Source organism: Citrus sinensis, chromosome 3, assembly GCF_022201045.2.
Source record: "Citrus sinensis cultivar Valencia sweet orange chromosome 3, DVS_A1.0, whole genome shotgun sequence".
Classification (NCBI taxonomy): Eukaryota; Viridiplantae; Streptophyta; class Magnoliopsida; order Sapindales; family Rutaceae; genus Citrus; species Citrus sinensis.
Genome location: NC_068558.1, coordinates 19,637,549 through 19,700,056, shown reverse-complemented (window position 1 = coordinate 19,700,056; position 62,508 = coordinate 19,637,549). Strand labels below are relative to the sequence as shown.

The 62,508-nt window shown below is 35.1% G+C and overlaps 2 protein-coding genes and 3 non-coding genes across 5 annotated transcripts; 4 read left to right on the top strand and 1 right to left on the bottom strand.

The window, feature by feature from the left end:
- The first annotated feature begins 1,907 nt into the window (after positions 1-1,907).
- Positions 1,908-2,014, top strand: LOC112498420 (small nucleolar RNA R71). Its single transcript, XR_003065737.2, has one exon. It is a non-coding gene; the product is annotated as a small nucleolar RNA R71 (small nucleolar RNA).
- A 5,783-nt stretch (positions 2,015-7,797) lies between these two features.
- Positions 7,798-8,801, top strand: LOC127900637 (uncharacterized). The gene is made up of 2 exons (XM_052435813.1): positions 7,798-8,042; positions 8,144-8,801. Exons 1-2 carry the CDS (start codon positions 7,798-7,800, stop codon positions 8,799-8,801), a joined length of 903 nt encoding a protein of 300 aa, XP_052291773.1.
- Positions 8,802-14,381: 5,580 nt separating this feature from the next.
- Positions 14,382-20,689, bottom strand: LOC102630352 (protein DOWNY MILDEW RESISTANCE 6). Its single transcript, XM_006478028.4, has 4 exons — positions 20,384-20,689; positions 20,042-20,289; positions 15,110-15,434; positions 14,382-14,870 (listed from the first exon to the last, which is right to left on the bottom strand). Exons 1-4 carry the CDS (start codon positions 20,579-20,581, stop codon positions 14,628-14,630), a joined length of 1,014 nt encoding a protein of 337 aa, XP_006478091.2. The 5' UTR covers positions 20,582-20,689; the 3' UTR covers positions 14,382-14,627.
- An 18,704-nt stretch (positions 20,690-39,393) lies between these two features.
- On the top strand, positions 39,394-39,500 carry LOC112498477 (small nucleolar RNA R71). Its single transcript, XR_003065788.2, has one exon. It is a non-coding gene; the product is annotated as a small nucleolar RNA R71 (small nucleolar RNA).
- A 14,856-nt stretch (positions 39,501-54,356) lies between these two features.
- Positions 54,357-54,460, top strand: LOC127901584 (small nucleolar RNA R71). The gene has a single exon (XR_008053828.1). It is a non-coding gene; the product is annotated as a small nucleolar RNA R71 (small nucleolar RNA).
- The last annotated feature ends 8,048 nt before the right edge of the window (positions 54,461-62,508 follow it).

Below are 62,508 nucleotides of genomic sequence, written 5' to 3'. Positions count from 1 at the left end.
CAGATAGGCTAATATTCTTCTCAAAATGAAGCAGTGGTTCTAACTTTGTCTTCCATTTAGTTGTGTCTATAATTGGAGTTGCATCAAGTAAGGCGTTGACTTTTGCAATTACACTATCATCATTAAAAGATAAATCAAAGTGAGTTAAACATGCCTCTAATAGATCATCATTATGGTTAGAAATGAATGAATCTTCTATTAATTCCTCTATCATACTTGCTTCGACAAATTCATTTTCTTCATGTGGCTACTTGGTAACATTAAAAATATTCAATTTCGTGATCAAATTACCAAAAGACAACTGCATGTTTCCATTCCTACAATTAATAAGAGCATCAGTTGTACCTAAGAAAGGACGACCTAAAATAATTGAGGTGTGTTTCTTAGGATCCTTTACATGCTGAGTATCAATAACAATTAAATCAACAGGATAATAAAATTTGTCAATCTATATCAACACATCCTCTATAATACCACGATGTATTTTCATTGACCTATCAACAAATTGCAAAATAATAGAAGTTAGCTTTAATTCACCTAGTCCAAGCTGCATGTAAACAGAATAAGGCAAGAGATTAACACTAGCACCTAAATCTAATAATGCTCTATCAAACATTTTTGGTTCCCTATAACACATGGATAGTAAGGGAACCTGGATCCTTAAATTTTGGTGGCATTTTACATTGAAGTAAATTGATAGTTTGTTCAGTTAAAAATGCATTTTTGGTGACATGCAAATTTCTATTTTTAGTGCATAAATCTTTCAAAAACTTGGCATAGGAAGGAACTTGCTTAATAGCATCGAGTAAATGGATGTTTATACTTACTTGCTGGAAGATTTCCATAATCTCACCTGTTGAAGTCCTTTTTTTTACCTTTGCTAACCTTTGAGGAAAATGAGCCTTAGGAATATAAGCTGGTGGATCACTTTCTTCTAGATCATTCGGTGATGAGTCTTGTGATGAAACTAGATCTAAAGAAGTTCACATGTCTCTCTTGTTCAAACCTCCACCTTATGGTCAAATAATTTTCCTCTTCTCAAGGTCATAATTGATTTCGCTTCTTCATGCTGATGGCTTGAACTCGATCTAACTTCATGCACTCATTTAGGATTTAGAATTGGTTGACTTGGGAATTTTCCTTTTTTTTTTCTCTCAACTACAGTAGTTGCTAATTGACCCAATTGATATTCAAGCTTTAGAATAGCTTGAGTGTTTAACTGAAATGCTTGTTGAGTTGACTGAATGAAACTTTGAAGTGTATCCTCTAAAGAAGGTTTTCTTTGCTGGTGTGCAACAAATTAAGACATAGGTTGTTGGGCAGGGGGATATACTGGGTTAGGAGGGGCAAATTGTTGATTTGGCATGCTAAATTGTTGTTCTCCTTAGTTTGACAAAGGTTGATTTTGATTCCAAGATAAATTAGGGTGATTCCTTCAATTAGGATTATATATGGGTGAATAGGGACTATTGAAGGTTTTCTCATATGATTGTAGGGCATGTACCTACTCAGAATAAGCCTCTTGATAGGTTGGTATTGAAGGATAATTCTTTATTGTATGAGATGGGTTAGAACAAAGAGCACACATCTCATTAGCTACACTAGGATGATGATTCATTGATTGGTTCAAAGGTAAGGCATCTACTTTCCTAGAAAGTGTAGCTAGAGTAGCTTTTACATCAAAATCGTCCTTAACTTCATATAGACCCTTTCTAGAAACTAGAGGTGATTTCTCTCTTTGATTTGAAAAATCCCACTATTGAGAATTCTCAGAAAGTGAATTAAAGAAATCTTATGCAGCCCCTTCATATAGGTTTAAAAATCTCCCATCATTCATAGACTCTACCATATGATGATTTGACATAATTAAATCATTATAAAAGCATTGTATAAGTCTCTATTTCTCAAAACCATGGTGGGGACACTTAAGGAGTAAATCGTTGAATCTTTTCCAACACTCATAAAATTGCTCACCCTGTCTTTGATAAAAATCACGTATCTCTCTCCTAAGAGCATTTGTTTTAGACATAGGGAAAAACTTGGTGAGGAACTTGTTACTCAATTCATCCCATAAAGTAATTGACCCAGCAGCAAGTGATTCAACCAAGCTTTTGCTTTGTCTTTTAATAAGAAAAGGAACATACGAAACCTAATTGACTTATCATTAAAATTTTGAAAACGGAATGTAGAGCATATGTCAAGCAATTCCTTAATGTGCAAATATGGATCATTTCTCTCTAACTCATGGAAAGATGGTAAAAGCTGAATGACTGAGGGCTTGAGTTCAAAGTGTGTTGCTGTAGTTTGTGGCAACACAATACAAGATGGTTGGTTGGCTGCAAGTGGTGAAAAATATTCTCTAAGACTTTTCTCTGCTTGCACTAGTGGAAGTACTGGCAATATTCTATTTGTGTCATCCATCACTTGCAAAGACCTAGCTTGACTATTGTCAATTTTAGAATCTTTTTTTACTAAACGATTTGTTGAATCGCGTTCCCAAACACTCATAAACTAACTAGATAAGGAAGAAACAAAAATAAAATAAACCAACAATAATGAAAATAAACGAAATTTAAAATAAAAGAAATCTAACAACCAAAAAATGAATTTGAAGTCTAATTCTAATTTTTTGTGTTTTTTTTTAAAAAAAGACAACCTAAATTATAACTAGTGGAAGAATCATATCAACCAAGATAAAATTGACTTTCTGGCACAATCCCCGGCAACAGCGCCAAAAACTTATTGTGAAAAATTTTAATATACTCGCAAGAGCACGAATCTAGAGATAAAATAGTAGTAACGAGGTCAAACCCACAAGGGTTACTATAAATTGAAAAATCTAATTTAAATCTAAAATTAATATTAATCTTAACCTAATTGAGCAATTTAAAATTTAAGAGTAATTAAACTAATTAAACTAAGAAAACAATTAAAGCAAACGAGAATTCAATAGGACAAAAATTACCAAGGTTTCATAATCCACCACTATTCAACTAGTAATTATCTACTTATTAATTAATCCTCAATTTTAGAGTGACAACTCGAAATCAATTTATGTCATCTCATGGATATAACAATTAAGTCCAAATAAAATTAATCTTGTGTATGTTCTTTTTCTGCTTATAGTATGATATTTAAGCATCCCATGTAAACATATTGAATAACAAAGCGTCAAAGTTTTTCTAAGCACTCTTTGTAAACAATTTAATGAAAAATCCAGAATCAAAGATAATTAAATTATATATAAACTTTATAGATCCAAGCATAGATTTAGTCAAATATTAATCCAAACAATCAATAATGCATGACAAAATTGGTGAAAAGAATTTAATAACATTCAACTAATCATGTGAAACACGAACCATAAATATTAAAGCACATATGTAAGGAAATAATTAAATAAAAAAATAATTATTTCATTGAATGTGATTTCATCCTTATCATCGGTATAAGAAAATTAGCTAGACATACTTAAATATGGAGCAACAAATAAAATAAAAACAGCCATGAGAATATTGAATTGCTGTTGCCGCTATTTTCTTTTCTTCTCTACTTGCGTCTGCTCATTTTTTTTTCTCCTCTGGCCACTTTCCTCTCAAAAGCCAAAGTCAGCTTTTATAGTCTTCAAAATGGGCCCGACCTTTTCAATTCTAAAGCCGAAAGGCTTGGCCTTTAATTTGTTTTGCTCTCACACGTGCCCACCACTTAGAATTGCATTAGGATTCCTTTTTTTAATGCTATGCACATGCTAACAATAATGGCAATTGCTTCTCACATGATGCATCTCTTCTCTTCTTGAATTAAATCTCAATAAATTAATTCTTTTAATTCCTTGTCCCTAATTGATTCTCAATTTAATCTCCTTTACTTCCTAAATTGAGTTTCTTCATGTCTTTCTATCCATAATTTCCAATTAATTCCCTATTCAATAAAATAATTCAATTAATTAAAAATAACAAATAAAATAATTAGTAATTATATAATTAAGGGTAAAATATGTATATATTATCTGCTCATCATTAGCATTTGAGTGCACTCTTCCATTTAAAGAACCAATTAAACTTGAATTAAAAAAAATGTAGGAATCATTAAAAAGAATATGAACATTATATATTTTTTACAATGATAAAAAATATTATATATTAAAAAGAAAGAAGCATAGTTCACAATACAAGGAGAAAAAAATAACTGATTAGTAACGTTTTTCCTATATCATAGAAAACGAAAAATCAAAGGAGAATAAAAAATCTAAAACAACCATTATCATATTATCATTTTCCTAGAATATGATTTCAAATGTCTTTTAACTATTTATTCATCCAAAGTTAATAAGCAGGGGATAAAACTATATTGAATTAAATAAAAAGCATTACAAAATTAAAAATTATGCTTGCCTCTTTGGATAACTATTGTTTGTTTAAGTTTGCACGGCTCTGATGATTTTATCAATTTTTTTTTTCAATAAACCTGACCGGTTGTTAACAATAAGAAGAGTATTGTTTAAGATGGTGTCAAAATAAACAAATATTTGCCATTCAATAAGATAACCACCAGGTGTCGGGATCTTGGTACGCATAAAAATCATTTTTTCCTTTCATATTGTTGTTTAAAATTTCTCAGTATTCTAAATAAATTGTACACATCGTTTTTAAGGTAAATGACTGGTCAAAGCACAAAACAATTTTTTTAATTTCTTGCGCCTAATTTAGCTTAAAAATCATTCAATCAATCCCCGTGAGTGAATGAATTGTACACACTTAGTAATAATATATGTTTGGGGAAAAATAGGAAAGATAGCAGAATGCCATGTGTCGACGAATGGAATAACTTCAGTGTAATTCGAGATACCCCGCATGATTAGAGGTACCTGGCATGATTAGAGGTACCTGGCATGATTAGAGGTATCTGACATGATTAGAGGTACCCGGCACGATCAGAGGCACCCCGCATAAATCCAGAGAAACTTGAGGTACCCAGAATAACTCCAACATAATCCAAGGTACCCGGAATAACTCGAGGTACCCCGGAATAACTCAAGCAAAATTCAAGGTACCCAAAATAACTCGAGGTATCGACACGATCAGAGGTACCCCGCATAACTCCAGAGTAACTCGAGGTACCCTTCATAGATTGGGGTACCCCGTATAATTCGAGGTACCCGAAATAACTCCAGCAAAATTCAAGGTACCCGGAATAACTCGAGGTACCCGGCATGATTAGAGGTACCCAGCACGATCAGAGGTACCTCGCATTGATTGGGGTACCCCACATAATTCGAGTACCCGGAATAACTCCAGCATAATTTAAGGTACCCAGAATAATTCCAGTATAATTCAAGGTACCCGGAATAACTCCAGAAGAATTCAAGGTACCCGGAATAACTCGAGGTACCCGGCATAACTCCAGAGTAACTCGAGGTACCTCGCATAGATCGGGGTACCCCATAAACTTGGGGTACCCAACAGATCTGACTCAGGAAAATCCTCTAAAAAAGTCTGCCATGCCAAATGTCTCTACCTCTTAAAAGATAATATTCGTTTTTTTTAGAATTAAGAATAAAAAACATCGTACTAAAAAAGGGGACAACTGCTTGCCACCACTGCCTAAAAGTAAAGGACATTGTCCTAAGGACAGTGGTCCTCAGTCGCCTACCCAGCAACCACTGCAGAGGTACCTTGCACCACTCTACAGCGCGCGCTACGTTTCCAAAAGGTGAGATACGCCGCGAATGCCTTCTTGATTCCCAAGCATGCACATAACCGCCCAAAAATCATAAAAATGTAAAAGATGTGAAAAGCCTAAAAAATGATAACTAATAGCCAAAAAGGATACGCCACATGGCAGTTGAGGTACTCCATATATAAATGTGTCTAGGTTTTATTCTCCATCATGTTTTTCATTCCGCATCAACACTCACACTCCAAAAAATAGGTTTTCTTCAACCTTAAACTCTAATTTACAAAGGGCTGGCCAGCTCTCTTTACCATAAAAAAGTTTGAATTTGCTAACTTGAGCGTCGGAGTGTGAACGCCCCCCAACGTTCACCTCTAACTTGTATTTCACTGTTTTGCAGGCGCGAAGCTCATTTCGAAGGACATTTTTCATGGTTCAGACCTTCCTCCATTGTTACCACCTCCCTCTTCTCTTTTCACCTCCAAATTTCAAAAACACCGCACACAACAAACCAATGAGGTACCTCGTCTCCCCTAAAAATACAAATTCATTGTTTTAGATAGATTTGTCTTTTCCTACCCCCAAAATTTGTCTAAAACAATTGGCGCCGTCTGAGGGAGGCGCACAAAAAGCCTCCACCGCGGTTACCAAACTAGTTGTTGTGTGTACTCCAATACATGGCACCCGACGTACCTCCCGAAGGTTTAATGGTGGATTCTACAAGGATGGGAGATGACAGCAGCGGTGAAGGTAGTGACCGTGCAAGAAGGGTAACCCGTCTCAGCAAAGACAAGGTTATCAAGCAATCAACTGATATTCACCAAGATGAGGAACCTATCTCTCACAAGCGTTTTGAGGATCTTGCCCATGCAATACTTAGGGCGGTCGGATCTTGGGCACCCAAAAGTTCACTTCCATCAATGACGCTAGATGCTCCACCATCTCAAACGGACCAACAAGTTATGGTCAGAAAAGAGGTACTTGAGGCCAGTAAGCCAAAACATTACCATCGGGTACCGGTTCTAAGTTTCAAACTGTGGGCTCCCGAGACGAGCGTTCTACCCCCTCTTACAATTCCCGCAACAGTCAAGGTACGAGGCGTGCAAAACGTGCTCACGAGGATCTCCGTGAAAATTTAAAGGCAAAAAAGGCTTCTCAAATGGCGGTGACATCATCAAGTGCCCTTAGGGTACCCCTCGAACTTATGGAAAAAATGGAGAAGCTGAAAGCCCAAGTGAAGCTCCTCTCCGAGAAGTAAAACATCACAAGTGCTCCAACACCAATGACCTACCAATTGCCATTCACTATGGAGATTTGGACGCAGCTCTTCCCGAAGTGTTCACCATGCCTCAGATACCCAAGTACTTGGGTACCACTGATCCCTCGGAGCATATTCAGCTATACCGCGACCAAATGCTTATTAAGGGTGTAGATGAGAACGCCATGTGTAGGATGTTTACCCACACACTTACGGGCCCCGCGAAGTCACGGTTTGGTCTTTAAAGGCGGGTAGCGTATCTTCCCTACACCAATTGTTATCCGAATTTACTAAAGAGTTTTCCTATGCTTCCACTCAAGATAGGGCAGCCTCTAAACTTGCCTTTATCAAGCAAGGGGAAGCCGAACCTTTGGCAGAGTATGTGAGTCGTTTCCACCAAGAGGTGTTGCAAACCGGAGCATTTGGAAACTAACACACACTGACCCATTTTGAGAAAAAATTTACAGTTGGGCAAGTTATGACTTTCTTTTCAAAAGAAGCGCTTACTTTCATATGGGGAACCCTGTTCTCGGGTGTTGCAGCAGGTGGAGATCGATGAGAAATGTCATTTGAAGCGCCAAAAAGGTAAGGTCGAGGTCTTAAAGAACAAGGAGAAGCCCAAGAGAACAGAAGCCCAAATACCAAGGGTACCCTAAACGCGGAGCCCTCTATGGGTTGCCCCACGAGAACGAGGGTTTAACACTCAGGGTATCTCACAGGTACCCCAACCTCCAAGATCGCCACCACCAGAGCAGCGAGAGCCACCACCGAGGCCTCAGTACAAATCTTACCATCCGCTGAATCATTCCCCAGAGCAGATCTTCTACCATATTCGAGATAGTGGCCTCCTCCGTCCGCCTAAGCCAATGAAAAAGTACCCCAACATGAAGCGTAGCCTAAAGTATTGTGAGTTCCACGAAGACTTCAGCCACAGCACAACCGAGTGTTTTAGCTTGCGTGAGGAGATTGAATCTTTGATTCTCAGCGGGTACCTCAAAGAATTTGTTGCTGGCATGAGAGAGGCTCAGAAATCCATGGAGCAAGATAAGGGCAAGCGGGTAGCTGATGGTAGTCCGGAACGAGAGGTGCCCCCAGGACATAAGAAAGGCGTGTATGTCCGGATGATCACGGGCGAATCGACTCTAGTTGGCCAATTTAGAGGGCCATCAAAGGCTATGGTACATCATTGTCGTTAACCACCAATATTGGCAGAGAAGTCAACTTTAATAGATGGGGTACACCGAAGATACCCCGCCATCCCCTGCCTATCATTTTCACAGAAAAAGATGCTGAGGGTGTCTCTCACCCCCATGACGATGTCTTAGTAATTGTGTTGAACGTTGCTATTAGTAAGGTATTAAGAACTCTTGTAGATACCGGCAACTTTGTCGATATCATTTTCAAAAGCACTTTGGATCAACTATTGATTGAGTCGCCAAAGATCACCCTATATGTTACGCCTCTTATTGGGCTCGCCTGGGATATGGACATCCCAAAGGGCATCATCACACTACCCATAACTCTCGGTAAGGTACCCCACCGAGTTGTTCATATGATTGATTTTCTTATTGTGGATCACCCGAGTGCCTACAATATTATACTGGGTAGGTCGTTCTTAGTAGCAACTAAAGCGGTGGTATCAATGCACTACATCGCCATGAAAATCCCAGCCGCCCAAGAAGTTATCACCATTAAAAGGGACCAGCAGTCAGCTCGTGGTTGTTACTCTATGGCCTCCAAAGTCACTTACCAGATAGCTTCCGATCCGCCAGTGAAGGGGTACCCAGAGGTAGCAGGCCCACACTTTACCCCACGAAGTGAGCACTTGCTAGACAGTGGAGAGCAGTACTTAAAAAAGCTTCTCAAGTAGCCGACCCACCAAAGCAGTTGGGAACCTCGCCAATGGGTATAGAATCAATCGCCCCGAATGACTCTGGTGTACCTCACGGGGACCAGTTTGAGCCCGGATGTGAATTTGAAGCACCTTCAGATCCCCGAATACAGAAAGATGAAAAATGGGGTACCCTGGTGGAAGACCTTGTTTCAGTCTCGATTTGCGCCGCTGATCCAACAAAGACCGTCAAAATAGGCTCTAATCTTTCAAAAGAACAACAAAGAAAAGTCATACTACTAGTAAAGTGATAACACTTTACCTCATTCTACTTATTTTGTTTGTTTTCTTTAATGCTTGTGTGTTTGAAAGATATGCTTGGTCATGTGTACCCCAAACTGGTCAGTTTCCTAAGTCTTTAATGACAATAACAAGTTATCTCGGATCCCCCATATTCCCCTTAGGATAACAAAATAGTGTCATATAATGATCCATATCGTCACTCTCCATGAATGCATTTTCTTTACAAAGTTTGATAATGTGTGCTCTTTTATTTGCCTCTCAATTTTTTATATGGATGAGTAGTTTTAAATGCTATAAGAATATGTTTACCATTAAACTAACTCTATATATTTCGTTGAGTATTGTTTATTATGACACAAGAGGGTATCCAGAGATCACCTTATTCCAGGGTACCCAAAGTACCTGGCCTATCCCCGATTACGATAATCTACTCAACATCAGACCTAGCAAAAGGGCATGCTAGTAGCCGCCTTTGTCATTATTTGTTCACAATATTTGATTCTAAGCGAATGGTGGATGGTTTCGACCATCTCGCATAAGGGTAGGCAAGTAGCCACTTTTATCTCAATCCATATTGTCTATTTGATTCTATGCGAATGGTGGATCATGAAGTTTTTTACCATCTCACATAAGGGTAGGCGAGCAGCTACCTTTATCTCAATCTATGTTGTCTATTTGATTTCACGCGAATGGCGAATCATGAGATTTTCGACCATCTTGCATAAGGGTAGGCGAGCAACCCACCTTTATTACTATTTGTCTTGCATATTTGATTTAGAGTGAATGGTGGATCATGAGGTTTTCCATCATCTCTCAAAAGGAATCGCCACAAGTTTTGTGAAGATTTGTGGTAAGCATTTCTATAAAAATCGCCATACACTGATTAAGGGTACTTGAGGTACCCCAAGCCAGAAAGTTACTCATTAAATACATCAAGAGGAACCCTAAGAAAACTTGAGATAAGCAACAAGCATATCTAGAGGAATTGTCATATGTTTGATGAAGTTGGGTTGTTCTGCCATGAAGTAACAGATAGCTCAGTGAATATCCAAGCTTCAGGGTACCCAAGGTACCCCATACGCCTCGTTAGTAATGTCGAACAAGGTTACACAGAAGGATGATTATCTTCAGTTTCATCAATTAGGATATGAGGATAAAAAAAAGTGCTAGAAATAGCATAAACACAAGCATCGGTATCAGAGGTACCTTATGGCGACTTCATATGAGGTACCCCAGCTGATCTTCATTGGCTTTCAGACCAAGATGTGTGGGGAGCCCTGCTATTCTCAATTGCCTTCAAGATAGCCGGTTTTTCTACCTAGTTCTCCACTCTTATCACCACCAGCCCCAGATCAACACTCCATTCCTCGGTCATGATGCGCTCAAAAGCATTGTCAACTATGTTCTTCTGTCGAGGTACCAAGCCCTCAAGCTTAACTTAAAGTTCCTCAGGGTCTTCCACCTTATGGTCTTTCTCCTCTGAAACTTTATTAAAGTGTCCCCTCAAAGTCTTGTTCACTCCAAAGAGCTTCCCTTTATAAGGTTGGAGCCCATCTTTCTTTTTTGTGTACATGAGGTACCTTTAAGCTACCAGAAAATGAGCCTTGTGATTTTCTTTTTGTCCCTGGAGCATGTGGAGGAAATGTACCATTAAATAAGGTGGATCCTAGGGTAACTGATGAACCGCTTCTCAAATGGCAAAAAACGGCATTGAAGCTTTCACCACAACGATCTATACATGGCAATCGGTAAAAAACAAACTGTGGGCAATGGTGGGGTACCCTAACAATACCCTCTACCCATATTGGTGTTCTTCCCCAGAAATAAATGAAATTTTTTGATAAATCAGCTCCGTCCTTTCCTACATGTCCAAATTGGTAGCCATTTCTAAGGAAATGGAACCCATATTCCATTTTTGGATTTTCAGGGTACCCTTAGAGGCGCTTTCTATTCAACTGCCCATCAAGCTAAACTTTATATCACCACGTGTCGCTCCTACTTTTTATGTAAGTTTCTTTTGCCTCCAATACTTCTCGCCAAAAGAAACTAAGGGGATGTTGTTTGGGGGAAAAACAAGAAAGATAGTAGAACGCCACGTGTCGACGAATGGAATTACTTCAGTGTAATCTGAGGTACCCGACATAATTCGAGGTACCCCACATGATTAGAGGTACCCCACATGATTAGAGGTACCTGGCATGATTAGAGGTACCCCGCATAAATCCAGAGTAACTCTCGAGGTACCCTACATAGATTGTGATACTCCGTATAATTCAAGGTACCCGAAATAACTCCAGCATAATTCGAGGTACCCAAAATAACTCCAGCATAATCGAAGGTATCCGGAATAACTCGAGGTACTCAGCATAATTAGAGATACCCGGCATGATCAGAGGTAGCCCGCATAACTCCAGATTAACTTGAGGTACCCTGCATAAATTGGGGTACTTCGTATAATTTCGGGGTACCCGAAATAACTCCAGTATAATTTAAGATACCCGGAATAACTCGAAGTACCCGGCATGATTAGAAGTACCCGGCATGATTAGAGGTACCCGGCATGATCAGAGGTACCTCGCATAACTCCAAAGTAACTCGAGGTATCCCACATTGATTGGGGTACCCCATATAATTCGAGGTACCCGGAATAACTCCAACATAATTCAAGTACTCGGAATAACTCCAGTATAATTCAAGGTACCCGGAATAACTCTAGCAAAATTCAAGGTACCCGGAATAACTTGAGGTACCCAACATAATTAGAGGTACCCGACATAATTCTAGAGTAACTTAAGGTACCCCGCATAGATCGAGGGTAACCTATAAACTTGGGGTACCCAACAGATTCGACTCATGAGAATCTTCTAAAAAAGTCTGCCATGAGAAATGTCTCCACCTTTTAAAAGATAATATTAGATTTTGTTAGAATTAGGAATAAAAAACATCGTACTAAAAAGGGGGACAACCGCCTCTGTCCAAAAATAAAGGACAGTAGTCCTCAGCCGCCTACCCGACAACCACTTCAAAGGTACCCTGCATCATTCTGCAGCGCGCCACGTTTCCAAAGGGTGAGATATGCCGCGAACACCTTCTTGATTCCCAAGCATGCACATAACGGCTCAAAAATCATAAAAAGATAAAAGACGTGAAATGCCTGAAAAGGGATAGCTAATAGCGAAAAATGATACGCCACGGGGCAGCTGAGGTACTCCATATATAAAGGTGTCTAGGTTTTATTCTCCATCATGTTTTTCATTCACCATCAACACTCACACTTCAAAAAATAGATTTTCTTCAACCTTAAACCCTGATTTACATAGGGCTGACCAACTCTCTTTACCATAAAAAAATTGGAGTTTGCTAACTTGAGCATCGGAGTGTGAACGCTGGGGTACCCCGGCTTTACCTCTAACTTTTATTTCACTGTTTTGCCGGCGCGAAACTCATTTCGAAGGACATTTTTCTTGGTTCAGACTTTCCTCCATTGTTACCACCTCCCTCTTCTCTTTTCACCTCCTCCGAATTTCAGAAACACCGCACATAACAAACCAGTAAAATATCTCATCTCCCCTAAAAATATAAATTTATTGTTCTAAATAGATTTATCTTTTCCTACCCCAAAAATTTGTCTAAAACAATATACTAGCTAGAAAAAATTGGCAATAAGTGCTCTTTGACTTTCAACAATAGCATTTTGCTGCACATTTGCAAGTGAATGATGAGAAGGCACGTGGCCAACCATTTAATGAAAGAAATAAAATAGAATGGTATAGCCGAGTATCAATTATTGAAAATTTAAAAATTAATGTTATTTTGACTCTTCGTTTCATCGTTTGTATCATTACCCCCACACTTTTCAATTAATATTTAGTTATTTCTAAAATTATCCTTGTTTATCAATTTTTTTTTCTGAACTATTACTCAAGTTTCGAAAAATAGCCGAGTATCAATTATTTAAAAGTTAAAGATTAATGTTATTTGACTCCTCGTTAGGATATTTACCCCACACTTTTCAATTAATATTTAGTTATTTCTAAAATTATCATTGTGTATCAATTTTTTTTTTCCGAACTATTACTCAAGTTCCGAAGAACTCCATTAGTCCTTCAAGTATAACATCTTAACATCATTTTTCATGATAAAAAACACCGGAAACAGGTGCTGGATACCAGGTTTAGAATTGATTTTATCTTAAATTTGCAGAAAGCGGTGCTTCATTTTTATGCGATTGATTTTGAAACTGATCAAGAAAGCTCTACTATCCAGTTATTTATGGAGATGACTAAGGCTCCACACGAGAGATTGATGAAAGAAATGCAGAATTGGAGGAACATAAGAAGCAGATCTGATCATTTGAAGAAATTGAGAGTAGAGACAACGCTCTTGTTTGAATGGGTAAAAGCTTGTTTAGTCCCTATATTATGAGGTTAGTGTCTATTTAGTCTCTGTATTTTTAAAAACACCTCAAAACATCCCTGCTACTAAATATTGACACTTATGCCATTATTTTTTATTATTTTTAACTTGCTTTTATAATATTACATTTTTACAATAATGTTTCTTTTTTGGATATTAATAAAAAATTAAATTATCAAATTAAACTCAAAAATAAAATAAAAACAAAAAAGGTATATATTAATTTTTGTGGAAGCTCACGTATGTCTAAAAAATTAATATCGTAAAAAATTATATTATCAATTTTTTTAGAAAAATTAATATTTTAATTCAAGAGTGTGTTCCACAAAAATTAATATATATATTTTTATTTTATTTTATTTTTTGGTGTTAAATTGGTAATTTATTTTTTTCTTTTTAATAATTTCTAAAAAAGTTATTATAATAGGGTTATTTTTTTCTTTTTAATAATGTCTAAAAAATTATTATAATAGAGCAATATTATAAAAATAAGTTAAAAGGAACAAAAGATAATGGCAAAAGTGTCAATAATTTAATGGTAGGAATGATTTGAGGTATTTTTAAAAATATAGGAACTAAACGAATACTAACTTCAAAATATAGGGACTAAACGAGCTTTTACCCTGTTTGAATCTTTAGAATTTGGGATGGAGACTAGAAGCAGCGGAGTACTATGAGATATTGAAATTGTTAATGGTTAGTGGATGGGCTTCGTAAATAAATAATTGATGAAACATGATCTACTTTGCGAAGTTCAATTTAATTTCGTATGTATTTGTTCTACTAATGATGAAGGGTCTTTAATTCATGTTTCAATACTCTGTGTAAGTGTTTTTTCCTATTGAGAGTGATGAAAATTAAGAAAGTGATAAACAAGGGTAACTTTATAAATAGATATGGTTAATTGAAAAGTGGAGCTACTAATATGAATGATGGGAGTCAGATACATCACTACTCAAAGGTTAAAACAATGACGGAGTTTGCACACGAAAGTCATACACATAAAATCTAAAATTAAATGCAATACTAAAGGAGATAGAAATTGGCGGCACATTGCAATTACTCCTGGTAGATTGACATCATTGGTTGCGAAGCCCAGGCGCTGAGGAGAATCCCCAATGCATGCAGGAATAAGGCAGCTGCTAGCTAGTTCTTGAAAAGTTCCAAACAATGTTCTTGGTCCAAGTTTCTGCTCCAAAACTTGCTGTAATATTCAGCATATGTGAAATCTCTGTATACGGCTCCAGATCCATCCTCTGTTAATGCTTTTGGAGGGCTGATCATTGCATCATTATTTGGGCAAAGGAATGAAGCAACCGACATCCTTGCCTTTTCAGCATTCACAATAGCTCTATGCCACACACTCTTATACCTTCCATTACTCAATGCCTACAGTTAATGTCACTAAAATGTATTACCCGATGAATATTGATAATAAGCCATGCTCAGGTCCACATTCGAATATTCTAAAATTTGGTGAATTGTACAATAAGGCACAACTATGATTCTAGTTCAAATCCAAATTTTACGAAATCCAGACATCCGAGCTTAGGCACCAATATATTAGTATTAATGAAAAATGAAAGCGCTAATTAAATTAAATTAAATTAAATATTGTTAGTTATTACCTGCAGTTGATCACCAATATTAATGACAAAGGCATTAGGAAGGGGATTAACAGCAACCCATTTGTCGTCTTTGAGAACTTGAAGACCTGCCACTTCTAAATCTTGCAATAAAATGGTAAGGGCATTTGGGTCAGTGTGTCCCGGCAATCCATAAGTAAGCTCTGGCTCTGGACATGGTGGGTAAAAGTTCACAGCCATATGCTGTCCTTGTTCACCCAACACTTTCTTTATGTAATCTTTTTCCAAACCTAAGCTCTCTGATATTAATTCCAGCACTCTATAGCCGAGTCCTCGAACTTCTGAACAATAAGTACTCACAAATTCCCTACCAAATCAAAATCATTTCTCATTAGAATTTAACCTCATCTCATATCTTGGTCTCTAATTTTTTGGTCACATACTCATGACTTTTTTGTGACAGATTCTACTAGGTATTAGACCAATGCTTCAGCCTTTCAGTATATTTAGCCAGCCAAATCGTGGGCCTCTAGAGAATTGAGCTATAACTAAGTGTAAGAGTAATCTTGTAATAAGGAATCCTTATTTTACTTTATTAAAGACCAAACTAAAATGATAAGAAAAGTATTTAGTCCTAAGAATGCAAATAGCCATAGTTAGACTTTTATCTTATACAAATGTAAGTGCATTTTTTTTTTAATATTCGCACAGAGCTAAGAGTAACAAATTAAGAAGTAAGAACTTTATTCAATACATTGCAAAAATAAAACAAAATAGTGCACATTTGAGTCGTGTTTTACTTGATTTTTAACTTGTCTGCATATTGACTCTTTTGAGACGGCTGCGCTGCCAAAGACGTACCTAGCCGCTCTTATAAGATAATTACCAACGTTAGGTTATTTATTTATTTATAATTATGATGATAACTTTGAAGATGGCGCATGGATGAAAACTGTCATATCTATCCAGCAAGGGAAGCAGCAAATATCCAAAGACTTATCCCCATAGGCCCCTATGTGTGTGGTCACAGAAATCTCCAATTGTCCGTTATCGGCTTATTGCCACCGCTCATCCTTATCATGGCAAAATTCATATTTTTTTTATTTCTTTTTCTAATATAAGTCAAATTTTATTTTAGAAAGTTTTCATAACAATCCAAAAAGGCCAGTCCTAACTCCTCGAAAAGACATTGCAGATTTAATCACCAAACAATGCATAAAATTTTGGAGGGAATGAGAGATATTATCAATTACCTATTACCTCGCACAAAAACCATTCATGATAAGCTAAACTATGATGATATTCCGAAAGTTTATTTTCAATAACTAAAATATATTTTAATGTTTGATTAAAATAGAGTACTTTATAAATAAATATCCCTTAGGTTTGCATAAAATTATTATCTAATAAGAACGTATCTTAGGATGAATATGCTCCACGTATATGAATCAATCAATGATCTTTTTGGAGCATAATAAGTTGGGAGATTTAACTATCATTATCTCATAATTCAAATACCATCAATGATAAGAAAATTAATAAAATTTAATCATCTAATGGTGTTAAAGTATTTTTATAATATTATTAAGTCACGATCTAACAAGTTAAAATAAACATTAGATTAGAATACGTGTTTTTTTTTAAAAAAACAATTAGATAAGGGTAAAATTACCTCCCCAAAAATTAGGATAGAATGGATATCCTTCTAATATTATGTGAAGGTAAAAATTCCGGATATGCTAAAATAAAATTAGAAAGATAGTTCCAATAAAATTCTAACAGTAAATATCAATAAATCTTTGATTATAAAATATCAATAAAATTTTTATTGTAATATCAGTGTATAAAAAAAAAATATGTAGCTTTCTTGAGGGATAATTCAATTGATTTATACTAATTGGTTATCTCTGAGGCATAGAGATGGCTCTATACTAAATTTTTCAGAGAAATTAATTTAATTTTTACGGTTTGTGCTTTTGCATATCATTAGATTTTAAAAATGGAAAACAAAGAAAAAAACAAAACCGCTAGAAGATTATGATGCGGAACCATGCAAGCTACTGTATTAAATAGTTGCGTGTATTGTTGACTAAAATATAGAGCACTTCTCACCAATCAAACATCAAATCAGTTATCAGACACGCATGTGATATGATTTAACTTTTGCATTTTCAATCAGCTTACGTAAACACGGATTCAGGGGATGATGTCACCCACTCAGCAAAACTGAGTAAAGTTTTTCTTATTTTAACTAAATAAAAATGTCAAAATAGATAAAAATAAAAATTTTAATATATTATTAAAAAATAAAATCTCTAATTTATTAAAATTCATATATTTTTATTTTACTGATATATTTAATTTAACAAAGTAAAAATATCATCGCTAAGAAAAGAAAATATATATATATATATATATATATATAGTATGCTATTAAAATATAAAAATATAAATTTTAATAGATTAAAAATTATATTTTTTTTATATGTTATTATATTAAAAATTATATTTTTTATTAATAATATTCTCATTTAAATTTATTTAAATGACAACCTAAAAATAATTTGTTTATATCTCTAAAATATTGTCACTCAAATATTTTAATAATTTAAGAGTCCTTGAAATTAATTTTAGGTGGACTGAAAGTTTCAAATCACGTAACAAGCGGCTGTCCAATATTTAATGCACAGAGAGGCTACTTTTTCTGGGGTTGGGGCCATTATTTATATTTTGTTGACGTTCACTCTTAATGTCAACGGCCGTGATCTCAGCTCTGCACATCATCACCGGCGGTATCACCGTTCATTAATGCTGAGAAACTCACGCTGACAGATATTTTCAATCGTGTACGTACGAAGTAGTTTCCAGATGACCCCACGGTATCAAACTCCATATTAGGGATGGTAAAATAACCCAGATCCGGTCCGGACCCAGACGAACCCGGATGATTCAAGCCGGGTTAAACCCGTATCGGAATGTAAAAAAATTCGGGTTCAGAATAAATTTTAATAACCCGGATATATGCGGGTCCGGGTCCGGGTCCGGGTCCGAGTTTAGGTTAACCCAGACATCCATAACCCGAACTCGGATATCTAATTTTAATATTATTTTTTAATTAATTTTATTGATTAATCTAGATGTGTTATTGCTTGAAAATGTATTAATTTTTTATTTTTAAAATTTTAAAAATTGATATTGATTCATTGATCCGGGTTCAAAACCCGGAATCTGGAAACCCGAATTTTTCCGGGTTGAACCCGGGTGAAAAAATTCGAATTAAAATCTGGGTCTGAAAAAAAAAAAATGGTATCCGGGTCCGGATTTAAAAAGGCTAAACCCAGACCCGAACCCGAATTTTGCCATCCCTACTCCATATCAACGCGGGCCCGAATTGCAATTTTATATGTTGCGGCTTCAGTGAAGTCCTTGCATTCAATTCATTTCTAGAATATAGAACAACAATTCTAACGACTTATATTGTAAAAAAAAAAAAAATTATGCTGATGAAAATGTAAACATCTTAAGTAGTTTTTTGTATTTTTGGTACATTACTTCTTTTTTCTCTGATAATTTATTCGACGGTTATGCGACAAACACAAATAACGGTCAAAGTTTAGAAATAATTTTTTGAAAAATTATACTCAATAAATGTCAATGCCTACGTCAGCTGCAACTTAGTTCCTACGTTGCAGATAAAATTAAAAGATATAAATGGTATGTTTAGGAATGAGGTATTGTAATTTTTAAATTATATCTACTGTGGAGTAAAAGATGCAGCTATAGAGTAGAAGTTAGGAAAAAAAAATTATTAAGCTGGCAAAGTCTAACTATAAGTGTTAACAAATATCTTAGTAACTTGATTTTAGAAACCCAACTATCTAATCGCACTCATGTATACGTTATGATTTAGAGTTCTGGACACAGTCATATGGTAAAAGAAGAAAAATCAGCAAAAATTAAAAAAATAAGACAGTTTAATAACGCTTAATTTGTGAGTACCGTAGCCAAAGCATAATTTTATAATATCTTTCTTCACAAACAAAAAAGGAATAAAAACAAAATAAAATTATTATTATATCTTCATTTTTTATCTCTTGCTCTACGCCTCTGCGGTCTATTCTAGAATGGTCATGGACCACTAACCACTTGAAAGAGGGGAAATCGCCTCGGGCTAGACTGTGGCTTATTTAGAGAGGCAAAGCAGAAACACCGTACAGGCTCAGAAAGGGAAAAACAAGCCTAAAATGTCTAGTGCCTGCCAGTTGCCAAGCTACCGAATAGATTCCTTTGAGTGATGTCACCATGCTAGCGTAATTGTGACGTTTAAATTTATTTCACGGGTTATTCGCGCCCATGACTCTTTTTTTTGGTTCCCCCCCGCGGCCGTTGTTTGAAGCTTTCATGACTTTATTATTAGGTAGCCTACCGTTGTTTACCGCAAAATTAAACTAATTAATAATAAATCAAACATTTTTATGCAATTCAAAATTAAAAAAAAAAAGAAAAGAAAAGAAAAGGTCTAGGTTGGCTTTTGTACTTGGTAGGTAGGGAACCAAAGCATCAAATTGAGAGAGACTGGTTTATTCTATGCAACACATTGAGCTCAAAATTCCTCCACAAAACAACAAGTTAGAACGGTTAAAAATGTCATTTCCTTTTTTTTTCCTTAAAAGAAAATGCCATGTTAATTAATTACTCCATTGATGTGTTTTGGCTACATCATACTTCAAACTTATTATTTATTGTCTAATTATGAGAAGAATATCATCCAAACTTTAAAAACTGTAACGGAAACAATTTGAGTTTTTTTGTCGTGTACAGAGAAAAAGTAGCAATTAGCATGCCACGTCACAGGCGAGTAATGCTGTCTTAATAGCAGAATGCGTGTCTGTGTGTATCCGCGTTTAATCTAATATGTCATTTTGAAAAACGAAAAAAATTGAAAAATAGCAGAATAATCAAAGAGGTACTTACTTGAAGGTAGATGGATTTGAAGGCCACTCAGGCACATACTTGTCAAGTGGATAGCAGTGAAGTCTGAGGTAATCTCTCCAATTGTGAACTTTCTCCTTGTTGACATTAAAACTCGTTGACAATCTCATTGTCTTTGATGGATCATCTGAGTAGAGCTTCAGCTTCTCCTCCACTGGCAGGTTAAAAAACTCTTTCGCCACTTCTATGACTCTTTCCACTGTTTCTAAAGGCACTTCGTGATTTATCGCCTGTATATGCAACCAATATATGACTGATTAACGCGTTTATACATCTATATAACAAACTCAAATGATTTAGGGCAAGGAAAGTTTGAACACAAACCTGGAAAAATCCATAATTCTTGCAAGCATCAGCAACTTGTTGCACAATTAAGCTTCTATCATCACAAGCCAAATCAATAACAGGAACGTTTTCGCATTCAGAAACTTCAGACAGATTTGGTCTCTCCGATTCTGGCCTTACGTAGCCCTCCGGCAAGTTTGTGTACCGGATTCCCGAGGACAGAACTTTGGTATCCATAATTTGATTTTATTAATTATCTATATATGCAGATAGCATAGTGATAAAAAATTTAAGAGAGCAAAAGTATTTGCACCTTCTAGGAAGATGAGCGCACTCTGCCTGCTCCCATATCATATATTTATATGCTGAAGATATAGAGCTGCCAGAGGTCAATATGTAGACGTTGACGATGAACATAGGTCCAATCCAATAAGGTTTCGACATTTGTTGCACCCTCACTGGCAATAAACATTGCACTTTCTTGAACTTTTTAGCACGGTACCTTAAATAAATATTTATAGAATAATTTTTTAACGAAAACACTATCAATTTAATAGTGAGAACGTATTTAAAATTTAAAAATAATATTTTTTAATATATTAATAGATACAAAAATAATTTTTAATATATTAAAATTTTTTAATATTTATATATTAATGCGATCTCAGAACGTACACGTACACACAACATATACTTTTAATCAGAGATTCCTAATTATATTAAACTCATATAAGTTAAAAAATTAAAAAAATATATAGATGTCAATATACTAAAGACAAATTACACTGAGTTGAAATTTATATTTTTTTTTTATCTTTTAGATTATCTTTCACTTTAAAATGATTAGGAATCCATATATATATATATATATATATATATATATATATATATATATATATATATATATATGCAGACGCCTGCATTTTTTTAAATGCGAACACAGTTTTAAACCGTGCGATTTAAAAGAGTTAGTTTTTTAATGAATTATAAAATCGTAGGGTTTAAGAAAATTTTTTAATGAATTATAAAATCATAGGGTTTAAGAAAGTTAAAAACTAACTCTTTTCAACCTCACAGTTTTAAAATACATCCACATGAAAATAAAATGAGAACGTCTGCACTAGAAAATGACTATATATATATAGCTTTCAATTAGAGATCCATGATTATATTAAAGTCATGGACAATGTAAAAGATAAAAAAAAATACATATTTCAATACATTACAAGATAAAATACACTACCTTAGAGATTAGATTTTTTTTTTACCTTTTAATTGATCCCTAATTTTAATATGGTTAAATATTCCTAATAAGACACACACACACACACACACACACACACACACACACACACACACACATATATAATTATTATCTAATAAGGAATCCTTTACTTTATTGAATAAAGTAAGAGATAAATTAAAAGAGAAGAAAAACAAGTATTCTAATGTAGTATATTTTATCATATATGGTGTTGGAGTGTGTGTTTTTCTTGTGTTTAAGTAAGGGATCCCTCATATTATATAGAAAGTATATGCTCATTTAGCTTTTATATTTTGAATTAATTATCTCTTTAGTCCTTATATTTTGAAAATTTCCTCAAGACATTCTTTTTGTTAAATATATGATATTCATTCCCTTCTAAGGTTTGATAACTTTATAATATCATCCTCACTATAATTTTAAAATAATGTTTGATAACTTTCCAATAATTTTACTAATAATTATTTATAAAATATTAATTTACCAAATTAATCCCAAAAGTAAAATTATTATGTTACTTTTAAGGTTAATTAGTTAATTAATTGCTTTTATGGATAATTAATTAATGTCCTGAAGAATATTTTTGCAATAGTATTATTGTAAAAATATAGAAAAATAAGAGTATAAATGTCACATATTCAACATCAGAAGTGTCTTGTAGTGTTTTTCAAAATAAAAGAGCTAATCAGGCAATTAGCCCAAAATATAAGTACTAAACAAGAATTTATCCTATAAAATGTTGTGAGATCGCTAAATTGAGGACACCACTAACAAATAAAAGACACGTATTTCAATGTACTAATAGAGAAAAAAATGCAGTCTCTAATTTCTGTGTTCTTTTATATTTTAGTGGCATGTTAAAGTGAGGATATCCTTGTAAGAGGAAAACTATATATATATACATATAACAATTGTTAGGTACAGATACCTAAATGCGGATTTTGTGCAAATTTTCTAGTATACCATATGTTATTATAGTTTTTGTTCAATTAACATTATAGTGTAATAGGAATCTACATTTTCATGTCCGCATATATATAAAAGTTGTTCCTAATGAAATTCTAGACATGCAACCCCAGAAGAGGGTGAATTGGGTTTCTAAAAATTAAAGCAATCAAGAAACTAAATGCGAATTGAACCAAGTAATCAAAATCGAAATGAACAAGTTATGTGAAATAAAAAAAATAAAGAGATAGAGTAAGAGAGACCAAACACGTGATTTTTACGTGGTTCGACTAACCGTGCCTACGTACACGCCTCCAAGCTCACCGGGTTTGAGGATTCCACTAAGCAAGCCTCCAAGGCTTCAACAACTCTTACAATTGACTTCCAAGTTGTGAATACACCTTTACAATAAGAGATTATTCACAATCTCTTGGTAGTTGAATGATCAAACTAATTAAATAAAACAATGCAGTAATGAAATAAACTAAATTAAATGTGTCTAAGATTCAATTGAGAATATGGTAGTTGAATGATCAAACTCTCTTTATGGGCTGACTGATTTTCATCAAGTTAACACCAGTTGTTACAGTACTGGGCAGAATTAATCTGCATCCTCAGCTGTCACGTATTGGAACTCTCACACCCTTAAGTATATTAGTAATAACCAGTTGCTATTCTACCTATGACATGGCTTTATGACCCTTTAGTCGCTCTGCCCTACAAGGTGAGTACCTATGTCTAATGTGTCATAAATCTTAACTTCAAGTATAGCCCTTATGGGATTTAAGATAAACTTAATCCAGGAAACTTAAATTAAGATCAAGTACTGCTATAATAATATCCGTTAAGACATGCCCTTTTGTGGCTCTATCTTAACTTGAACTATTAAATGGGTGGTCAACCAAAATAACAGTTATAATAATAGCTACTAGAGTAAAATGTTACAGCAATGACATAACAACTCATAAGAACAATCAAGAACCCATTAGATTGTTCGTCACTCAACTACAAGCAAATTTAGTTCATATTATGAAAGAGAAAAACAAACATCAACATATTGTTCACGGGATACATTAAATCAGACGAAGAAAGAAGAAAGATATAAGCAGAGAACGGCAAAAAGTAAATCCAAATAATTTTGCGGGATTTTTCAATGCTGCTGAAGCCGTCCTTTTGAATTCTGATCTTCTTCTTCTTTTTCTCTCTAAAGTCTTTAATAATAATTTCTTGCCGCTTTTTTATGTGGTGTACGCCTCCTTTTATAACTAAAAACTAGGGTAAACAAAGGCCTCGGGCGTGTATGAGTTAAATTAGGAAACTGCAGATCGCTATTCTGCAACAGACCCGTGCTAAGTTTTCTCCCTCAGTGCTCTAGGATTGCTACAGTAATGGTTGCTATGACAACGGCTAGAACACTACACTGTTCTTGGTTGTGCTTAACTTCTTTTGTGGCAATATTCTTTCCTCCTCTTGCTGGTCTAATATCTCAGCATCCCTTCATGAATTATAAACTTCTGAAAACCTATAATTATGCACCTGTTTTGAGCAAAAATTACTTTAATTCAAGCAAAACTTATTAAGACTCACTAAAATGAATGATTATGCAAAATATAACCAAAATATAATAAAAACATCTCATTTACTTTCTAAGTGATCTTGATTTAAGTCTAAAATTGCTGTAATAACTCTCATTTCATAGAGTTATCAGTTATCCATAAACGGTTTTCCATTATCTAAAAGTTGCTCTCCTAAATACAATTGGTTCACCCTTATCTATAAACGGTTTGCCGTTATCTGAGATTTGCTCTTTAGAATGCTATCAGTTTGCCGTTTTCTAATAAATGGTTCACCGTTTTCTTAGAATATTATACGGCTTTCATACTATAATCCGATTAGTAAAATTTTTAGACTTATCAATTTAAAACGTGTTTGTTATCACCAAAATCATTAAACATCTAAGTTAACAATCTCCCCCTTTTTAATGATGACAAATATTACAAGATTATACAATTTTACTCCCCCGAAGTATGTGCTCCCCCTTAGTATATGACCAATCAATTTTTAACCAAAAGTATATGTATCCATCAATATTTATATATCTCCCCCTTCATTATAAAAAAGAAATAGAATGGAAAAGGCTATAGATAGAAGTGCATATACTACCCATTTTGTGTGAGCTGAAATTTCGGCAAAATCACCCCTTAAATATAGCATATCCTCAAATACAAAAATATTTAAAGACATTTCCATATAATATTAAACCATCTCAACTCTAATAACAAAACCAAACTATCTCAACCTCAGAAATTCATCAACACAAAACAATTGTTAATCCAATAAACAACATGCATATAATCATCAAAATCATCAAGCAATCCAAATATCATATAAACTAAAAGAGTACATACAACATAGTTATATCATCCAAAATATAAAAATGAGATGACAAATGTATGTGCGAAACAAGGGGAAAATATAAAACAGAGAAAGATAAGCTAAGGAGGTGGCTAAGATGAAAACCCAGCAAGAGGGAAACCAAGGGTAGTGAGGATGCGTCTCTGAGTATCACAAAGCTTTTACTACTGACCTAAGATGAACTGCTGAATAGTATCGAAGCGAGATGCGAGTTGCTACTGTTGTAGCGAAAGAGTACGAACCTCGCTAGAAGTTGTTGCATCAAGCCCTTAGATGCTGAAGAATCTGCAGGAGCTCACATCAATATCCATATCATGCTCCTCCTACTCTTCTAGCTCCTCAGCATGGGCAATTGTAGTTCGACAAGGAACTCGAGGTCTAGCTCCTAATCGAAATTCAAGAAACTGATCAATAGAATAGATATTGTTCAGTAGACGGTCATCCTCAGGAGCTAAAAGCGTATCCTCATTCTTAGATGAGGTAATCTTCACTTATTCTCCATTACGCCGATGGAAACCGATTCCAAGAATAATCTCACCTCCCAACCTCTTAGTCTCATCATACACAGGCTCAGTAATGGGAATCCTAAAATGCCTCAAAATCCTAATGATGATGCTACCATAAGGAAAAAGTTTGTTGTTCACTGCAGGTGTAGACAACATGTGACGAAGAATAATATACCCAAGGTTAACCGGACGCCTTCTAAGAAGATAGTCCAGCAAACCAACATCCAAGTGAGTTACCTCATCATTATGCCCTTTTCTAGGAGTAACTATATGTTGGAAAATACTATGAAGGATTCTAATCTGTATGTACAACAACTGAGACCGAAAAGGCAGTGAGCAAATATCGTCAGAAAGGTCTCGACGTCCACAAATATTCCTAACCGCATCTACACGAGAAAAACGGCTAAACTGGATTTCTTTCCCAGAGGTATAAAGTTCTAGTCCTACATGATCAGTCCCTATAATAGAATTCAAATCCTCCACAATGAACTCAATGGGTATGCCTCCAACATATGTAACTATTTGATCCAACCTAATAGCCGAAAACTCTATATTTGAATAACAAATTCTAACTAGGTTTGGATACACTTTCTCTTCTAGATTTAAGGCAGTCTCCCATGGTGCTAACATCTCCTTCAAATTACTACTACAAACAACCAATTCCTCAAAATCATCTAAATCAATAAAGAAGGAATCGGTTAACTTTTACGTGTCATAAAGCGAGTCTACAACCTTCTAGGGAGAGAAGCAGAAGAAAAGTGAACCCTTTCAAACTCAGGTATTGGAGGGGGACGAGCAAGACTCCTGCCAGCCCGTTGTTTAACTCGTCTATTAGATCTTGAAGGACATTCATTAGCCATGGATAAATTCGAGGTAAAGAGATGTGATTATGGGCTTAACTTGATCAAGAAATTGAGGAATTTTTAGTAAAATTGGAAGAAATAGGTTCGATTTGCATAAGGGTTTCAAAATTGGGAATTTTTAATTTGGGGTTTAAAAACAAATTTTGATCGGATATAAAACTTTTAAACTTGTTGGAGAAAGATTTTACGGCTTCAATTTGGAAAGAAATTGCAAAGAAAATGAATAATTTTACAGAGAGAGAGTTATAGTCGTGGTGAGGAGAGAAAATGGTTCAAGGCCAAAAGAAAATGAAGAAGAAAATGATTTACTATGCTTTTATCACACAATAACAGTGAGCCGTATTAAGATATCGGCGAGCTGATAACATTCTAGAATGCTTCCCAAAAATTTTACAAAAACGGCAAGCCGTTATTGGGAAGTCGACAAACCGTTATCCTCTTGAATATTTTTCCTAGTTTCTGTCAAAAAATGGTTAACTATTTATTGAGTAAACGGCAATTTGTTTTCTTCAACATATGAATTCGCACATCTATTTTTGTTTTTGACCAATAATTAATTCATTTCAAAATCATTTCATTGATCTGAAATGTCTTATAGACCAATTTAATGCATGATTCATGAATTCACATAATTCAAACTAATACAAATAAACAATCACATCACGAACAACAAAATAGATTTAATATCACATAAAACTAAGCTATTGTGCAACATTCATCATTCCAAGCTCATGCCTAATTTTAGTAAATTGTTCTTCATTAAAGGCTTTTGTGAAAATATCAACGAGCTCTTTTTCGGTTGAAACAAAAATCAATGAAATATCCCATTTTTGAACATAATCTCTCAAGAAATGATGTCTAATCTCTATATGCTTGGATCTTGAGTGTCATATATGATTCTTTGAAAGATTTATGACAGTAGTATTACCACACATGATAGGAAATTTTATCAAGGTAAATACCAAAGTCTCTAAGAGTTTGTTTCATTTATAAGACTTGAGCACAACAACTTCTGGCTGCAATATATTCAGCCTCGGTAGTTGATAGTGCAACCGAATTTTATTTCCTACTAAATCAAGAGATTAGAAAGTGACCTAGAAAGTGACATGTTCCACTAGTACTTTTCCTATCAACCTTATATCCGGCAAAATCAGCATCCAAATAACATGTTAAGTCTATATGTGTTCCCTTAGGATACCAAAGGCCAAGATCTATAGTTCCACTTCAATAACGAAAAATCATTTTTACCGCAAGCAAATGAGATTCTTTAAGACATGATGGAAATCTTACACACAAGCATACACTAAACATAATATCAGGTCTACTAGCAGTCAAGTAAAATAAGAATCTGATCATACCTCGATAAGTTTTGATATCAACTTTCTTGCCTTTTTCATCCTTATCAAGCTTAATTGTTGAGCTCATTGGAGTACTTTTAAGTAAGTCTCTTAAATATTTGGCTTGATTGATGAAGATTCATTCTTCAGTTTGTTTTATTTGAAGTCCAAGAAATTACTTCAATTCTCTCATCATGCTCATCTAAAATTCTTTACTTATACAAGATGAAAATTCCTTACACAAAAACTCATTAGTAGAATTGAAAATAATATCATCAACATAAATTTGGACAATGAGAATATCTTGATTCTTGTGCTTAATGAAGAGAGTTGTATCAGGCTTACCCATTGAAAAACTATTATCCAGCAAGAAATTTTTGAGCCTATCATACCAAGGTCTAGGTGCTTGTTTTAAATCATACAATGTTGTAGTTAATCTAAAAACACGATCTGGAAATTTTTCATTTTCAAAACCAAGGGGTTGTTTCACATAAAATTCCTCCATAATGTAACAATTTAAAAATGCACTTTTAACATCCATTTGATATAAAATAAAATCTTTATGACATGCAAATGCTAATAACATCCTAATGGATTCTATTCTTGCTACAGGTGCAAATGTTTCATCAAAATCAATTCCCTCTTCTTGGTTGTAACCTTGAGCCACTAATCTAACTTTATTCCTTACAACCACACCGGATTCATCCATTTTGTTTTTAAATACCCATTTAGTGCCTATAATAGATTGATGTTCCGGTTTAGGAACTAATTGTCATACATTGTTTCTCTCAAATTGGTTCAACTCTTCTTACATTGCTATAATCCAAAATTCATCATTTTCTGCATCTACAAAGGATTTTGTTTCAATTTGAGATATGAATGCAGTATGCTCACAAGTATTTCTAAATGATGATCTAGTAGTTACACCTTGTGAAGGATCTCCTAAAATGAAGTCTTTAGGGTGAGAAAAAACATAACTCCACTCTTTGGGAAGTGTTTAAAAATTACCTCTGTCTTGCTTCAAATTAGTTTATTCTTGTTGCTCCTCTTGATTTTCTCGTGATGTATCATCTTGTTTGTCTTTTAATGATTCTTGTTTTTGTAACTCTGCATCATCAATAATAACTTTCTCCGTAGAGGAAGGGTTAGACTCATCGAATGTAACATGCATAAATTTTTCTACAACTAAAGTTCTTTTATTATAAACTCTATAAACTTTACTTGTGTTTGAATAACCAAGAAAAATACAAACATAAGATTTTGGATCAAATTTACCAAGATTATCTTTTGTGTTCATAGTAAAACATTCGCATCCAAAAACTTTAAAATAACCAATATTGGGTTTTCTATCTTTCCAAAGCTCATAAGAAGTTTTATTATGATGAGGTCTAATCAACACACAATTTAAAACGTAACAAGCGATGTTGATGGTTTTGGCCCAAAAATACTTAAGTAATACATTTTCATTCAACATGATCCTACCCATTTCTTGAATAGACTTATTCTTTCTCTCAACAACTCTATTTTTTTGTGGAGTTCTTGGTGAAGAGAATGGATGCACAATGCCAAAATTATTAGAAAAGATTTCAAATGCATGATTTTCAAAGTTTCTTCCATGATCACTCCTAATGCATGCAACACCATGTCCTTTTTCATTTTGAATTTTCTTACAAAACACTTTTAAAAGCATCAAGAACATCATCATTATTAGCTCAGAATAGTACCTATGTGTATCTAGAAAAATCATCAACAATTATAAAAGTATAATACTTGCCACTTAAGCCAACATATCTTGAAGGCCCAAATAAATTTATATAAAGTAGCTGAAGATGTTTTGAAGTAGAAATTTGATTTTTGCTTTTAAAAGAGATTTTGATTTGTTTACCAAATTGGCATCCTTCACAAAAATTATCTTTTTGAAAACCAATTTTTGGAAGACCTTTAACTAAATCATTTTTGAAAATCTTTAAAATTAAATCCATACTTGCATGTCCTAGTCTTTTATGTCATAGCCAACTGTTGATTATTTTAACTCAATTGCTATTGATGTCATGTGTAAGTGTACACAATAAGTAATAAAGTGATGAATATTCAAGATCGTCTCCACAGGGACTGATGTTACTAGAAATGCTACAGCAATCACGATAGTGCAAATTTCCTTTATCTAAAGAGAAATCTAATTAAAGTTGATTACTACCGAAATTAACAATTTTAATAAAATAAATGCAGTAATAAAGTAAATTAGATTAATTGTGTACAAAGAATTTAATGGGAATGAGGTAGCTGAATGATCAAACTCTCTTTATGGGCTGACTGTTTTGTTCAAATTAACACCATTTCTATAGCAATTCCTACAGCACTGGGTAGAATTATTTTGCATCCTCAGCTATCGCTTGTTGGACTTCTCATACCCTTAAGCACCCTAACAATGACCAATTGTTATTTCACCTAAGGTATGGCATTATGAACATACACTCTCACCACCCTACAAGCTGAATCCCTATATCTAGTTTTTCACAAATCTTAACTCAAGTGTGGCCCTTTTGGGACTCAAGTTAAACTCAATCCAGGAAACTTAAATTAAGATCAAGTATTACTCTAATAATTTCCACTAAGATAGGCCCTTTTGCGGCTCTCTTTTAACTAGAACCATTAAATGGGAGGTCAATTGAAATAATGATTATAATATAAGCTATTAGAGCAAAATGCTATAGCAATCTTGCAGCAACTCATAAGAACAGTCAAGAACCCATTGAGATTGTTTGTCACTCAACTACAATAAAAAACAAACAGCAAAGTATTAGCCATGAAATACATCGTTTCAATCAAAGAGTAAAAAATGGGACAAGTAAAGAACGATGAAAATTGAATCCAAATAATTCTACCGATTTCTTCACTGGTGCTGACTTGTTTTCCCTTGAATTCTAATTTTTCCTTCTTTTCCTTTTGATTTCTTCGATGTTAATTCACCACCCCCTTTTCTATATGATGCGTGCTCTTTTTATATATGAAAACTAAGGTAAACAGAAGCCTAGAGCGCACATTAGTCAGATTAGGAAACTGCAGATCCCGATTCTGTAAGTATCCCGGGCTAAATTTTCTCTGTCGTTGTTCCCGGATTCTTACAGCAATGGTTGCTACAACAACAGCTACAACACTATATTGTTTCAGATTTGTTTCAATTCTTTTGTAGCCATGTTTTTCCTCATTTTTGCAAGCCTATTGCATCAGCATTCCTTCTGGACACCTACAATTATGCACACAATTTAAGCACAAATTATTCTAAATCAAGCAAAATTTATTAAGACTAAACTAAAATGAATATTTATGCAAAATATAACAAAAATGCAATAGAAACACATCATTTACTCTCTAAGTAATATTGATTTAAGTCTAGAATTGTCATAATAACTCTCATTTCATAGAGTTATCACACCCCCAAACTTAAACCACCACTTGTCCTCAAGTAATGACAACAATGCTAACACTTCAATCACCCAATCATGCAACAAATAGCTCAGCTCTGTCATCAAAGTTGCAAGGATTCTTCCACCCTCAAATCACACTCTTAATCATGCAAAATAGCCATAGCAGTTCAGTTCTAGACTTAAGCTGCATTCTGTCCAAAATGTGTGTGCACCACTTTGATCAAAGTCCAGAGGTGCTACAATATTACAGAGATATTGCATATAATTCAGAGGCAGAACACAAATATATTCACATATGGAAGAGCAGAATTCACAAATAAACTTAAATTGTACTTCAACAAACAAAAATATATTTTTTTTCAACCCTTCAGCTTTTATGTGAATGCTTATCATTTGTAATGATGACACTCAATTACTCACTCAACATACATATCAGAGGTCGTGCAGCAATGGTCATAACATGATCTTATCTAAAGATATCTTTTACTCAAGGCTGAACATGGGGCTCATGAACAGACCTGGCTACCCAATTTCTCAGACAAGGGACTTCCTTTTTTTTTCATTTTTTTTTTCATATCAATTGCTACAACAATGCTCATAACTTTTGTTGCCTTTTAACTCAAGTCTGCATATGGGGTACATACTCAGCCCTGGTCACTCAGGCATTTAAGCCATTGGAGCAGACTTTAATAAGCACAGTTCAACACCAACAGCTCCCCCAAACTTGAGATATTTTCTACTCTTTGCAATTTTCTTGATTCTGCTGCAGCATCCTCATGAATCTCAACCAAAGTCTAAGTGTCGAGATAGAATTTCAACCTCCATCTATAACTATCCCTACTGGGCATTCTCATACATACTGAGTAACACTCAATTTTTCTTCATTAGGCTTTCAAATCCATACACAAGTAGTAGATACAGAGCTTCACTTCACAAATAACATCACAACACATGCAATGCACTCAATAATACACTATATGATAACACAAACCCCCCAAACTTAAAAGGTGTTGTGTCCCCATAAGCATAGAAAATAAAAACGCTTTCACTAACACATGCATACACAAAACAACGGGATTGGCAGAGTGAATCAAACAAGTAAATTTGAAAACATTGTGCAAAGATAAGTCAAATAAACTGGAGGATAAGGGATACTCCCCTATTGCTAGGACATTACTGCAACAAGTGCAGCCATTTCACTGCTTTTTAGATGCGCTCCGCAGTCGATCCTTAGGAGATTTTTGCGGTGAGGTAGCTGGCAACTTTTTTTTCTTTCTCTGCAACAGGCTAGTGGGAGGAGTTACAGTTGTTGCAGCCTGCTTGGATGAAACAGATCTGGTTCTTTTTTGTTCTAGTGTGTCTGTTGCAGCAACACCTCCAGAAGTGCCCTATTTTCTTTTACTCGGTCCTTTTGGACTAGCGAGAATAAGTTTGCTGGGGGTTTGCTGTGAAGAAGTTGGAGTTGGGTCTTCGGTTGCATATCCCTTAGCCGTGATTGCTCGGCTTCATCGTCGAAGGCAGGGGGTAATTACTTTCTCTTTGCCCTTTCGAGAGAGGACTGGGATATGAGGCTCCTCTGCAGGTTCATCTTCCTCTTCTCGTATGATGTGCTTTTTCCTAGATATAGATGAGGTCCTAGCTGGGGGTTCATCGACTTCTTTCTCAGGCTCTTCCTCCTCCTTTGTTAGGGAACTGTCAGTTGCAAACTTGACATCTTCTTCTTCAGGCTGGTCTAACTGGTTATCAGTATCTATATCGGCCTCTGCTTGCGGTTCTGCTGTAGCTTTTTCCTCTGATTCATTTGTGTCAGTAGCATTTTCACTGACTACTGCTAGAGCATCTGTAATGGAGGTACCAAAATTGTATTGTTGCAGCAACGAATTAGGGAAATTTCAGTGGGTACTTTTCATATATACAACAAATTAGTGTAAGTGGTCCTCCAAGTACTCCAAATAACTCCAAAACCGATTGTTTTCCCTCTGCTGAGCTTCAGCACATTGAGTGATGCTAGTGCTCAGTGCTTGGATTCACTGTCCTAACCCAACAATTGGTCTTGCCCCTGCCACAGCAGCCGGTTTGGGTGGGGCTCTGGTAACTTCACCAGTAATTCGTTCGATTGTACGTGCAGTGAGAGCACCATCATTCTTAACATGTTCATATTTTGCATCAAGGCAGACTCCCGATACCACACAGATGCATGTATTAGTAAAGGAAATAGCAAGGCAGCCGCTTTGTGGTTTTTCATGGTACAATCCTGAATTTCTTTTTCTATAATGTTGCCCACATCTATGGGTAACCCTCTAACAATGACATACAAAAGTATTAACCTTTCTTGTGAAACAGTGGTGGTGTGTGTGGTTGGCATAAATCTGAATTTTAAAAATTTCACCCACACCTTAGCAATGGGTGTCAAATCTATCCTATTAATCACACGCTCTTCTTAATTAGCCCAAGAGGCACACTTTACGGTGAGTGTTGTGAAAATTTTATTCCATCTTTGTAAGGTTAATTTGTCAAGCAATTTGGCATACTCGCAATTAACTTCAGAGGGTAAATTATAGAAAACATTAATAACTCGAGAATCTAATGGTACAAGTGAGTTTCTTACTCAATTATTGTGCTAACCAGGGCTTAATAAGTTGGCGTAAAATTCTTTCACTAGTGGCAACATATGGTCTAGGGGGTGGCTACAAAACTCCAGCCACCCACACTTTGCTGCAGTAGTGTATAATGATTGCACAATTCCTGAGGGTTGAGGTGGGAACTGAAACCCTTTTTCTTCCAAAATCTTGCGCGGTTCAATAAATTCTTCATACTTCTCTTCCGCATGGTAACTTTGAAATCGTAAGGGGTCTTTTAGTCGGCTGACTGTCCTTTTATACCTTGGCATTGCTACAGCAGTATGATAACTGTGGTAATATGTCCAAGAGTGAAACGATGAGGAGAGGTTATAAGGTAGAGGAGTTGTGACTGTGAAAGGAAAAGAAAATATTGTTAGAGGTCAACATGCACAGTGAAACTCTTATATAGGTGAAAATAAATAAAACAAATTCGGTGAAAGAGATAAATTATGAAAGAATTTTTGAATTTATTAAGCATATCCCATAAAATAAGAAATAGATATTGTTTGATGCAGTTATTTAAGAGATTATGCATTCTTCCCCAATCTATATCCAAGTTCACCCAACCAGTTGTTACATATTATCTCCAACGGCAAAGTGTGAGGCTTCATAATTAAGTTACTGTAACGGTAAAATTAGTTGTTGCAGCAACAAAATTTATGCTCTAGCAATCTGCACAACAATCTCCTCAGATGGCTGCGGTCAAGTAACTTGTCTTTGTAATCTGCTAACATTACAGCACCAATTGTCAGTATTGAATCCAACTCCAAGAATTGTGTGACTTGGCATGTTTCATATTTTTTAAAATAAAACAATAAAAGATAAAAATTAAACAATCCTACATAAGAAAAATAATAAATAAAAAAAATACTATAACAAAAACATGGAGGATCCACTTCATTCAAAATGACTGCCTCAGTAATGGGTTGCCTCCCATTGAACACTTGATTTAAGGTCCTTCAGCCTAACCTTTCTTGAGTGCTCACAATGCCGGTTCACTAAGGAGTAAGACCTCCTTTGAACAATCTGGAGCTGAATGCATGTAATGCTTAACTCTATGCCCATTAACTTTGAATTCCTGGCCTGTCTTTTCATCTAAGAGATCAACAGCCCCATGAGGGTAAATTTTGAGTAGTTTGAAAGGTCCAGACCATCTAGATTTCAGCTTTCCTGAAAATAGTCTTAACCTGGTATTATGGAGCAGAGCTAGTTGACTAGGGATTAATTTTCTTTATTAGATGTGTTTGTCATGCCATTGTTTTGTCTTCTCCTTATAGATTCTTGCATTTTCATACGAGAATAACCGTAATTCATCAAGTTCACATAGTTGAAGTTTCCTCTGCTCTGCTGCAGCACGTATATCCCAATTTAATTATTTTAGTGTCCAATATGCTTTGTGCTCCAGCTCAAGTGGCAAGTGGCAGCTTTCCCATACATAATTCGGTAGGGAGACATGCCAAGTGGTGTCTTGTATGTTGTTCTGTAAGCCCATAAAGAGTCATGTAATCGCAATGACCAATCTTTTCTTGTAGGATTCACTACCTTTTCTAGAATCTTCTTAATTTCTCTATTAGATACTTCTGCCTAGCCATTGGATTGTGGGTGATATGATGTCGCAATTTTATGTTTGACTCCATATTTAGCCATTGCTGTAGCAAATACTTTGCTGCAGAAATGAGTACCCTCATCACTAATAATTGCTCATGGAGTGTCAAACCTGGAAAAGATATTTTTCTGAAGAAAATTCACCACTGCTTTAGTATCATTGATGGGTAATGCTGCAGCTTCTACCCACTTGGAGACATAATCCACACTAAGTAGGATATATAAATTCCCAAAGGATAGTGGGAAGGGGCCTATGAAGTCTATTCCCCATACATAAAAAATCTCCACTTCCAGAATGTTTGTCAATGGCATTTCATGTTTGTAAGTTATGTTTCCTGTCTTTTGGCACCTGTCACAACATTTAGCAAACTCATAAGCATCTTTAAAAACAAAAGGTCAATAATAACCTGATTGCAGAACTTTAGCAGTTGTTCTTTGTCCACTAAAATGTCCTCCATATGTTGCAGCATGGCAAAATCGTAGTATATGTGGAATTTCTTCCTCTGAAACACATCTTCGGATTACCTAATTTGAGCATAACTTCTACAAGTATGGTTCATCCCACTAGTAACTTCTAACATCATGAAGAAATTTCTTTTTCTGCTTAAAATTCAACTCATGTGGTAGCAATCTACTTACTAAATAGTTAGCAAAATCTGCATACCATGGAGATCTTGGTTGCTGCAGCATCTGTGCATGTTGTAGTACTAACAGTTGTTTATCAAGAAATATTTCAGTGATGTCTTGTTTAGTCAATGTGCTCGCATCTTCCTTTGAGATTAGGTGCTTGATGGCTGCATGATCTGTGTAGACTGTCACTTTAATACCCACTAAGTAAACTCTAAACTTATCAAAAGCAAATGCTACTACTAGCAATTATTTCTCTGTAGTGGTGTAATTAATTTGAGCTGGAGTAAGAGTTTTGCTGGCATAGTCTATAGAGTAAAAAAACCTTGTTCTTTCTCTGCCCCAGCACTGCCCCAACAGAATAGTCACTGGCATCACACATCAGCTCAAAAGGTAGAGTCTAATCTGGTGCTATAACCACTGGTGCAGTGATCAAAGCTTTCTTCAGTTCTCTAAAAGCTTGAAGATAATCTTTATCAAAATGAAAAGGCTTGTCATGTTCTAGTAGTGAGCATAATGGTTTAGCTACTTTGGAGAAGTCTTTTATGAATCTTCTGTAAAATCCAGCATGTCCCAAAAAACTTCTAATACCCTTGACTGAAGTGGGAGGTGGCATTTATCTATCACTTCTATCTTTGTTTTATCTACTCTATGTCATTCTTGGACACCCTATGACCCAACACTATGCCTTCTTGCATCATGAAGTGGCATTTTTTCCAATTGAGTATTAAGTTAGTCATCTCACATCTTTTAAGAACTTCTTCCAATTTGTGTAAACAATCAGTATACGTTTCTCCAAAGACTGAGAAATCATCCATGAAGACTTCCAATGTTTGCTCTACCATATCTGAGAAAATAGACATCATACATCTCTGAAAAGTTGCTGGAGCATTGCACAGACCAAAGGGCATTCTTCTGAAGGAAAAAATTCCATAAGGACAGGTGAATGTAGTCTTTTCCTGATCCTCTAGGGCTATAGCAATTTGGTTATAACCTGAATACCCATCTAGGAAACAATAGTATTGTTTTCCAGCAAGTCTGTCCAACATTTGATCTATAAATGGAAGTGGAAAGTGATCCTTTCGTGTGGCTTTGTTGAGCTTCCTATAATCCATATATACCCTTCATCTAGTCACTGTTCTTGTAGGAATAAGTTCATTCTTTTCATTTGCTATCACTGTTATTCCTCCTTTCTTTGGAACACATTGTACTGGGCTCACCCATGACTATCTGATATCGGGTATATGATCCCAGCATCCAGCCATTTGATGATTTCTTTCTTCACAACTTCCTTCATAATGGGGTTTAGCATTCTTCGTTGCTCTACTGAATTGCTGTAACAATCCTCTAATAGAATTTTATGCATGCATATGGATGGGCTGATCCCTTTAATGTCTGCCATAGTCCATCCAATTACTTTTCTGAATTTCCCAAGCACATCTACCAGACTCCTTTCTTGATCTGCATCCAAAGAAGATGAAATGATTACATGAAGTGTATTGTTCTGACCAAGATAAGCATATTTGAAATGTGAAGGTAACAATTTTAATTCAATAGTAGAAAGTGATTCAATAGATGGTAAAGTCGTCTTTACATCCCTGTCTGAAAGATTTAGAGGTTCAATAAATCTGCTATGTTTGTTAGGTTGCCTTTCTCCCATCCAATCTATCTGGTTTACTGCAACATTTTCTTCTTCAAAGCTTTCAAAAGTGGCAACTTTGATAACCTCTTTACTACAGCATCTATTTATTCTATCACCTACAGAAAGATCCACAACACTCAAAAATTACAATCTTCTGCCTTATCAGGACTCTTCATGGCTTCTAATACATTGAAAGTGACTTGTTGGTCATTTACCCTAATGGGTAGCTCTCCTTTCTGCACATCTATCAGAGTCTTCCTGGTTGCCAGGAAAGGTCTTCCAAGTATAATTGGTGCCTCTTTATCAACCTCAAAATCTAGTACAATAAAATCCACTAGAAAGATAAATTTGTCAACCTTCACCAATACATCCTCAATCTTTCCTTCAAGGTATGCATGAGATCTGTCAGCCAATTATAGAGTGACTGTTGTTGGCCTGCACTCTCCTACTCCTAATTGCTTAAATACAGATAATAGTATTAGATTAATGCTGGCTCCCAAGTCACAAAGTGCTTTGCCATTGTACCTAGTTCTAATTGAACATGGTATTGTGAAGCTTCTTGGATCCTTCAATTTTTTAGGAATCTTACTTTGAAGCATGTGACTGCATTCATATATTGAAGCAATAGTTTCAAATTCTCCCAACATTCTTTTCCACCAAAGGTATGTTGATGTGTAACTGCTTCAGTATTTCCAGGAATTTACTAAACTATTTGTCTTGTTTTTGTTTCTGGAATCTTTGTGGGAAAGAAGGTGGATGCCTAAATTGCTGTACAGCTTCAAGAGGTACCAATCTTTGCTCCTTTAATTTATTATAAGTTGTCACCACTAGTGTTGCAACATCTTCTTCAGCAGTTATTGGGTGATTTCCTTCCAAGGTTGTTATAACGTGACCGCTAGCACCAGTATCTTGATGGCTGGGTTGCTGTAACATCATTTTATCTTGAGGTGGTTCTTGTGAGGAGTTAAGTTCCAACCTCTTTTTAGTCACATCAACGGGAATATCAACATTCTTTCCAGATCTTAAGTTGATTACTTTACAGTGTTCTTTACCCTCTTTTCTTAGATCTTCTGTATTGCTAGGTAAACTTCCCTGAGTTCTGCTACTCATTGCTGTAGCAAGCTGTCCAATTTGGTTTTCTAGGTTTCTTAGAGATACAACTTGACTTTGCACAATTGCTTCATTCTTCACAATATATTCCTTAATAAGTGTTTCCAATGAGGTTATTTGATCATGGCTAGTGTGTTTTTACCCTTGATTCTGCTGATGAAAACCAAGTGGCTAAGCTTGCCTCGTTCTGCCCACTAGGTGCTGGAGCATGCTGATTTTGATTACTCCACGAGAAATTTGGGTGTTGTTTCCATTTAGGGTTGTAAGTACTTGAATATGGGTTGTTCTTGGGGTGTCGGTTAAAGTTGTCCACATAGTTTACTGATGTTGGATTCCCTTAACAGTTGTCAAATACATGCTCCTCACCACAATACACACAAGATAATTCAGCAACTTGTTTTACTGCTGCAGGAGTAGAAGTCATGGCTTTCATCATGTTAGTCAATGCTGTTACTTGAGCTGACAGTGTTGTAATTACATCTATGTTATGTACCCTTGCTGCTTATGTTGCTACAATTTGTCTAGTTGATGGCCACTGATAATTATTATTGGCAATTCTCTCCAAAATTTCATAGGCTTCAGTGTAAGATTTGGATGATAGGGCTCCATTTACTGAAGTATCAACCATCAATCTCATACTTGGATTTAACCCGTTGTAAAAGGTTTCTAGCTGTATGCAACAGGGAATGCCATGATGAGGACATCTTCTGAGCAATTCTTTAAATCTCTCCCAAGCCTCATACAAGCTCTCATCTTCAAGTTGGTGAAAAGAGGTGATCTCATTCCGTATTTTTGCATTCTTGGTTGGTGGAAAATATTTCATTAAGAATTTGTCAGCCAAGTCATTCCATGTAGTGATAGAATCAGATGGTAAGGAATTCAACCATACTCTTGCTCAATCTCTTAAGGAGTAAGGAAAAAGTCTTAGTTTTAAAGAATCCTACATTGCTCCAGCAATTTTAAAAGCATCACTTACTTCCAAAAACAACTTAAGATAGAGATGAGGATCTTCAAATGGCAGTCCATTAAATTGACCCACTGTTTGCAGCATTTGAAACATCACTGATTTAAGTTCAAAGTTGGCGGCTTTCACTTTAGGTCTGACTATTCCAGGATGTACAACTTGAGGAGTTAATACAACATAATCTTTGATAGCCTTGTCTCTGTCATCTGCCATGTAAATGATATTGTTGTTGCCTGGTTGTCTCTGATTAACTTGCCCATTTCCCCCCCCCCCCCCTTGACATTGACAGATTGTAGTGGTCCGTGAGGATCCAAGTTTCCCACATCTTTCAAGTTATCTATTTCTGAAGCAGTTTTTGAATTTCTTTGCTCTCTTCTTAATCTCTTAACAGTCTTTTCAATCTCAGGATCAAATTGAAATTCAACATGTCTGTCTTTGCGCATGCAAGTCTTGATCTGTCAATAAATAGACAAATTAAATCAATAAAAAGAATGAATTAAATCAAGTTGGTACTATCAACGTTAACTTCACACTTCGAAAATAAACAATCAATCTCCGGCAACAACGCCAAAAACTTGTTGATTATTTTAACTCAATTGCTATTGATGTTATGTACAAGTGTACACAACAAGTAATAAAGTGATGAATATTCAAGATCGTCTCAACAGGGACTGATGTTACTAGAAATGCTACAGCAATCACGATAGTGCAAATTTCCTTTATCTAAAGAGAAATCTAATTAAAGTTGATTACTACCGAAATTAACAATTTTAATAAAATAAATGCAGTAATAAAGTAAATTAGATTAATTGTGTACAAAGAATTTAATGGGAATGAGGTAGCTGAATGATCAAACTCTCTTTATGGGCTGACTGTTTTGTTCAAATTAACACCATTTCTATAGCAATTCCTACAGCACTGGGTAGAATTATTTTGCATCCTCAGCTATCGCTTGTTGGACTTCTCATACCCTTAAGCACCCTAACAATGACCAATTGTTATTTCACCTAAGGTATGGCATTATGAACATACACTCTCACCACCCTACAAGCTGAATCCCTATATCTAGTTTTTCACAAATCTTAACTCAAGTGTGGCCCTTTTGGGACTCAAGTTAAACTCAATCCAGGAAACTTAAATTAAGATCAAGTATTACTCTAATAATTTCCACTAAGATAGGCCCTTTTGCGGCTCTCTTTTAACTAGAACCATTAAATGGGAGGTCAATTGAAATAATGATTATAATATAAGCTATTAGAGCAAAATGCTATAGCAATCTTGCAGCAACTCATAAGAACAGTCAAGAACCTATTGAGATTGTTTGTCACTCAACTACAATCAAATTTAGTTCATATTTTGAAAAAGAAAAACAAACAGCAAAGTATCAGCCATGAAATACATCGTTTCAATCAAAGAGTAATAAATGAGATAAGTAAAGAACGATGAAAATTGAATCCAAATAATTCTACCGATTTCTTCACTGGTGCAGACTTGTTTTCCCTTGAATTCTAATTTTTCCTTATTTTCCTTTTGATTTCTTCGATGTTAATTCACCACCCCCTTTTCTATATGATGCGTGCTCTTTTTATATATGAAAACTAAGGTAAACAGAAGCCTAGAGCGCACATTAGTCAGATTAGGAAACTGCAGATCCCGATTCTGCAAGTATCCCGGGCTAAATTTTCTCTGTCGTTGTTCCCGGATTCTTACAGCAATGGTTGCTACAACAACAGCTACAACACTATATTGTTCCAGATTTGTTTCAATTCTTTTGTAGCCATGTTCTTCCTCATTTTTGCAAGCCTATTGCATCAGCATTCCTTCTATGAAATATGAGCTTCTGGACACCTACAATTATGCACACAATTTAAGCACAAATTATTCTAAATCAAGCAAAATTTATTAAGAGTAAACTAAAATGAATATTTATGCAAAATGTAACAAAAATGCAATAGAAACACATCATTTACTCTCTAAGTTATCACTACCCATCATCATGCAATACAGAAAAATATTTATCATGAGTAAATGCACACTCTATGTCAATGGTATAAACATTGCCACATCTATTTCCAATAAACAAAATTTTGCTATCACATGCATTCTCAATAACACATCTAATTTTATCAAAAATAACTTTATAACTCTTGTCACACAATTGACTAATTCTAATCAAATTGTGTTTCAAAATTTTCAACCAAACATACATTTTCAATTAGAGTTGAGGATACTTTACCAACATTACCAATTCTGAGAATCTTTGCCTTTGAATTATCTCCAAAGGAAACATTTCCACAATTTTCGATTTTAGTAAAACTTAATAAGTGTGTATAATTTCCCGTTATATGTCTTGGGCAACCACTATCCAAATACTATTTATTCTTCTTTTTCTTCAAACCCTGCAAAGAAAATCTCAAGTCTTAGGTACCCAAACATTTTTTGGTCCTTGAGTGTTAGCAATAGTTCCTTTTGGAACCCAAACACATTTTACACCATAATATGCATTTCTTTTCACTGGACATCTATATTTCATATGACCATTTTGATTGCAATAATGACATATAAACTTATAATCACTTGTGGAGGTAGCTTTAACAAAATAATTCTTATAATATTTTTGTTTCAAGTTAGGCTTATACCCAAGTCCTCCTTTATCAAACACTCATTTTTTAGTGCTCAATAATTTTTCCAAATTCTTTTGACCAATTGTGAATTTTAACACAATTTCATTGAGCTCATCACTCTTTTTCTTAAGCACTTTATTTTCTTTAAGTAATTCATGAATATGTGATTTTTCATGCTCATATAAAATACTTTGTTTACCTTTAAATGCTGCAATTCTATCTTGCAACATTTTATTATCTAATTCTAGTTCTTTAATCTTTTCATTTAATGAGTTATTGCATTTTTGTAAAGCATCCTTTTCATTTGAAGTTTTTAGCATTTTCTTTTTAAAGGATGCATTCTTTTTACCTAATCTTACCCAATCATCATGCAATTCTTTAAAAGCATCATTCAATTCATCATAAGTAGGATTATTAACCTCATCAAATTTGTCCAATGATTCATCTCCAATTGCCATGAGAGATAGATTAGACATTTCTTGTTGCTCTCCATCTTCACTTGTTTCCTCATCGCTGTCATCTCATGTGGCTATCGTTGCCTTTTTTTTTAGCTTATTAAGGAGAGGACATTCTGCTCGTATATGTCCAGGCTTCTTACACTCAAAACATGTGATTGGCTCCTTCTCTTTTTGGTTCTTGTAGTTTCTGAACTATCTCTGCTCACTAGTTTTCTTGTAGAATTTTATGAATCTCCTAGCCAACGTAGCCATCTCTTCATCATCCAGCTCGCTTTCCTCATCACTCTCATGTTTTAAGGCTTTGAGAGCAATGCTTTTCTTCTTCTCCTCATTGCCTTTTTCTGCTACCAAGTCTTCCTCATATGAAATATGAGAACCAATCAAATCATCAATAGGTAAAGTATTTAAATCTTTGGCTTCCTCAATGGCAATCCTCTTAGGTTTCCATTCCTTTGGTAGTGACCTAATAATTTTCTTAACTTTCTCGTTATTCGAAAAGGTATTTCCTAGGACTCCTAGAGTGTTTACTATGTTCGTAAATCTAGTATACATAGAATACACACTCTTATTTTATTCCATTTGAAAAAAATTTATATTGTCGAGTGTATCTACTAATTTTTTACTCTTTCACTTGATTTATGCCTTCATAAACAACTTCAAGTTTGTTCCAAATTTCATTAACACTTTCACAACTAGACACTCTATAAAACTCTTTCTTATTGAGTGCACAAAATAAGGCATTCATAACTTTGGAATTTAGAGAAGTTTTTCTCTTTTCCAATTCATTCCATTCCCATAAAGGTTTTGGAATATCTTCCCCTACTTTATTTTTAGTCATAGGCATGAATGGACCATCACATACAACTTCCCAAATTTCATAATCTAGTGCTTGCAAATAAATTCTCATTCTAGTTTTCCAATAAGGGTAGTCATTACCATAAAAAAAATGGTGGTCTAGTTGTTGATTGTCCTTCCCGAAAAGTAGAATCATTTTGGGTTGCTATGGATCTTTTACTCTAGACGGTTAAGTCCTAATAAGAGAACCAAGCTCTAATACCAAATAAAATACTAGATATGCAACCCAAGAGAGGGGGTGAATTGAGTTTCTAAAAGTTAAAGCAATTAAGAAACTAAATGCGAATTAAACTAAGTAATCAAAATCGAAATGAACAGGTTAATGTGCAACAAAAAAAATTAAAGAGATAGAGTAAGAGAGACCAAACACGTGATTTTTACGTGGTTCGACCAATCGTGCCTACGTCTACGCCTCCAAACTCACCAGGCTTGAGGATTCCACTAAGCAAACCTCTAAGGCTTCAACAACTCTTACAATTGACTTCCAAGGTGTCAATAAACCTTTACAATAAGAGATTATTCTGAATTTCTTAAATCAAATATATCCCAACACTTACAATCACTCAAAGATAAAGATTACAAGTAAATTTTCACTCACACAATATGTTTGATTATAAATAAGAGCTCAATGTATGAATAAAAATGAAATAAAATCAAGTTTGAAGCTCAATAATGTTGTGCAAATTTTAATATACTCGCAAGCGCACGAATCTGTTGTAGTATAGATTAACGGTGACGAGTGTCGATTCCACGAGGAGGTGGATTTTAATTGTGTAGAATTAATTTTGTGAATGGGTGATTGGATTTGTGGTGGAAATGATTGGAATATGCTAAAACTTAAATTAAAATGGAGAGAATAAATTCTAAAATTGGTATTGAAATGGTGAGAATAAATTGAAGAGAATTCTATTGAAATGACGTACTTGCGTATCTGGATCCGTATCAACATGCATCATGGGCTAAATAATCCGTATTAATGCCAATTAAATCATGAGGGGGGAATCCACACCTCATGAACCACGCTCTAATCAATATGGTGCTAAGGGCTTATCATGCCAAATAATAATAACCTTGTACTAGAGGGCCGGTGTAACCAAGGCGGTACTAGACAAGATTAGTATTATTTGTCGACGAGAAGTTAAAACATCCAAAAAAACTAGAGGGGAAGAGAAAATAAATTTACCAAATTAAGCCCATGACACATGTTGAGACTTCACCTTCAACCCAAGCTTGAAAGAAAATTAGCCACTCATAATTGAACTAGGGGCAAAATGGAAATTTATTAAAATACGAAGAAAATACAAGATGGAGAGGGAATTACAGAAAATGGATCCCAAAAATGGATTCAGAGATATCCAATTAGGGGGGAGAGGCCCCCTTTTTATAGATACATGGAGTAAATCATGGCCATCGGATTAAAAACAGTTTGGACGCTTAGGATTGCGCCACGTCATCAGTCAACAGTCCACGATTTGACCACGCGGATGAACAGTAACACGGTTTGACCCGACTTTGAACAGTAACGCGGTTTGACCCGGATGAACAGTAACGCGGTTTGGTTGAAAATAATCCTGTGTGATGCATGCACCGTACACGAGATTTTTCGTCCACTGATATGCTGCCACGTCACCATCAACAGTACATAAGAATTTTAGTCCAACAGGATCGTGACACCTCATCAGTCAATGCCACATCATCGGTCAATGCCACGTCATCATCCGTCTATGTGAACAGTGTCGTGAACAGTAACGTAGACAGTACCGTACACGTGAATAGTACCGTACATGTGAATAGTGCCATTTTTCTTTTTATGCTCCTCCTAAGGTTTTTGACCGTCCTGAGTTCAAAAGTGATGTCCGTTTTGCCGTCTGATTTCTCCTTTATTGTGAAATGACTATAATGCCCCTAAAATACATAAAATACTTAATTAAAATAAAACACATGTAATTAAATCACAAGAAGGTTAAATACATAAAAGTAAGGGTTGTTAGTAAGACTTGAAATGTAAAATGACGGTTTTCTCCTTTATAAATATGCATTTTCTAACACTCAACACACCCCCCAACCAGCTTATTGCTAGTCCCTAGCAAATAAAGCGAAAATAAAATTCAAATTCAAAATGATTTTTTTCTTTTTTTTTTTTTTTAGAAACACTCGTGTTTATTCAATCAGATTAATGATAGCAATCAAATAAAAGTATAAGCATTATCTCCAGTCTAAAGCAACATCACACCCACATCAACCATCCACATGAATTAGCCTAGTAGACTTTGTTATAGCTACTTTCAAGAATGACATGTCAACCCCAAAATCTCACTGGAAGTAGTGACATTCTCACAAATAAATTAAACCCAATAAAAATAGTCACTCCAATGAATGGTAATTGAGAGAGAAAATAATAAAGAAGTGATATCACATGCTCTCACCAAGATCAAATAAATATGCCCTCAGCTTAGAAATAATACGATCTCAAGTCAAATAAAATGTTAGTCAACCCACTTTATTTATCTTTTTTTTTTTAATTATGCATCACTACATCTTTTTAGCCCATATAACTAGCTTCTACTTCGGACTATAGTTCCCTAAAATCAAGAAGGACTTTTATTAGGACGTAATGTAGGCTAGGGACATGGTTAATAAAGAAGGGAAATAAGGAAAACAAAGTGTATGTTTGAGAAAAATGCAGAGATTTTTTTTTTTTTTTTTGGAAGTTGCAAGGTGGATTTCACTTATTTTTATTCTTTTGAAACAACAACTTTTGTTTTGTTTTTTTTTTCTTTTTTTTTTTTTTTGCTTTTATTTGGCACAACTTCACTGAACAAAATAATTATTTACATTTTTCTCAAACACAAATAGGTGATGGACCTTATAAGACATCGGGTAATACTCCAAATCGGAGTGGGTCAAGATGATAAGTTGACAAAGAAAAGGTTTTCATTTATTTATTTATTTATTTTTTTAAAGGCTCAAAAGGGTTAACTATGGATATATCACAAAAGGGATGGCTAGAAAGGCTCAAACGGATCAAAGATGGCCTTTCCATCGTCTTTTAGGGCTCTAAATAATCATCCATATCTACTAGTTAGATGGGCCTCCCAATGTAGCAACACACATTTTTTTTCTTTTTCTTTTATTTTATTTTATTTTTTTTTATTTTACCATTTTTTTTTAAGGGTTAACTCAAAAGAAATCTAGAGATCGTGTATAAAATAATAAACTGCTAAGCTGTATAGAGAATGGGCAAAAGGGTTACTCTCCAAGAAAAATGATAGGCTCAAAAACTCACTTGGTATTTATTATGACATGTTCATTCCTTCAAGCAACTCATATTTGTCTCCAACATCAACATGTAGAGTAGCAAACATAATTTAACATCACTTAAGACCAAAGATAATACAAATACTAAAATTTGAAATTAATCATGTCATCCAATGTTAAAATAAATCAAACAATTTTTTTTTTCAAACAACATTCTACCCCCCAATCTATTCTAAGCATGAAAGGAAAATATGCATGCAGAAATGTGAAAATGATGCATACAAACTAATTAGAAAAGTTACACGTAAAATGATAGAAAACGAAAATGATTTTTTTTTTTTTAAAGAAGATGCGTTTCTAGAGGAACTACACTCCATATTCAGCCATCTTCGACTCAAAAGTTAGAAAATGTATATTTATAGAGGAGAAATTAAAAAGAAGAAAAATAAACATAAACACATAATAAAGAAAAAGAAAATGTCTGAATTTTTTTTTTTTAAGTTTTTTTTTTAAACGATGAAGATGCGTTTCTAGAGTCACTACACTCCATATTCAGCCATCTTCAACACAAAAAGTTAGCAACAGTTAGTTTCTACAACAAAAAATTAGTAAAAACTTAACCAAAATTCCACAATTGTCGACTATTCCCTCCCCCCAACCAGAACGAAACATTGTCCTCAATGTGTGAAATGAAAGAAGTAGAGTTTAGAAGACATCACCTAGGTGGTGCAACACAGAAGAAAATATTTACAGGCGGAGAGTTAAATCTAATTTGTACTTCTTACTGCGGCTACTGTTACCATCATTATTTGGTCGCTCCAACACAAAGGTCCAGGGGTCTGGCTCCGGTTTATAAGCTTGTAACATATCAAGTAGCTCAGTAGCAGTGTGAGCACAAATAAAGAGTTTTTTCACATTAGAAGGAATGAAATAGTTTTTTATTGCATGGTTAAGAAATGCGATAAAGCCATCATAAAAGTTATTGACATTTAACAAACCGATGGGTTTCTGGTGAATGTGTAGATGGGCCCAAGATGCTAGTGTCATAAGTGTCTCTAGTGTTGCAAGATCTCCTGGAAGGAAAATAAAAGCATCAGCATAATTAAGCATTTCAGTTATTCTTTCTTGCATACCTGAGACGACTAACTCTTCTCCAGTTGATGAGTCAGACGAACTGCCCAATGGTTTTAGGACTCTTGGGATGATGCCTAACACTTGACTTCCTCTGATAAAAGCTGCTTCTGAGACCATTTTTGATAACCCTCGATTACCTCCTCCATACACCAAGTGTAATTTTCTCGCTGCTATGCTTCGACCAAGATCTATGGCTGCCTCAACGAACTCGTTATGTTTGCCCATAGGTAAATCCAGAAAGCACACAAATGTTCTTGAATTGTCTATTGGGAGTAGCTGCCATTGTGATACTTCTCGAAAACAATTTGTGAGTGCTTGACAAAAAAGAAATCACATTTAAGAGTCTTGGTGATAGTGGGTCATGGTTGTGTATGAGGTAATATGTCAGTGTCAAATAACGCGTAAAGCACGTGGCTCGCAAGTCAAAAAGCAAACAGTAATAAAATTATTAAAGACAATAATGCAAACAATAAGACAATAGTGAAATAAAATAACAATAAAGTAAAAGGATATTTACAGGTAGTTGCGACTGTGGCTCACATCTTCCTCTAGTTTTACGTCTAGAAACGGCTTGAACGCCCTCTATGGGTCGAGGATAGGCTTCCTATCCAGCTTTCTTATAAACTGGCAAACAGGGTCGTTTATAGTCAGATTCCCAAGACTATATCGTGCATGCTCTTTCTGGAATAATGGCCATAACTGGAGAATCGCTCCTTGCACATATCCACTGGGATGCGTTTCAAGAGACAAAAGGATATCATCCAATGACTCCTTATTCAAGCCATCCCTAATGAATTGAATCTTATCTTCCCTGTTATCAGACACCATTCCTAAAGAACATGGGTTTTTATTGCAACTCATTCTGGCACACTTATGACAAGCAACAGAAATTCTTCGAGCTCGTCGTTTTCTTGCATAATTTCCTTTACCACAACCAGGCATGAATGCAATAAATTTTGGAGGTAACTCACCTGCCGATCGTACTTTAGCCTCGATTAACCAACGGATGTCAGCAGGTATGTTATTCCTCATGAGTAATCGCATGCGTTCGGACCGAGCTTTATAGATCGTAAGGAGGGCATTCTGAGGAAGTGAAGGGAATCGCTTGTAAAGCTTCGCTAGAATCTCATTTCTGTCCATACTTTCGCCTCAGAATATCAGTTATTATGGGAAACTGAAGTAACCGACTTGATTGTCACGGAGTACCGTTATCCGCCACTTCACCGGGGTAACAAACTCAAGCTCCAACTGGATGTCGTAAACACTTCTCTCAATGTCTCTGAGTTGGCTTTCTAAACCCTCAACATAGGCTACTAACTCTGGTGGCTGTAGAGCCCAAATGCGATGTGTTTTACAAAATTGAATCTGCCGTTTGAGATGAGTTTTGACACGTTGAAGTGGTTTAAGAATGTTCAGGAGGAACGGTCTAAGTATGAGACTCATGATTAAAAATGATAAGAGAAAACTTAATGGTAAAATAAACACACTTATGCAAAAACAATTTCAATTAGCAAAAGAATAATATAAAGAAAGAAAACAAAATCAAATCAACGAAAAGAAAGAAAAAAAATCAATTCAAATCTGGTGGGTCACTCAAATTTATTTCGGTGTCTTCTCCACGTGGTTGGTATTCTAGATATGGCTTTAATCTTTGACCATTAACTTTAAACGTGACACCGTTCTTTGGGTCCTTAATTTCAATTGCCCCATGTGGAAAAACAGTATGAACAATAAAGGGACCAGACCAGCGAGAGCGTAACTTACCTGGGAATAGGTGCAAGCGAGAATTGAACAAAAGCACTTTCTGACCTGGAGTGAACGATTTTCTCATAATTTGCTTATCATGAAAGACTTTCATTCGTTGCTTGTAAATCTTGGCATTTTCGTATGCATCATTGCGAATTTCTTCAAGTTCTGCCAGCTGTAATCTTCTTTCTGAGCTGGCTTGCTGCATGTCAAAATTGAATTTCTTGATGGCCCAATATTCACGATGCTCGAGTTCCACAGGTAGGTGGCAAGCTTTTCCATACACTAGCCTGTAGGGTGACATCCCAATCGGGGTCTTGAAAGCCGTTCTATATGCCCATAAGGCATCATCAAGTCTTAATGACCAATCTTTTCTGTCCGGCCTCACCGTTTTTTCTAATATGTGCTTTATTTCTCGATTGGAGATCTCAACTTGGCCACTAGTTTGCGGATGATACGGGGTTGCCACTTTGTGTGTGATTGAATACTTTGTCAAAAGAGCTTTGAATGCTTTGTTACAAAAGTGGGCACCACCATCACTGATTATTGCTCGAGGGAATCCAAAGCGCGAGACAATGTTGCTTTTCAAAAATCCTATCACCACCTTGTGATCATTGGTCCTACGTGGAATTGCTTCTACCCATTTTGATACGTAGTCAACAGCAACCAATATGTATTGATGGCCAAAAGACGGGGGAAAGGGTCCCATGAAGTCGATACCCCATACGTCAAAAATCTCAACCACTAAAATTGGATTTAGTGGCATCATGTTCCTTCGTGTAATGCTCCCCATTCGTTGACACCTATCACATGAAGAACAGAAAGTGTAAGCATCTCGAAATATAGTTGGCCAATAGAAACCACATTGTAAAACTTTAGTCGCTGTTTTCTTAGCACTGAAATGGCCTCCACAAGCTTGTTCATGGCAGAATGAAAGAATATTCTGAATTTCATTTTCTGGGACACATCGTCTAACAATTTGATCAGCACAATACTTGAACAAATACGGGTCATCCCAAAAGAAATTCTTTATCTCTGCAAAGAATTTAGCCTTGTCTTGCTTGGTCCAATGCTCTGGAAGTTTACCTGTAACAAGATAATTAACTATATCAGCATACCAAGGTAATACTTCCACACTCATTAATTGTTCATCTGAAAATGACTCATTTAATGGTAATTGTTCTATAATTGTGTCAAAATGGAGACGAGAGAGATGGTCCGCCACAACATTTTCTGTCCATTTCTTATCTTTGAATTCCAAGTCAAATTCCTGCAAAAGTAACACCCAACGAATTAGTCTAGCTTTTGCATCTTTCTTTGTGAGAAGATATTTAAGAGCAGCATGATCCGTGAATATAATTATTTTACAACCAATGAGATATGATCGAAATTTTTCTAATGCAAACACTACTGCTAGCATTTCTTTTTCAGTAGTTGAATAGTTCAACTGTGCATCATTTAATGTCATACTAGCATAGTAAATAACGTGGGGAATTCGATCAACTCTTTGTCCTAATACTGCTCCTACTGCATAGTCAGATGCATCACACATGAGCTCAAATGGGGGCTGAATGATGGGTGATGATGTCAACAAATGCTTTAATTTTTCAAATGCCACAAGACATGAATCATTAAAGACAAAAGGTGCATCCTTAGCAAGTAAATTGCATAAGGGTCTAGAAACTTTGCTAAAATCTTTAATGAAACGTCTATAGAAACCAGCATGCCCAAGGAAAGATCTTACTTCTCTGACTGTTTTGGGTGGAGGAAGATTAGAAATGAGATCCACCTTGGCTTTGTCAACCTCAATACCTTTGCTCGAAATGATGTGACCGAGAACAATACCTTGTTTTACCATAAAATGGCATTTCTCCCAATTTAAGACCAAGTTCTTCTCGATACATCTCTGCAGAACTAGTGTTAGATGATGTAAACATTGATCAAACGAATCACCAAAGACAGAAAAGTCATCCATAAAGACTTCAAGGAATTGTTCAACCATATCAGAAAAAATGCTTAACATGCATCGTTGAAATGTAGCAGGTGCATTACATAATCCAAATGGCATTCTCCTATATGCAAATGTGCCAAAAGGGCAAGTGAAAGTAGTTTTCTCTTGATCTTTTGGTGCTATGGGAATCTGATTATATCCTGAGTAGCCATCTAGAAAGCAATAAAATTCATGGCCTGCTAATCTATCAAGCATTTGATCGATAAATGGTAAAGGAAAATGGTCTTTACGTGTGACAGAATTCAACTTTCTATAATCAATGCATACACGCCATCCTGTAGTTACTCTAGTGGGTATCAATTCATTATCAGCATTCGTAACTACTGTGACTCCTGACTTTTTGGGGACAACTTGTACAGGACTGACCCATGAACTATCAGAAATGGGGTAAATGATACCTGTGTCTAATAGCTTAAGGACTTCTGTTCTAACAACTTCTTTCATGTTAGGATTTAACCGACGTTGCATCTCCCTAGTAGTTTTAGCATTTTCATCAAGGTGAATGTAATGCATGCAGTCTACTGGGTTTATACCTTTAATGTCTGCTATGGTCCATCCTAATGCCCCTTTGTGCTCTTTCAAAACATCCAACAACTTACCTTTTTGTTCGTCATTGAGGAATGCTGAGATGATTACCGGTAGAGTACTTTCTTCTCCCAAAAATGCATATTCCAATGTGTTGGGTAATGGTTTGAGCTCGAGTTTCGGTGGTGATTCTGATGATGGGATGAGTTTCTTCTCTGATGGTGCTAGTTGTTCAACTTTTGACTTCCATTTATTAGTGTCCATAGATGGTGCTGAGTCAAGCAGGGCGTTGACCTCATCAACCGATCTATCAATATCAAAATCAAAACCAAAGTGAGTTAAACATGTTTGTAAATGATCATCACTAAGGTTTGAAACAAAAGTATCATCAACTAATGCTTCAATTAAATCCACATCAACAATTCCATCATCTGCACTGTGAGGTTGTTTGGCAATGTTGAAGATGTTCAGTTCCATAGTCATGTTGCCGAAGGACAACTGCATATTTCCAGTCCTGCATTGAATGTGAGCATCCGCAGTTGCCAAGAAAGGTCAGCCTAGAATAATGGGGATGTGCTTCCTTGAATCCTGTATTGGTTGAGTGTCAATTACAATGAAATCAACAGGAAAATAAAACTTGTCTACCTGGATAAGCACGTCCTCCACAATACCACGAGGTATTTTCGTGGACCGATCTGCAAGTTGTAACACCACTGGAGTTGGGTGTAATTCTCCCAGTCCAAGTTTCACGAATACTGAATAAGGCAACAGATTTACACTAGCTCCTAAATCCAACAAAGCATTCTCAATTGTGTGGTTCCCTATGCTACATGAGATAGTGGGGGAGCCTGGGTCTTTGCATTTTAGAGGAATTTTATGTTGGAGGATAGAACTAACGTTTTCTGTTAAAAATGCCTTCTTTTGAACATGCATGTTTCTCTTTTTAGTACAAAGGTCTTTAAGAAACTTGGCATAAGATGGAACTTGCTCAATAGCATCAAGTAAAGGGATGTTAACACTTACCTGTTTGAAGATTTCAAGAATCTCACCTGTGGATTTTCCCTTTTTTCCTTTAGCTAACCTTTGAGGAAATGGAGCTTTGGGAACATATTCCCGTGGGTTGGTTTCTTCTTTCTCCTCCGGTGATGAGTCCTCAACATTCACAGGTACAATTTGATTTTCTTTTGTCACCGGCATCTCCACTTTGTTGTCGACTTCCTTTCCTTTTCGCAAGGTCATTACTGCTTTGACCTCTCCATGCTGCTGTGGTGAACTGGTACTTGCTTCATGCACTCCTTTAGGATTAGGCACTGGTTGACTTGGAAATTTGCCTTTCTCAACGGTCATTGCCAAGGTCTGAACTGAAGAAGCAAGTTGTCCCACCATCTTCTCGAGGCTTGAAACCGATTGAGCTTGTGAGTTGAAGCCTGCTCTCAACTCATTTCGTAGTCCATCAATGGTGCGGTTTTGTTGCTCAATCGTGGAGTGAGTAAGATTCTTGAGATTCTGGAATGAATCCTCCCATGGTCTGGGTTGAGAGAAATTCTGATTCTGATTGTATGATCTAAATGGTGGCTGAGAGGCTTGAGGATTTTGTGGAATTGGTGGAGCTGGAGCTGCTGGTTCGTTCTGTTGGAATCCTTGAGACCATGAAAAATTGGGGTGGTCTCTCCATCCAGGGTTATATGTGTTGGAGTATGGGTTGTAATTCGATGGTTTTCTCATTACACCTATGGCATTGGCTTGATCTGAGTATGAGTCATGGTCATGTGGCTCTGTTGATTTAGCAGTCGATAATGATGCTATTTGTCGAGAGAGACCTTCAATTATCGCTTTGACTTCTTTAATTTCTGAACTTGATTCGCCAATGTGAACCTCATTTACTCCCTTAATTCTTCTAGTATTCCTGAGTGATCGACTCCGTTGTTGGGAATTATCCGCTTGTCGCTGGAAGAATTCCCAAATCTCTGATGCACTTTTTGACATTAGCTCTCCTCCACTTGTTGCCATTAGCCATTCTTGCACATTTGGTAGTAATCCCTCCAAAAAGTATTGGCATTGGTGCCATTTCTCGTACCCATGATGTGGACACTTCAAGAGTAGCCCATTGAATCGCTCCCATGTTTCAAAAAATTACTCGTCCTCTCTCTGGGTAAACTCCGAGATTTCCCTGCGAATAGCATTGGTTTTATGCACTGGGAAATATTTATTCAAAAATTTAGTTACCATTTGTTCCCATGATGCAATGCTATTGGCAGGCAATGTATTAAGCCATGAACGAGCTCTATCCTTTAAAGAAAATGGGAATAATCTGAGTTTAACATCATCGTCTGAAAAATTCTCGTATTTAAAAGTTTGACAAATAGCATGAAAATCATTCAGATGATTATATGGGTCCTCATTTTCTAAGCCATAGAATGTGGGGAGACAATTTAGCACACTAGGTTTTAGTTCAAAGCTCCTAGCAGCTACATTTGGGTATCTTATGCATGATGTGCTCAAATTAGCTAAGGGACTGAAGTAATCCTTAAATGGCCTCTCCTGTGGTTGCAAATCCATTTTATTTTTAATTTGTTTGTATGTGCGAAGTGTTCTTTCTAGTTCAAGGTCTATAAGTTCAAGATTAGGTAATAATGACCTACGACCATGCATGCAAAACAAATAAAATAAAAATAAAGATAGGAACAAAACAAGTAAAAATAAAGAAGAGGGAGAAATTACAATACTAACCTTATTGCGCTATTATAACCTTACTAAAAAAAATACACAAAAACAAATACGTGAAATAAATTAACTAAAAATTAAATTAATAAAATAAAAAAAATAAAAAAAAATAAAAAAAAATTACAAAGAAAAATAAATTGAAAATTAAATCACAGAATTTTAAAGAAGAGAAAAAGAAAAGAAATACTAACCTTTAGATGTAGATTCACTTTTTTTCTTTTTTCTTTTTTCTTTTTTTAATTAAAAAAAATAGAAGAAAACAAATAAAAAAAATTATTAAAAAAATTTAATTCTATGAATTAAAATTACTTACCTCCCCGGCAACGGCGCCAAAAACTTGTTGTGCAAATTTTAATGTACTCGCAAGCGCACGAATCTGTTGTAGTATAGATTAATGGTGACGAGTGTCGATCCCACGAGGAGGTGGATTTTAATTGTGTAGAATTAATTTTGTGAATGGGTGATTGGATTTGTGGTGGAAATGATTGGAATATGCTAAAACTTAAATTAAAATGGAGAGAATAAATTCTAAAATTGGTATTGAAATGGTGAGAATAAATTGAAGAGAATTCTATTGAAATGACGTACTTGGGTATCTGGATCCATATCAACATGCATCATGGGCTAAATAATCCGTATTAATGCCAATTAAATCATGAGGGGGGAATCCACACCTCATGAACCACGCTCTAATCAATATGGTGCTAAGGGCTTATCGTGCCAAATAATAATAACCTTGTACTAGAGGGCCGATGTAACCAAGGCGGTACTAGACAAGATTAGTATTATTTGTCGACGAGAAGTCAAAACATCCACAAAAACTAGAGGGGAAGAGAAAATAAATTTACTAAATTAAGCCCATGACACATGTTGAGACTTCACCTTCAACCCAAGCTTGAAAGAAAATTAGCCACTCATAATTGAACTAGGGGCAAAATAAAAATTTATTAAAATACGAAGAAAATACAAGATGGAGAGGGAATTACAGAAAATGGATCCCAAAAATGGATTCAGAGATATCCAATTAGGGGGGAGAGGCCCCCTTTTTATAGATACATGGAGTAAATCATGGCCATCAGATTAAAAACAGTTTGGACGCTTAGGATTGCGCCACGTCATCAGTCAACAGTCCACGATTTGACCACGCGGATGAACAGTAACACGGTTTGACCCGACTTTGAACAGTAACGCGGTTTGACCCGGATGAACAGTAACGCAGTTTGGTTGAAAATAATCCTGTGTGATGCATGCACCGTACACGAGATTTTTCGTCCACTGATATGCTGCCACGTCACCATCAACAGTACATAAGAATTTTAGTCCAACAGGATCGTGACACCTCATCAGTCAATGCCACATCATCGGTCAATGCCACGTCATCATCCGTCTATGTGAACAGTGTCGTGAACAGTAACGTAGACAGTACCGTACACGTGAATAGTACCGTACATGTGAATAGTGCCATTTTTCCTTTTATGCTCCTCCTAAGGTTTTTGACCGTCTTGAGTTCAAAAGTGATGTCCGTTTTGCCGTCTGATTTCTCCTTTATTGTGAAATGACTATAATGCCCCTAAAATACATAAAATACTTAATTAAAATAAAACACATGTAATTAAATCACAAGAAGGTTAAATACATAAAAGTAAGGGTTGTTAGTAAGACTTGAAATGTAAAATGACGGTTTTCTCCTTTATAAATATGCATTTTCTAACACTCAACAAATAACAGATGTGTACTCAATAGCAAGCTCAATGATAACCGTTGGATCACTTTTTGTTTGAATTTGATTGAGCCATTTTATAGATGGAGCAGAAAACTAGTCGTTATTGACTTTCTGCACACAATCGAATCGTTATTTAGCATTTATCAGATCACCGTTTTGACTTAAGCAAGAGATCGCTGTGCTAAATTTCAAATTGTCGAATTGGCGTTATAAAGATGTCGAATTATCGTTATCACTCCAGAATCTTGTCCAAAGATATCGATTATCCGTTTGACATAAACAGTTTACCGTTTGCAAGATGATTGTTGTTTGGAATATTATCGGTTTACCGTTATCAATAAAAAGTTTCCCGTTATCTGAAATTTTCTCTTTGGAATGCAATCAGTTTACCGTTATGCATAAATGGTTTTCCATTATCTGAAAGTTGCTCTCTAGAATGCAATCGGTTCACCGTTATCCATAAACGGTTTGCCGTTATCTGAGATTTGCTCTCTAGAATGCTATCGGTTTGCCTTTTTCTGATAAACGGTTCACCTTTTTCTTAGAATATTATACGGCTTTCACACTATGATTCGATTAACAAAATTTTTAGACTTGTCAATTTAAAACATGTTTGTTATCATCAAAATCATTAAACATATAAGTTAACACCTAATACACAAGCAGATATAGAGAATTTGGTAGACATTATGGACTTAATTGAATCGAGGCATATTATAAAAACTCACTAAATGAAAACTTTCAAATTTAGAGAAACGTTAGAATTAAAAATGGATAGTCTTAAGCCAAATCCTCACTTCCAAGAACAAACAAGAGTCCAGAAAGTGAAAAAAAAGAATAGATGCAGACTCATTGGAAGTGATTCTAGCAAATGCAGTTGGCTATCATTTTTAGCAAAAAAAAAAAAAGTAAAATGAATGCTTTTATCTAATCTTAAAACTCTACAAATTGAAGGATAAGGGTATGCAGACTATGTCTATGCAGAGAAAAAAATAAATCACAACTTAATCTTTTTTTCTTTTTTTACGAAAAAGAAAAGAACTATTCTAAATCAATTTAAAAATGAAGAAAGAATTGAGTACTCTTGACTCAAATCTCGCTCCACCTCCATGGTCTAATCGATCCTTTCTTTTAACTTTTGAAGAACTGATTAATCGCGCAAGAATAAAGCTAGAGTTCTATTCTACACATCAATATCAATTCGAGCAACAATAAAATTGATAGTAAAAGGAAAATTCGTTGAATTTAGAAACCGCGAGAGTTCAAGTCCCTCCCCACCCTAAAATAGACCCATTGAATCTTTAACCATTTCTCATACATTCTTAATCGTTCAAAATTTGGTAGGCTTTAGCTAGAATTTTTTTTCTCTCATCACAAGCCATGTGATCTATATGTATACATAGAAATGAACATCTTTGAGTAAGGACCTCCATTCTAATGAATCCAATCCATAGTATTGCTCATACTAAGTTTACTAAGTCTTTTTTTAAAATGATTTAAGAAATGAAATTCACCTCCTGAGACTTTTAATCTCTCTATTTTTTAATTTATATAGACCTAAGTCATCTAGTAAGATGAGAACAATGTGGTAGAAGGCAAATTTAGTTGGATCAATCTAGATTACCACAACACAGGTGTCCTTTTGGCAAGAATTATTGTGGTATAATGATGACTACAAGGATTTGAAAGGCATTATAGCATTAAGACTTCCATTGTTTAGCCAAGGCTTAGCTCAGGTCCCCATTACTCATCGTACTTGTTTTGGTATTGCTACCGCACATGACTTTGAGAGACGGGGTGATATTACTAATGAAAGTTTTTATAAGAATATTTTTGCCTCTCACTTCCAAAAATTAGCAATAATTTTTCAAACTCTCAGAAATCTCTTTCATGTAGCTTGGCAAGGAAATTTTGAGGCATGGGTACAGGACCCTTTACATGTAAGACCTATTGCTCATGCAATTTGGGATCCTCATTTTGGTCAACCGGCCGTGGAAGCTTTTTCTCGGGGAGGTGCTCTTAGCCTAATGATGGTATACAATTAGTTTATTATGCACTTATGAGAATGTTTATACTAGAGCTCTTTTTTTTATTATTTATTTCCATCATATCTTTAATAGCGTGTTGATTACACCTACAGCCAAAGTGGAAACCGAGTGCTTCATCATTCATTGGAATCTGGATTCGTCTATTTCATATTTTTTATTATTTTTCCCTTCCTTTTCTTTTATTATTTCTTTTTTTTAATTTCCTTCCATCATTTCATAAATCCCATAAGTTTAATCTTATAAAATCAAATTCATTTTCTCATTGAGTGAAGGGTATGAAATAGGTTAGATTAATTTTTTTTATCAAAAGTATTATATGAGATCTTCAATTTTTTCCTCTTTCTCTATTCATATGCCATAGCTATAACATTTGAATTAATAGAGAACTTTTTCTTCTATATCTATAGAGTCGATATTATTCCATTGTAATTCCTTCCTGATACCTCCAGGGAAATTCTGAATTGGATCCCAAATTGATGGGTTACTGTGCTTCTACATGTAGTTATGTATTCTTCGAATGGGTATCCTTTATCTAAAAGTTCCTGGTTTTCTTGCTTTGGTGGTTCTTCAAGACCCTTTCAATGACCTACGTTGAAGGGATATCTATATGAACTGATTGATTATGCAAAGCACACAGTAGCAACAATAGTGGGAAAAATATACATAACTATATGAAAAAGACAATTCTTTTTCTATTATATTACTATTTTTTATTCTATAGGTGTTATGTTAATATTAGTTAGTGATCCCAACTCAATTAGTTCTTCCTATATATTGGCACCAGTCTTACATTTTGACTCTATAGACCAAAGAGAATGATGGCTCAATGGAAAGAGGATTGTACCATGAGAGAAGCAAGGAGGTCAACCTCTTTCAAATATACACCGTGTATTCTGGCAATGCAATGTAGTAGGACTTTCATCTTGATCCGAATGAATCATCTTTTCCACGGAGGCAAATCTTTGCCTGCTAGGCAAGAGGATAGCAAGTTCAAAATTCTGTTTCGGTAGGACATGTATTTCTATTACTATGAAATTCATAAATGAAGTAGTTAATCGTTTTGTCAATTTTTCGGGGGCTTAAAGGAGAATGAAAAGACATAAAAACTCCTAAACAGAAATAGAAAAAAGATGTAACTGCAATTGCATTAGAAATTGTAAAATCTTCGACACAAGAAGGAAGAATTAATCATATCATCTTGACTTGGTTCTGATTTCTCTATCTTTTAAGGATATCATTTCTCCTACTTGTATCGAATAGAAATTGTTCATGGAAAACCTGCTTGATTTAAATTGGAAGAATAATATAGTTTTATGAAAGCATATGCTATGATTCGAATTCGTAGTTAATCATGTTTCTTTGAAACAATTGACAATTAAATCCAATTTTTTTCATTAATCTTGCATCTGTAATAGCGCTAAAAAAAGGCCCAGCTCCAAGTTGTTTAGGACTAATGGCGTTGAGTTTCTCAACCTTTGATCTAAATATCCATGTTTTCTTTTCTACATCCTTATAATAGAAATGCATACAAAGTAAAAAATAAAATGTTAACCTTATTACTATAAATCAAGTTATTCAATATTTTAAACAAATCAAAAAATTTGAAACTGCTTGTTAGCTAATAAAGAATTCTTCTTACTTTACCATATAATATATAACAAATTATTCTTTTTCTGGGGAATTCTATAGTGATATGCAAAATGGATCTTGCCTTTTCTTGTTTTTGGTCTCATATCATATACCATATAATAATAATAAATTATTATTTTTCTTGGGAATTCTAATTAAAAAAAAAAGAGGAAAAACAAATCTCATATACTGAATCATTGCATATTTCAATTTGAATTAGGGATTTTTCCACAAATACGAGCAACCTTTAACTATATATACATGTATTCGAGCTTTTCCTAGGAGTATAACATGGGTTACTTCAACATTATACCACATAGTACTTGAACATTGGCTTAGGCCATTTTCTTTACACATTTTTACCCTAAAAGCAATGGCGCCTTGCATTCTTAAACCGATAACCATCTTTTAGCTAACCTAGCCTCCTTTGCCCTTAGGACGAACAAGGGGAAATATAGGAATATTTAACTCTTGTCCATCGACTATGCCTTTGGGCCTGATCTTAGGCCCTTACTCACTCTCCTTTATCGAGGAACCTTTGGGTTTTCAAGGCATTGGATTCTTGCCCAATGTTTGCATTAATCAAGCCGGCATTCATGCTTTTGCTTTGTCCAACACTGCTTGCACGATATACAAAAGTTGCGAACTAACTATAGAACCCTGCTAAATAAGTGGAATGCAATAGCTACCTACTCTCAGGTTGGGCAATAAGGGATAAAGAATGGAAATTACTCATTTTTTAAACCATTATTTTTAAGACCAAAAAAATAAGGCTAGAAAAATGGGGAAAGCTCTATGTTCTTGGTTCTTCTATAGCTAAATCCTCTAGAATCACAAGAATCCTAAGTTAGATGGGATTCCAGCTCAGCTATTAGTATGACATCATACTTCTTTTGCCTAATTTCTAACCTAATTTTTTGGCTCTTTCTAGAAGTCGTGAATGCAAATAAAAAGCATCTATGGGATAAGCTTCGTGACCAAGTGGACTTTATAATAAAAGAGACATTTGTTGATGAGTTTATGCTTGTTTGGAGGATCATCATAAATTGTTAAAGTGTGTCGTTCATAGTACATAAAATATTTAGCTGGAGTTGTGACTGTATAAGGAGCGAGGTATTGTAACATAGCGAGGGAATCTGTTGTTTCGACTACCAACATAGTGTATTCCATTGCCCAATTCTAATGTGTGAATTTAATCTCTGAAAATGAATTTCCATGATGATAATCGAATTTTAAAAGAACTTCATTTCTTTATGTCAAAATTAGATATGTAGTATAAAAATAAAGAATCTATCCTCTTTTTCCTTTCCCAAAAAGTCTAATTTAGAGATAGTATAATGCTTACTCTCAAACTCTTTGTTACACCATAGTGATGTTCTTTGTTTCGCTTTTCATTTTTGGATTCTTCTCTAATGATCTAGGGTGTAATCAAGCAAGGGATGAATAAAAAGAAAAGTGCTTACTTTATTTATATAAATGTTCTTAGGATTTTTTTGATTCCTTGTTAATAATGTTTTTTAAAAAATAAAAGTTTTAACTAGAGTAAAATTTGAAAGATAACAAGCCATCAACCAAAATGGAAAGAAAAGGATTCAAACCTTCAATACAATTAGCTCATACACTAGATTACAAATCTGACAATTTAATCCACTCAGCCATCTTTCTTAATTGAAAAAAAAAAATTACTATATTATACTACACAAAAAATGCTTAAAAAAGTTCGTCTTTACTTGATTTTCAATCTTTACTTTCTATATTCTCTTTTATATTAGGAAACTCAAATGGTGGATATGCAAGCATGATGACTTATATGTTGTTCTAAATCTCCATAAATCTAGGAACTTTTGCTTGCGTTGTATTATTTGGTCGATGTATTAGAATTGGTAACATTCGAGATTATGTAGGCTTATACACAAAAGATTCTTTTCCAGCTCTCTCTTTAGTTCTATATTTCTTATCCCCTAGAGGACTTCCTCCACTAGTACATTTTTCAGAAAACTCCATTTATGCTGGTGTGGATGGTAGGCAGGCCTATATATATATAAAGAGAGAGGCAGAGAGAGATTTTCTTTCTCCAATGAGAATATTCTCACTTTGTTAAA

Excerpts from the sequence above, each read along its gene's own strand:
- LOC127900637 (XM_052435813.1), top strand. The coding sequence starts at position 7,798 with ATGAAAAAGTACCCCAACATGAAGCGTAGCCTAAAGTATTGTGAGTTC. Across the intron at positions 8,043-8,143 it reads CCAGGACATAAGAAAGGCGT|AGAAGTCAACTTTAATAGAT; the intron begins GTATGTCCGGAT and ends CAATATTGGCAG.
- LOC102630352 (XM_006478028.4), bottom strand. The coding sequence starts at position 20,581 with ATGGATACCAAAGTTCTGTCCTCGGGAATCCGGTACACAAACTTGCCG. Across the intron at positions 15,435-20,041 it reads TCAAATCCATCTACCTTCAA|GGAATTTGTGAGTACTTATT; the intron begins GTAAGTACCTCT and ends TTGATTTGGTAG. Across the intron at positions 14,871-15,109 it reads ATATTGGTGATCAACTGCAG|GCATTGAGTAATGGAAGGTA; the intron begins GTAATAACTAAC and ends CATTAACTGTAG.